The sequence below is a fragment of the Coenobita brevimanus genome, chromosome 110, assembly GCF_032717465.1.
Source record: "Coenobita brevimanus isolate Jiangsu-jjx chromosome 110, ASM3271746v2, whole genome shotgun sequence".
Classification (NCBI taxonomy): Eukaryota; Metazoa; Arthropoda; class Malacostraca; order Decapoda; family Coenobitidae; genus Coenobita; species Coenobita brevimanus.
The window spans coordinates 43494947-43567035 of record NC_137063.1 but is presented as its reverse complement, the minus strand read 5'-3'; the positions used below and the strand labels follow the sequence as shown (position 1 = coordinate 43567035).

Below are 72089 nucleotides of genomic sequence, written 5' to 3'. Positions count from 1 at the left end.
CATATACTTTCTCACACTGCATTCCTACATTCATATTTCCTTGCTTCTACTTCCATTTTCCTCCTTTCCTCCCTCCCTCTCTTCTTCATTCGTTCACTTCCTCTTCCTTTAATCCTCACTCCCTTCATCCTTATCTCTCTTGCTCCTATTTCCTTTTTTGCGCCTCTCTTCCTGCTTCTCTCGCTTCTTCGTCTGACATTTTTCCTTTCCTCGCTTCCTGCATTCTCATTCCCCTTGAGTCCTCCATTAGTGATTTTTCTACCTTCTCCACGTCTCTCTCTCTCTCTCTCTCTCTCTCTCTCTCTCTCTCTCTCTCTCTCTCTCTCTCATATTCCTCCTTGCTTCTTTCGCGTTCTTCTTTATTTCACTTTTTTCGTCATTATCAAAACTATCATCACAGCCTTCTCCTTCCTCTTCTATTTCAGTACTATTTCTCTTTTCCTCCTTCTCCTCCTCCGCCTTCTTCATTTCCTTCTTCCATTTCCTCCTCCATTTCTTTCTTCCATCTCCTCACTCATTTCTCTCTTCTTTCTCCTTTTTCATTTCCTTCTTCCCGTTCCTCAATTCTTCTCTTCCTCCTCCTCCGCTTCTTCTTCCATTCTTCTCTTCCTCCTCTTCCTCTTCTTCCATTCCTCTCTTTCTCCTCCTCCTCCTCTTCCATTTCTCTTCTTCTCCTCCTTGCCTCCTGTCCCTCTCTTCCTTTCCACCTGTTCCACCTCAACATGGAATGGGGAGAGAATGTCCAGGGGTAGCTGAGAGGGAGAGGGGAATGGAAAGGAAGAAGTTGGGGAGGGAAGGAAAGATGGGAGAGGGGAGATGGATGTGGGAAAAAGCGGAGAGAGGGGAAGACGAGGAATGTTCCATGGAGGGAGAGCATAGATGGAGGGAAACTGGGGATAGGAAGGACACGAAAGGAGGGAAATTGGAGACAGAGATGGGATGGAAAGAGGGAAGTTGGGGGCGAGGGTATGGAAGAGGGGAAGTGGGTGGGGGGGCATGGAAGGGAGGGGAAGTTGGGAGGAAAGAGGGAAAGGGGGAAACTGGGGGCAGAGAGGACATGGAAGGGGGGCAGAATGGGGAGGGAGGGAGGGTCAGGGCATAAGAGGGAAAGTTGGGGGGAGGAGGGTATGGAAGGAGGAGGGGGAGGTTGGTAGGGGCCAGGGGGAGGGTATATAAATTCGTTTCACGCTCCAGGTAAACACAAAACGAGGTACCGGCGGCGATAATGAAGAGGCAGAGGCACAAAAGATATATACCGAAGCATTATTATTATCAGCAGCAGCATCCTAACCTTAGTTCACGCTAACACATGGGGTAGGTAGGTAGGGGTTATATATAAGTGCAGGAAACGATACTTCACCATCTCCTCTACCATCTCCATCCACACACTACGACCACCACACACATCACCATCATCACCATTACCATCTCCATCCACACACACCATCATCACCATCAACACCATCATCATCCTAATCTAATTTCTCACTAACACATGGGGAAGCTAGAATTCAGACAGAGACAGAGGAAAACATAAAACTAGGGAACTACTGACAGGATCTAGAGACCGTATTCATTAAAGATCTTAACAAATTTCTTACGATAAACTAGTGCATTGCAGTTAAATATTATTATGATTAATTTTTCTCTGTCATATTATCCACGTTATCATTCACTCTAACTGGGTTGTTAAGTGTCTGATGATGTGCGAGTGAAGACAAAAGCAAACATAAACTAACCTTTACAGCAATTTAAAGAAAATATATAAAAATACAGCCCTTGAAAGAACAACACGATAAAACAGAAGTACAAAAATCGCACTTATCCTCCCAGATGCCTTCTTACATGAGTTAGTATTTTTATAAAGTACTTGATACGCTTTATTAGAGAGTAAAAATTTAGGTACAGAAGTGGTAGTCTGGCGCCGTAAATTCTCCGCAAATTACCCTCATATCCGCCGAGTAATTATACGTTTTACTAGATTATCTTCTCAAGCGTCTTAACATTTTCTAGGGTAGCAGATATTCATAATTGGGCAGCAGCTTTCTTCGGTGCAAAATTGGTGGTTTGGTTTCATACTTATTTTCAGTCTTCTGATGCCAAATTGTCCCTGCCTAATGTTCTGAGCAATTATTTTACACCAACAGGCATTTCTTAAGGTCTTAACAGCTGTTTCAATGCTGTTACTACTACTACTACTACTACTACTACTACTAATAATAATAATAATAATAATAATAATAATAATAAAAACAGTAGTACAGTAATAACAGCAGCAGCAGCAGCAGGAAATAAAAGAAGCAATACCACCATAACCCGGTTCAGAGGCAGAAAACTAAACTACCTTTAAACATGTATATATTAGACACGGAAGTGTTTACTGTAGAAGATTATATGTGCACTGAGCCAACATAGGATACTGACAGGGCTGCTCCACATACCCTCGTTAAGTGGACAGCTGATAATTCACCCAGTTTCAATAAATGGATAAATAAATATAATACTCCAGAAAACAATGGATCATCCATTCATATCACTTTCTCTGACCTACTCTCATTCCCATGCCACCTAAGAAAAATATAAAATAATGGTAATAATGGCTTTCATATCGCTTTTCCTTTAACTTCTCTCAGTGGTTAAACACAAACTATATTTAAAACAGTTAAAACAAGAACAACACACACACACACACACACACACACACACACACACACACACACACACACACACACACACACACACACACACACACACACACGACTAGATGCACTCCACAACTATCGGGAACAACAACGACAATTCAAAATACATCAAATATTAGTGATAAAATCCAGGTGCCATTACCAACAAGCCAAATTTAGAGGCAATGCTGAGAGAGAGAGAAAGAGAGAGAGAGAGAGAGAGAGAGAGAGAGAAAATGCCAGTCCTAATCAATACAATTTTTGCCTCATCATCCAGCACAGATCCATGCCTACACACACACACACACACACACACACACACACACACACACACACACACACACACACACACACACACACACCGCCGCGTGGGAGGCAAAAGTGCATCCGCTCTCACTTTGAACCCCCTCGCAATTTTAAACCACACCAAAGACCTCTCTCCCTCCCACCATTAAAACCCCTACTCCTCAAACACACCCTCCCCCCCCTCACAACACTAAAAAAAAAAAAAAAAAAAATCCCTCCCTCCAGGGTCCTTTACCCCCCCCCACCTAAAACACTCCCCCTCCCCCCATTTTAAAACAACTGCACCAATTCTCTGCGCCTCACACTTCGCAGTTTACATCCCTCCACCCTCATTCCCCTCTCCGTCCCTCTCCATGTTTAAACCCTTTCAAAACAATCCCTTTTCGTTTAAGCCTCCACAGTTCAAAGGCCTTCCTGCTTTTCTATCCCTGACTTCAACTGACGGAATGGTTTTGTTGTTATAACCTTCCCTATACCAATCACGAAAGGACAAGCAGCTTTGTTGCTGTTTGCTTTCCACTGTAACCAGCCCCTTTGGTTACGCTCTGCCAGTCAGAAAAACTCTCCTGCATTGCTCCAACCCCTTCTTACTAATCAACTTTCTCCCTCCCCGTTTCTCACTTTTCAGATGTCTTATTAAAACTCCCCTCCTTGCCTCCCCAACTCCTCTACATTTAAACCCCTTCACCCCCTCACTTTAATATCTCTCTCAATAACACCCCCCCCTCCCCCCGACAACAATGGTGTGCTTACAACGAAGGCTTCATAAGGCAACACTCGCTTTACAGTCACCTTTAAAAGAAAACCAAGGGAAATGAAAGTAATGGGCGTTTCTCTAGCAGTCTCAGTGTTAGGGAAAAACGTATACAGTGTTCCTTTCCTTTGCCCTTCTTTATACACGCTTTTATACTCGCAAATGCAACCAAACCGAATTAAAATAATGTCTCCTTCTCCACCGGTCTGATCATTAAGGAAAAGTTTACGGCAATCCTTTCCATTTCCCTTCTTTACAATCACCTTTACACACTCCGAAATTAAACTTAATGGAATGAAAGTAATGTTTCTTTATCTAGCGGTCTCGGTATTACGGGAAAACATTCGCAACCGTTTTCTCCGATTTTCCTCACAACTCAGGAAGAAACTAAACAAATAAACACAAACAAGAATATAGTGTTTCTTTCTCCAAGAGTCTGGGCATTATGGAAAACAACTGCAGTATTCCTTTTTGTTTTCCACAATTTCGAAAAAAAAAATAATGAAAAAACTAAATAAGCATACTTTCTTTATTTTTACAGTGATAAAAGCATTGCAAAAACACTTAATTCTTGACCCTTAGTTACATGCAGAAATAAAATGAGTGGGTGATTTAACAGATAAACCAAATGCCAGTAATAAGCAGCCTCTCCCTTCCACTGTCATTATTCTCCTTCCCACAATAACCCAGGCATCACGAACAAAAAGCCTCCTTTATTTATTGATACTTCTGAATTAAAATATGTGAATAAATTAGCCCTCTCGCGGATGGAACAAATATGGTAATCTCTATCACTTAACGCCAGACCATTGTAATCCTCCTACCAATTCTACTGAAGTGTGTCCTAGCACCTTTTCTTTGGCGATTCATTCTGCATATTACACCTTGGCATTCTCTACTTTGTTATTTACATCGCTTTAATATCAACATTGCATCAATAACACAAAGGATACTGGGACCTAATATGCAAAATAAATCGCTAAGGGAAATGTGCTGCGGTCTTCCAAGTCATTCGAGGATACACTTGACCCAACAATCAGCACAACGATATTTACAGACAGATAGGTAGATAGATATATAGACAGATATAGACAGATACAGATGAAATGGGGTCTACCACCAGTGTAACAAAAATAAATCAGACCAAATCTAGCACCGTAAACACACACACACACACACACACACACACACACACACACACACACACACACACACTGTACCCGGAATCTGAGCATCAAAGATCGGATTTTCCGGTATTTACACGCCAATTTTTACAGATGCTTAAAAACACGTGCTGTGCCTTAAAGCAGCAGGACAATTTTTTCTTCCAATTCCTGTAATCGTCAGATTATTTCGTTCACCTTTGAGATAATTCTGGTAAAGAAGGGCTTTGCTCTTTTTAAATAGGGTGGAAACTTCACTGTAGAAAATATTATTATGATGATGATGATGATGATGATGGACTATGACAACGACGAAACTTACCCCATCTCCAACAGGGATGAGGAGGGGAGGGCTGGTACACTGGTGCAGCCTCCCCATGGACGTTGCATAGCGAGTTTCATGTTGCAACTGGGAGATTAGGAGGGGAGGCAAGGGGGAAGTGTCAAGTGTTGGCCACAGAGACTGAGCGATTGGATACGGCTGGACCTAACATGACACGGGCAAGACGTATGACACTTTGATAACGACGGGATTGGATGCTCTGCTTCTTAGGGGGGAGGATTGGGATTGGTACGGTCTCCTGATCTTATCTCAAACTTTCGTCCTTTCACATTTTATTGCACGTAGCCCAGAGGCAGAAAAATGCAATGATAGGCTCTATGCATCCATTCCACAGCACTTGTTTGTGACAGTATCAAACCCCTGTGTTCACTGATTGCTACAACTCTGCAATCAAAGTGCATAGATAGTAATTTTAGGCCATGGTAACGAGGGAGTGGGTGGTTTGGTTATTACAGATGAGTATACCTAACAAAGATCCCTAATCCCTGTAAGCTCGATTAATGGCCAAGAATAGTCAAACTGGAGGGTCAAGCTAACTAGCAAGGAAAGGAGACTCACTCTTACCTAATACTACGGTTCATCACATTTCAAACTGCTGGAGTGAGAAGCGCTGACGTTTAGGCCGCTTCGTGAGGATAGCTAATCACCCAAGCCATCAAAGGACGTAAAAAAAAAAAAAAGGCATGAGCGGGGTTATGGGAGCAGAAAGGATGCAGGACTGGCACAAGAAAAGCTGACGAAGCCGTTCTCGCAACACACGAAAACTGGGATGCGTAATATACAGACCACCTTATAGAGCAAAAAACCGAAATGGTACAGTGGACCTGGATCTCACGGTATGGTACACGTCACAAGGTACGAGTATTAAAAGGACCCAACCCCTCTCTCTCTCTCTCTCTCTCTCTCTCAAGGTATTCCAGGCCCTAAATAGATTCCTAGTGGGATAAGTGATCGGAATCTCTATCTCTCGCGATGTTCTAATATTCTCTTTATTTACCTGCTTCTCTCTCTCTCTCTCTCTCTCTCTCTCTCCCTCTCTGACTTATTGCCAAATTTATGCTCACCACATATACATACACATTAATCTTAAAAAAGAAAAAGAAAAAAAGAAAAAAGTAAATTAATAAATAACATGTTTATTATATTTCTTCTTCTGCCAGACGATTTTCTTCAGCTTAAAGGATATATCTTGTAGGGAAGGGATTACTCACCTCAACCCCTTCAGAACATGTCTTTTGATTATTCATTAATGTTACCTTCAGACGATTTTCATAGGAGAGAGAGAGAGAGAGAGAGAGAGAGAGAGAGAGAGAGAGAGAGAGAGAGACCGCTCGTAGTGAACGGGTTAATATGAGCCACACACACGCCATGATACGGTAATTAGGGCGCAAATGCTAGCGAGTGTGTATATGTGTGTGTGTGTGTGTGTGTGTGTGTGTGTGTGTGTGTGTGTGTGTGTGTGTGTGTGTGTGTGTGTGTGTGTGTGTGTGTGTGTGTGTGTGTGTGTGTGTGTGTGTGTGTGTGTGTGTGTGTGTGTGTGTGTGTGTGTGTGTGTGTAATGGATACAGATAAGTGATACAGATAAGAGGTAATTACTTCCGGAGTACAGAGCAGTGCTGTGTACGTGGGAAGCTAATGACACGCTAGACTATTCTTTATCGCTATGTCTAGTACACGATTATCGACTTGTTAAAGCTGGAAAAGAAATAGGTCTCTCTCTCTCTCTCTCTCTCTCACACACACACACACACACACACACACACACACACACACACACACACACACACACACACAGAGCCAGGGCAGGAAAGCAGCCATACATCTTCCTATTTATGTAACAAGACCGCCTTCTCGTCTGATGTCTTAGCCACCACCCCCCCTTCCTTCACTTACTCTCTACATATTTCCTCCCTTCACTCTTACCTTCCTATTTATCTTTAGTTTCTCATTCTTCCTTCTTACCTTTCATTTGTTTCTCTGTCTCTCATTACATATTTCCTCTTTTACGTGCCCTTTTATCTTCAGTTGTCTTTCTTCCTTCATACCTTTCATCTGTCTGTCTGCTTGTCTGTCTGTCTTTTCGCTATTACTATTTATACATCCGACATTCTGGTTCCTTGTGTATTTTAATGTCCATAGTACAAGCCAGACGCAGGTAATTTCCCTTACATACATAAACTTATATTTTCAGTCTTTCAACATCTATTTCATTTTTAACACACAATATCTTTTATTTTTGGCATTATTTTCATCTTATCAAACACGCTGACTTTCTGGTCCTGTTTCCTTATAACATACATTTTTTTTTTTCAAAGTCTCAATCACCTTAACTTTTTGGTCTTTTCCCTCATAACGTGTATCTTTTATGTTTGGCCTTTTTATTTTCATCAACCATATTAGCTTTTGGTCTTTTTTCTTAAAATTTACTCCTCTACCTCTCCTCCCTTCCTTTATCTCTCTCTCCTTCCCTTTCCCTCCAAGACAATCTCTCTTCCCTCCTCCTCCCCTCCCTCTCCCCCATCCCTCCTTCCAGACTTATCTCCCTTCTCTCCTCCTCTCCTCCCCCTTTACTCCTCCCAGACAATCTCCCTTCCCTCCTCCTCTCCTCCCCCTTCCCTCCTCCCAGACAATCCCCCTTCCCTCCTCCTCTCCTCCCCCTTCCCTCCTCCCAGACAATCTCCCTTCCCTCCTCCTCTCCTCCCCTCTCTCCTCCCCCTTCCCTCCTCCCAGACAATCCCCCTTCCCTCCTCCTCTCCTCCCCTCTCTCCTCCCCCTTCCCTCCTCCCAGACAATCTCCCTTCCCTCCTCCCCTCTCGCCACGTGCCCTTAGGAATACATAGTAATGATGACACAATTCCCTTACTTCCCACTCCCCTCCCCTCCCTCCCTCCGCCTTCCCTACTTCCCTCCCTTCCACTTCTACGTTTCTCTCCCCTCACCGGATTATCCCCTTCCCTCCTTCTCATTTTCTCCATTTTCTTTCTCTAACTTGCTCTCTTCTTCCTCCTTTCCTCATCCCAACCCCTTTTCCCTCCTCTCTCCGGCGTCTTTACCATTCTTCCTCCATCCATTCCCTTCCTTTCTCCTCCCTTCCCATTTTACAATTCTTCTTTTCCACTCCTTCCCTACTTCTTCCCGACCTCATTCCTTCCTCCCTTTCTCCTCCGTCTTAACTATAATTTCTCCTTTCATACCCATCTTTCCTCCTTTCATACCTATCCTTCTTCCTTTTTAACTCTTCTTCCCTCCTTCCTTCCCTACCTTCCTCCCTCTTTCTTCTACCTAACAACTCGCTCTCCTTTTTTCCCCCACCCTCATCTCAATTCCTTCTTTCCTTGACCCTTTGCCCTCCTTCCTTACTTTCTTCCCTGCTTACTCCCAAAATCTCCATCCTTCCTCCTCTTCATTTCTCCCTTCTCTCTTCCCATTCCTCTCTCCATTTCATACTTTTACTTACTTAGATAATCGACTGCTAACTTTCCTACATCCTCCCTCCCCCCTCTCTCACTACTACTACTACATAACTACTACTAATCTTCCTTTGCTCTTGCTCTAATCTCTTAGTTTTTCCCGCATTCCTTTATCCTTCGACTCTCTCTCTCTCTCTCTCTCTCTCTCTCTCTCTCTCTCACACACACACACACACACACACATCCAGGGCCAAAGTTCGCAGCGCCTAAACTCGGCTCGCTTGCCTTTCCCGTCCAAAAACAATATAAAATTCCACGGAAAACTTTTATCCGATAACACTCATAACTTTGGCTCACAACTCACTATTCCTTTTCTTTCTATTTTTTTTTCGTCTTTCTCCCCCCCCCCTCCTTTTTTTCTTTTTCTCTCTCCCTCATCGCGCAACAAGTTAGCACAAATTACAGGCTCCTCTGACGGCCAGTGTCAACAATAACAGTAAATTTATTAAAAAAGGAAAAAAGAGGAATCTAAAGGGGAAATAAAATCAAAAGGAGACAAAAGACGCCTTGACTTTTCACTGATACATTTTGTTCTATGATACAGACCTATATATCCATCCATCTATTTATCTACCAATCTATCTATCAATCTGAAATTGTAAAAATGTGAAAATAAATATTAAAAACAGTGACTAACAAAAAATGACGCCTTGAGATATCGCTGACCTATTAATATTATGCGTCTCTCTATGTATATATCTATCTGCCGAGCCATGTGAGGGGCGGCCTCGACAAATGGAGAAGGATAAACAAGAAATGAAAAAAACAGGTATACAAGAGTAAAACCACACCTCATCCTCTTAACACGTCTTGCAGGGGAGTGACGCAGGTTGTTGATGAGGATGATGGTGAAATTCCTTAACATAAAAAGCAATAATAAGTAAAACCATTCCCCATCCCTCTCAACAGTTCCTGCTCGGGAATGACAGAGGCTGATGATGAAAATACTCACCTAAAAAAAAAAAAAAAAAATCGTCAACTTCGGTATAGTAATTTCAGGCCATACAAGGTCAGTAATATGGTTCTGGAATAGCATGCATTACATGAGGGCAATACCACACAAACAGCTGGTCACAATCGTCAAAATTTAAAACCTAGCTTAATTACTAATGAGACTCAACCATCTCCTTAGCAAAGGTCAGAGACAAGCTAAGCCTCTAAGATATGCGCTTCTAAGGCACAATATATTTCCGAAAACAACACACACGAAATAAAATCATCTCTCAAATATCCTATCGTGAGTACAAACAACCCACCCAGCTCCCCAACAAGGGTTAGCAATGGCAAATATAATACAATATTGACAGTCAGCAACAAAAAGTTAATGTGGCTTCTCTTCTTTTCTTCTCCATAGACTGTGACAATCAGCCTCACAAATCCGCAGCAACCGACAATGATCACTTTATTTAGCAACATTTATTTAGTTAGCAAGCTTTACTTAGCAACATTAACTTCATCCTCATCAGTGACGCCTGCTTCGGATTCACAAGACTAAATTCCCAAAGCCCACGGAGAGCAAAGCCGAAGAAGCGACACGACCGTAGCGCCGACAGTGCGTCAGGGTTCTGCAGGCCGGGTAAGTGTAATCTTCCTCAGAATTCAAACATCGTCAGGCAAATATAAGTAAATCAGACTGCCGACATACTTCAGGAAACACAAGATGGTCCTCACACAGCTACAGTACACAAACATGCTTCTGTGCACACTAACAAGAATGATTAATAAACATACACAAACAGGCCTACAGTAACCCAAAATGTGCGTGTTAATACCGACTGACGTTCAACCCCATAAATCCCTTTAAAATGCCCAAATAATAAAAAATTATAAGGGCGTCATAAGCTATTCTCACAAAGAACAATTGCGCAGAGTCTGTAGGGAACTAGTGAAGAAATAAAGGAATGGCACTACGCTGAAAATGCATATGGAAGAAAGACGAAAGAAACGGAGGAAACACCGTACCTCTCCACCTCTAATAAATAAAATAACAAATAAAATACACAAATATCCCAAGTAACACCAAAGCCAGTCAACCACTTCAGCTTGGTTCAGAAATAGCGAGGAGTAAATGAAGGTATTGTAGAACCGGGTAACCTTGCTCACTAGGGCTGCCAATACACACCATCGCCATTCCTTTAGTCTCTTACACACACACACACACACACACACACACACACACACACACACACACACACACACAGGGGGGTAATGTACAGTCGCGGTTATAAATACTCATCCACGTCATAAAGAAATACAACAAAGCAATGAACCGTAATTTTCAACACCCACTGACACAGTCTTCGGAAGCAAACAAATTTACACAATATTACGTAAGATTTCCTTCATGATTCGTCTAAACAAGTGGACCGATAATAATGTTCACAACTCTGCATTAACCCTTCACTCCGATGACGTATTTCAATCAAGCAATCAGTTAGGAAAGTCTGTCAGCTGAATATATATATTTTTTTATGTGTCCGACTCTAGGCATAGGTTTCACAGCCTGCTATCAAGGCCCAGTAGTCCTCCTACATACCATACACCTCTGGATGTCACCACTTCGGCGCTAACACCCACCGTCCATATTGAATACATGCTAGGGCTGTCCCATACAGGACTGGTGTATTGGTATTAGCGGGGGTATTATTACGACATGTCGGCGGGTCTTCTGGTAGATCAGTAAAGCCTGATTTTATGAAATTCAAATCCTTAAACTGTTCCCTGCCCCAGCAGGGAATTAAACGTGGGTCTTGTAGGACTGCAGGCCACCTCTCTACCGACTGAGCCACCGCTAGTTGTTTGGAGAGCGAAAAATACTTAAAAATATGTATCACCGTATTGAAGAGGTTCTATAAGGCATGTGAAATAAAAGATGAAATACATAAGGATGAAGGTTTATAGTGAGAGTAACATTAATAACTTAAGGTAAGGAAATGATATGAGCCGGTACATGGTGTCAAGACAGCTGTTAAGTACTCGTAATGTGTCTCTAATATTAGGTGAACTGCAGGAAATCAGCTCGGGAAATTTGAAGATAATGTGTGTGTGTGTGTGTGTGTGTGTGTGTGTGTGTGTGTGTGTGTGTGTGTGTGTGTACCTCTTGAATACAATGACGTAATTTTAACTACGTTCTTGCTGCCTCCACAATTTTTAACTTAACTTTAAGAGAGTTTCTGAGCTGGTGAGGAGAGATGCAGCTTCTATTAACCTCTTCACAACTAGGCCTTTCTCAAGTTAAGTAAAATAGTCTGAGAGCAGTAAGAATTAAACGTCACTGTAAGAGAATCATGTAGGCTTTCTCTGTCCTCTTGGTACTGTATAAATATCCCTTAGGATTACCCATAAGCATCTCCAGGAAGTAAAGCAGTAAAGCGTTTTGAAGATATATTGTTTGTCATTAGTTGAAACTTCAACGTCGCAAACACATTGACAGATACAACGCCGCCAGCTAAATGATTCACCGTGGTTATGTAAACGGGAAATTGAGATCGACCTTGAGATTAATTAGAATTCCCTTGCTTTCTGTGTTAACTGAAGACTCAGATTTTTTTAGTTATTCCGTATTAACTTCCACAGGCATCACGCGACCTGAGAAGCGAACGGACACACTTATAAATATCTGTGGCATACCGTGCGAGGTGTAGAGTGAGGATGAGAGTGTGTGTTTGTGTGTGTGAGAGAGAGGGGGGTGACACACACACGCACACAGACACACACGATGGGATGGGTGCCAACTTTGCTGCACCCCTCTCTTTGCTGTCTACCTCCTCACCTCCTTGCTGCCTTCATCCATCTACCTACCTACTTCTCCCCCCTCTCATACATACCTCGCCCCTTCTAACGCACGTGTCTTCGCGTCTACCTACCTCCCACCATTCTATTTACTGAACTACCTTCTTATCTCCCCTAAACCTTACTTATCTACTCTATTTCCTCCCCTACTACTTACCTGACTACTTCCTACCCTGCTTTTCACCTACCTATCTGCTTACTCTACCGCATACCTACCCATTTTCACCCTGCTTCTTACCTCCCAGTTGATAAAACCAAACACACTCAACTTTCAATCTACCTCATATTTCACCGCACCTAAAGAGAACCGTGTTTCCTATTATGACAATACATGAAAACTTACCACCTGGTACTACTGTCATTCTTATCCTAATTAATTATATAAACTTAACCAGACCTTTACGACCTTGTACTATTGTCAACATTATCCTATTTAATTAGTGTACATATACCTAACCAAACACAGTCAGCCATCAACCTAACCCACTTCCCTTACCACCTAATGTCATAGGCATCTCCTAACCTGCCTACCATGACAACCCAGCGTGATCCAGTCATTCCCTTACAACCTAATATTGCTGTCACTATCACCACATCTAATCAGATTTAACCATACACAGCATTTCAATTCACTGTATTTCCCGCACCTCACAAATTATCAGACATTTAACCAAACATACCCAGTCACTTTACTCACTGCATTTCCCGCACTTTACATTAATATCAGACATTTCACCAAACATAACCAACCACTTAACTCACTGCATCTCCCGCACCTCACGCAATATCACACATTTACTTTCCACTCACCATGTTTCCACCAACTCACACAATGCCCGTGATATTGTGGTGGGCAAAACTCTGTCATAATATCCTAAGCTAACGCCAAACGATTTTATTCACCTGAGTCTGTCATGGGAGCCGGAGAGTCTTAATACCATCCCCGTTAACCTTCACATAGTCGGGACAACTCTAGCATTCTGTTCCAACGTCATACAGTTTTACTGAGGAGTGAGCCGTGGGAGGGCGTTTACAAGTGCGTGGTAGTCTCTCCCCTGCTAATCCCTCCCCTGCCTGGCGGTGCAAGCTAAGGCCAAGGGCAGAAGGCTTTAATAAACTGTAGATACGCTAACTGCCAAGCCTCGCCCATCTTGGCCTCCTTCACCTAACGTATTGCCGTAAATATTTAGACAGGCATCAATATTCCCCTAATGCCCCACAGCTTTTTTCCGCCTTATTATGGAGAACGGCAAACTCTTATTTAAATTAGGCATGACGTCCTCAGCAGGGAGAGTTTCAATACCATTTTATACGAACCCCTAAATCCACAAATTCTGCTTCTAAAATACGTGCACTAATGTTCCTTTAATATTCTGCGACTTATTTTTTCCATATTATTATTTTTCTCCGTCAAACGTCAGACTCTTTTACTCTGCTCTGAACTGACGTCCTCGGTCTAAGGTGTTTAAATACGACTTTATACAAACCTCTGATATTGCAAATTCTGTCTTAACACGAGTTATCAGTACCTAAGTTCTGAAAATCTAAATCCTTATGCGTGAATCGCCCTAATTTATAATACTTCCGAAGCACGTGAACAAGATCGCGACCAGCATCCACACTACTGCTGACTTCACTGTAATTTGGGATGCAGGGTAATCAAAGCTAATAACCACATCAGTGTCCTTCAGAAATCAGAGGTTTTCCTTCCTCCCCGAGATTTATGGTTTAACCCTTCAATACGATGTCATTTTTTTTTATTCATGCTACATCTAGATTACTTTCACTTAAACCTGGAGGAATCTCTGATAATGAAGGAATTAATGGAGGCTGTAAATAACCCCTCCAACTCAGGCTCCTCTAAAATAATAATAACAATAATAATAATAATAATAAATTTGGAAGAACATGAATAAAAAAATCGTCACAGTTGAAGGTGTTGAACATACAGGCTAAGTTCTCTAATTCCCAAATATTCCAAAAGCCTTAATAATAAATAATAATAATAATAATAATAATAATAATAATAATAATAGACAGATAAATAAATAAATCAATAAATACATCGTTTGGAATAGCAAGAACAGAATATATAAAAATACGTCACGGGTTGAGGAAGTCGAACACAGAGCCATAAATTCTCAAAATCTCACCTCTCGTATAAGCCTGGGGTAAAGAGGGACGCGGCACTCTGAATACGGAATGGCAAATGGGAATACATTATACAACCCGTTCCAGCACTACTAAAAATGTTACAACGCCAAGACCCTCCCATAAATATGTATACAAAAATCAGACGTGTATTCAGTTGCCATCGAAGAGAAACCCTTTCAGTACGCTAACAGTCTTTCCATCATCATTTTTATTTATTTATTTATTTATTATTATTATTATTATTCTTATTATTATTATCATCATCATCATCATTATTGCCGCCAAATAATTTTATACCAGTTAGCTCTTCACACCAACGATTTTTTTTTAACTTTCTTCCTTGCTACCTGTAGACGATTTTATTTAACTGGAAAAAAACTCTCATGGTGAAGGAGTTACTGAAGGCTACATCTAACTCCTCCAATCCGAAAATTTGGTCCAAACTAGGATAAAATCGTCTGCAGGTAAGAAGAATAAACCATGTCACAGGATCGAAGAAAAAAAAGAAAAAAGAAAAGGGGGAAATAAGAAAAAATAAAAAGGTATGAAAAGAAAGGGCAAAAATACACATGAACATCTGCAGCTTCGCAATACGTATCACTAGCAGGTAACCTTGATAAGTTTCTAGCTGCACCCGTAATCAAACCTTCATAAATCACTAGCAACATACGTCACTATTCCACACGCGATGCTCTCACTCCTCCACACAACATACATACAACGAGGCACATGAGACTGCAAGAAAAATGAAAGACACCACAGAAAACCAGCAGTAAAAAATAAATAAATACAAATAACTTACGTAGTGTATCTGTTACCAGTGTACGTATACGGCACAAATAAAAAAAAAAGAGAGTTCTAATAAGAGTAAGAATGTAGAAAGTATACCCTACCAGCGTACACACACACACACACACACACACACACACACACACACACACACACACACACACACACACACACATTTGAATAAGGCGGATTTTAGAACAGCACTAAGGCCTGTGGCATCTTGGAAGGGTTAGTTCGTAGCTGCGAGGGGAACTTTTAATCCCTTTAACAACAGTGACATTTTTATTCTCTCTCTCTCTCTCTCTCTCTCTTCTATCTACCTACCATTGTTCATGGTTACCGCTGGATGATCTTATTCAAGTTGGGAGGAAACTCTAACAATGAAGAGGTTGCTGAAGGTTGTATCTAATCCTCCAAGGCTGTACCTAACCCTCCAAGGCTGTATCTAACCCCTCCAAGCTGTATCTAACCCTCCTAGGCTGTATCTAACCCTCCAAGGCTGTATCTAACCCTCCTAGGCTGTATCTAATCCCTCCAAGGCTGTGTCCAACCCTCCTATTCTGCATCAAATCCTCCTAGCCTGTATCTAACCCCTTCTAAGCCGTATCTAAACCTTCCTAACCCGCATCTAACCCTCCAAACCCGCATCTAACCCCTATCTAACCCCTCCCATCCGAAAACCATACCACAACGCGGCTCTCCCATTTTTGTCCCACCTAAACATACATCATCTTCCCTGACAGTCCTCACGGGAATGGAAGACATATAAATCCACGTGGAAATATTGCAGCCTTTATTATTTTGGCCCTGAAATTTATTACTTGTCTTCCGGCCTATACTTTGCAATGCTTAAAAATGTGTGTAAGGTTTGAGGGTCGTTTTTCACGTTTGATATATGGCTTTCTTCTACTCTGAGAGAGATAGATAGAGAGAGAGAGAGAGAGAGAGAGAGAGAAAGAGAGAGATGGGGGGAGATGAAGATAAAATATTAAATTAAAAATGTGTATACAATGGAGAGAGAGAGAGAGAGAGAGAGAGAGAGAGAGAGAGAGAGAGAGAGGGGGGGAGATGAAGGCAAAATATTAAATGAAAAATGTGTATACAATGGAGAGAGAGAGAGAGAGAGAGAGAGAGAATAAAGGTTAGTGTGACGGCCTTCAACACCAGGATAGAGCAAGGCAAAAATAGCTACATTGGAAAGAGCACCCAGGATTCCTTCACCAAATACCGTGCTGGGCTGAAATGTACAGTCGGAGTCAAAAATTTCTCCACATCGGTAGTCAGTTTTAATCTGCTGACCCATGAAACTTTCCACTCGTTGACCCATGAAACCTTTCACTCCTCAGATCCAGTTTCCTTAGCTTCCTTCAGCAGTGACTTAGGCGAGCGAAGAAACCATCAACTCCTTCAATCCAATTACGCATTGCATATTTCATTCTTGCTATAGATATACAATTTTATCCGGCTTCGGGGGCACCTTACATAGGAAAAAAAAATACTTCTAACCCTTCCAGTTAGAACAATATTCCCTAAACAAAATAACGTCGTCTGGAGATAGCAAGAATGAAATATGAAAAGTCACTGAATTGAAGTGGTGGAAAAAAAAAAAAAAACTGATTATAACAGTTATCATGGAAACCTTAGTGTGTTCTATACCTACCAATGAAGCTTAACATGTCTGAGGATTCTCGGTGAGATGCAAACAAAAATCTACAGTGGAACCAGCCCCTGAATCGTGTCAAACTGCAATATATTGTCAGCTTAACCAGTGGTGTATTAAGAGGGGATGGAGAGTCACTGACGAGTTCAGAAGTCCAGAAGGGCGAAGTGTTTTTGACCTGGGCTGTAAAGTATATTATTACTATTTAATTCTTCCTGAATCCCCCAAGCTAGGACCAATTGTACTGTAAATTAATTCCCTTGCATCACACCCTAGCCAACGAGCGGGTATGCTTTACATATAATCAAACTGTAAATTAGACATATATCAAAACAGACCGATAGACAGATAAACAAAAGCAAACCACTAAGGCAAAGATACAATGATCCAAAAGTTCCTCCAGAAATCACAACTTGCAACTTGTAAATCTCACGTCGAAAAACTTAGACCTCCACCTCTCTCTTACAATGCAGCCGCAGCTGCTCTGCCTCCTTTCCCAACATGTAAATTGCAGGTCGAAAAACTTAGACCTCTCTCTCTCTCTCTCTTCCATTGCAGCTGCAGCTCCTCTGCCTCATTTCCCTAATATTCCTCTCTCTCACCACCACCTATCCTTCCCTTCCTCTTCCTTTACTCTCTCTCTCTCTCTCTGCTCTGCCTCCTTTCCTAATATTCCTTTCTCACTACCACCTATCCTCCCCCTCCCCCCCCTCTCTCTCTCTCTTACAATGCAGCTGCAGCTCCTCTGCCTCCTTTCTCTAACATTCCTCTCTCCCACCACCACCTATCCTTCCCTCCCTCTTCCTTTACTCTGTCTCTCTATCTGCTCTGCCTCCTTTCCTAATATTCCTTTCTCACTACCACCTATCCTCCCCCTCCTCTCTCTCTCTCTCTCTCTGTACTCCTCCTTCTCCTACAGAACTTCCTCAGCTAAAGAAAAGCCGAGACACTGTGAGACCAGGTGCAGCATTCCCATTTTTTCTTTATTTTTTCTGTGCCATATTGTTGTGAGTGTGGCCACGTCCCCGCCACAGCGTACTGCACCTGCCCGTCCGCCTCCCTGCTGGATTTTTATAAGTTAGCCTTCAAGCGCGCAGTCCAACCTTTTACAGGGCCCCAGGTGTGGTGAAGGGAGAAACGAGATAGTGGCGGAGGCTGGGAAAGAGAGAAACACACACACACAAACACACACACACACACACACACACACACACACACACACACACACACACACACACACACACACACACACACACACACACACACACACACACATTCACCTTTCGCCAGTATACCGGCTAATCGATCCATTCCTGGAACTCTCAAAGACCGTACATTATACCCTTTCACATCAGGGTAAACTCAGAACCATCTCTCTCTCTCTCCCCCTCCTCCCCCTCTCTCTCTCACACACACACACACACACACACACACACACACACACATCCATCCATGACTCATTCTGCTGTCTTGATTAAATGATAATGAGGAATCAGTAAACATTGCTCAAGTACAGTCATAATTCCACTACTCATATTTCATGCATTTTAACCCCGTCACGCTCTTGGCTTTCACCATCACTTTGCCTTCGATCCAGCCGGCATCTGGTAAGCTATACAGTGTCTAGTTACTAGGGCGGAGAAGATACCTAAATTCTTATGCAATGTTACTGATTATATAGTGCTGGGTTACTAAGGAGGCCAAGTTATCTAATGAAGCTTACTGATCTATAGTCTTTGGTTACTTTATCCTGTCTGCGGTTGCCTGAAATTCGAAGAGGCTTTGTTAAGTGAGTCTCCTTGGTTACTAGTCAAACTGACCCTCTAATCTGACTACACTTAGCTGAAAAGGGTTATAGACCTTTGTCGGGTTAGATCAGGCACGGTACAGGGTAGACCAGTTTCCTAATAAATATTACGGATCGACACAGTGTCTGGCTACTACGGGGGTCGAGATACCTAATATAACTTACTGATAAAAAAGCTACCTTACTCAAAACTACCTCAAAGAACTGATCCACCAAGTGGTCAGGTTACAGTAGTTTATCCTCTTAACCCGCTCTCGTCCCATCACCTTAACCCACTTTACCATAGTCACAAAGAGGGGAGGGCATTCTCTCTTCCATCTCAGGGACTTGCATCAAAGGAGACACCAAGTTTCACATAAAATACTCTCTCTCTCTTTCTCTTGTACCACAGGAGGGATGAGGTTTTCTCGCGACACATATACTAAACGGTGAAGGGTCGGTACATGCCTACTGAGAGAGAGAGAGAGAGAGAGAGAGAGAGAGAGAGAGAGAGAGAGAGAGAGAGAGAGAGACGGGGTAGGGGTCCAAGTTCCAACCCAAACAGAGCGCAACCCTGACCCTTTACAAACGCCACACCAAGCATATACAAACCCAACAAACCATACCGGACCCAACAGTTCCACAGAGCACACAGCGTGGAATCCTCACAGATACAGCAAGCCAAGCCAAGTGCAGTCATTGTTAGACCCCTGTTTCAAAGTACCTTCGGATATTTCGTAACGTCTCTTCGTTAGCGATTTATTTTGCATATTTACACCGTACTGATCCTCTCCTATCTAGAGAAAATGAAGTGTGAGATTGAAAATAGGTAATTAAACAAGAAGTACTCTGAGTTTTCTATGGCATCCAGAAGTATTAACAATGACAGTTGTAGCCCCAGGTTCATCAGAAACGTGAACCCAGTGGATTGCAGGCATGAGATATCCCTCTGCTGCGGTTCACCATCCTCTTTTGAGGGGATAGAGCAGTAGTTGAGGAAAGTTTCAATAACTAGGTATTCGCGCTTCCTGGTTATATCGGTGCCACAACATGAGGGGCGTCCTCTTCCAGCACCACGGAAACCAGAAAACCGTCGTTAGTCCATGGCTCCAACGACATCTCCATAAATTCCCTGTGCACCTTACGATATTTCTTGGTGAGGCTCGTGCCTGTGTATACCACCACCAACAGTTCCCTCTTTTGTAAATACAAGCACCGCCGTTCTTCGTAAATTCGAACGTTACCGGCACCTGCGTCTCGTAAATAACAGTCCTAGACGCAATTTGAAATTCAAACCACCAGAACCGAAAGCACAGCTGGGCCGGAGGAGTGACGTCATGCCTTTGGTATGCCTGTCTTGTTTATTTTTAGTACTGGAAATGCCAGTTCCTAACCAAGCTACAGCTTATGTTTATTCTATATTTTTTCTTGATATTGCTACCAGTATCAGAGAATATTTATAAGCACTGTCATCAAGATTATTCTTTATAGGCTACTAATATCATTATCCTCTCAATTTCATGAATTATTTTCATTAATATTATTATCAATCTACCTACCTATTGTCTGGTACGGCATGGTGTAAAGAAAGGTCTAGAAGAAATGATGAGGCACTTCTGTCCAGCCTTGGAGAATAAAATGGTAAAAGTGGCATACAAACCTTACAACCTACCTGCCAAATCAGTGAAGTACTGGAATCTATTATGCATGTAGACCTGTTGGGCTGAAAAATGTATCGTACACCACTAATCTCACTGCCACGATTTCTTCAAGCGCTAGCCTAAAATACTCAAGACCGCCCACAGCAATAAAGTGCTTATTCAAGACACTTTTTTAATCCAATAGCTATCTGTTACACATTCTCTCAGTGGAACACTCAGCTGGGCTTACCATGAATAAAACACGTCCTCTGCTTGAAATGGTTTGAGAGAGAGAGAGAGAGAGAGAGAGAGAGAGAGAGAGAGAGAGAGAGTTATATAATCACTCACGGCCCTATAATTAAGACTCAAAGGACAAACCCCGAATTTTAACGATATTTTCTGAAGCATGTGATGATGGTAGACATTATTTCTGACCTTTCTGTATCGCTGGTGAGTTCAAGAGAACTTTTCCAACTAGATGTAGACAGAACTTTCATTAACCCTTTCAGTACGAGAGCCCGTATTCTCATCGGGTAAGGAAGCTCCCTAGCACTTCTTACTTGCCGATCTATTTCTCCCTAGCACCTCTTTAATGGCCATTTATTATTGGATATGGCTGGTTAAGATCTTTTTGTGCATTTTTTATACAGACTATGGCGAAGTTTGAAGGATTTATATACCACAAAACAGGGCACTATGCGGCAATAAGCAGAATAAATCGCTTATGAAATGGTGTTACGAAGCGTCCATAACCGACAAGAATACAGGCTTAGGTCTTCCACAACCTACATAAACTCGCCTGTACTTACTAAAAAATAATCTGAGCAATATGAAATCCACGACAAATAGTTAAGGTACTGAATAGAGAATAAATACTTTATGTGGCAAAAAAAAAAAAAAAAAAAAAGTGGAGCTACCAAACTGATCGACAGTTAATTTCATAAAGAAAGATTAATGGGGGTAAATTACATACCATTATATGAGGTTAGTTGACTTGCTATCTCTCTCTTCCCTAATCATCATCTCTCTCTCTCTCTCTCTCCCCATAAGCTCCCCTCATTCCTGCCATAGTTTCAACAAGTGATCTCCGCGGGGAAATTAAGGGAAATGAGGGGAATGGGGAGGGGAGGGGAGGGAAAGGGAGGGGTGGAAAGGAAAGAAGAGGGGAGTGGAGGGGGGGGGAGAGAAATAGAAGTTGAGGGAGGTGAGAGGAAGAGGAATATCAAGAGCAGTGGAAAAGTTATAACAGAGAGAGAGAGGGGGGGGAGGGACATTAAAATAAGGGATGAAATATTAATCCCCTGAGAATGGACACGCCTTCTTTATTCCATTCTTGCTATACCGCCAGATAATTTGCTTTTGTTTAGGCTCTGAAGGGAGTGGGGTTAATGATGGGGAGAGGGGAAGTGAGAGGGCAGAGACAGCGAAGGTGAGAGAGATAAATGAGAGATGGGAGAGGGGGAATGAGAGGGCAGGGACAGCGAAGATAAGATATGTAAGAGAGAGATGGAAAAGGAGGAATGAAAGGGCAGAGACAGCGAAGACAAGAGAGGTAAGAAGGAGATGGAAGAGGGGGAATGAGAAGGCGGAGAGTGCGAAGATAAGAGAGGTAAGAGGGCGACATGGAAGAGAGGAAATGAGAGGGCGGAGAGAGCGAAGATTAGAGGTAAAAGTGAGATAGAAGAGGGGGAATAAGAGGGCGTAGAGAGCAAAGCTAAGAGAGGCAAGACAAGTGGAAGAGGGGAAATGAGGGCGGAGAGGGCGAAGATAAGAGAAGCAAAAGAGAGAATGAGAGACGGAAGAGGGGCAATCAGAGAGCGGAGATAAGAGAGGTAAGAGAGAGATGGAAGAGGGGAAATTAGAGGGCAGAGACAGCGAAGATAAGAGAGGTACGAGAGAGATGGAAAAGGAAATGAAAATGCAGAGACAGCAAAGATAAGAGATGTAAGAGGGAGAATACGAGCACAGACAGCGGAGATAAGGGAGGTAAGAGACAGAGATGGAAGAGGGGAAATAAGAAGGCGGAGACAGCGAAAGAGATAGATGTAAGAGAGAGAGATGGAAAAGGGGGAATGAGAAGGCGGAGACAGCGACGATAAGAAATGTAAGAGAGATGGAAGAGGGGGAATGAGAAGGCGAGGCAGCGACGATGAGACGCAAGAGAGAGAGAGGTGGAATAGGGAGAATGAGAGAGCAGAGACAGCGAAGATGAGAGATGTAAGAGAGAGATGGAAGAGGGGGAATAAGGCGGAGACAGCGAAGAGACGTAGGAATGAGGTATACACAAAGCTACTGTATGTGAAGGACAAAGAGAGGAGTGGGGAAATGTGAGAGTGGGGGGAATGCAGATGATATTAGGGTAAAATGAGATACCGGTAAGATGGTAGTCAAATGAAGCGGGAAACTGATACGATGAAAGGAGAGAGAGAGAGAGAGAGAGAGAGAGAGAGAGAGAGAGAGAAAGGTAGTGAGAAAGCAGTGGGAGGAGCAAAGAGAGGAAGAAAAGGACTGAAGAGAAGAATACGGAAAGAAAAGACAGCACAGTGAAGAGAGGAACTATGAAAAAAAAAGGGGGGGGGGAGCTGGAGTGGAGAGAGGCAGTGCAAGGAAGAAAGGGAATATGATGAAAAGACTGGAAATACGAAGAGGAAAAGGAGGAGGTGAAAGTGAGGGGGAGAGAGGGGATGTGAAAAAAATGAGAGTGAGGGGAAAGGGAAAGACAAGGTGAAAAAATGAGAGAGGGGAAAGGCAAGCAATGCAAGAAGTTGAGAGAGAGAGAGAGAGAGAGAGAGAGAGAGAGAGTCTATCCTCTCATAAAAACCATAATACTTTCCCTCCAGTCCCACTATCTTACTCTCGTGATTTCTTTATATCCTGTGCCACCTCTCTCTCTCTCTCTGCTCTCTCTCTATCTTGGACATTTTCTCTTATCACACTCGCATACATCCGGGTTTCTCTCTCTCTGATCTTGGGCACTTCCTTTTATCACGCTCACGTATACATCCGGGTCTCTCTCTCTCTCTCTCTCTCTCTGATCTTGGGCACTTCCTTTTATCAAGCTCACATACATTCGACTCTCTCTCTCTCTCTCTCTCTCTCTCTGTATGTATGTATGTATGTATGTATAATGGAGTAGGTCACAAGCTAAAACAATACCCAGGTTGTATTGGCATTAACCTTTCAATCCGGTAACGTTTTTCTTTCATAATTCCCGTTAATACAAGGCGACTATATCCAACTTTGGTGGGACGTCCAGCACTAAAGGGGTTAATGCACACTATACCCACTCTCCTCGGTATGAAGTCTCGAGCTAAACAAAATCGCCTAAAGGTAGACAGAATTACACATACCATCGTACTGAAGAGACTAACCCCTAGCCAGATGACATACCGGTATTTTCGATTTTATTCTTGCTATCTCCAAACGATTTTATTCAACTTAGAAACTTTTCGAACCAGAGATCAGATTTTAACTTTCAATAACCCTTTCACTACCAGAGGGCTCTCCTAGGATGAATACAACAGTCTGGTGGTAGCAAGAATAAACCAATACAATGAGCTATCTGATTGAAGACATTAAGTAGGACATGAGGGTAAGAATATGAGTGCTGAACCTATTCAGCCCAACGTGGTCCCTTCAAAAGTCAATAAAATCGATTAGTAGTTGTAAGAGCAAAAAATAAATAAATCCCAAAGTTGGGGAGATTAATGGAAACTCTGATCCCCTTCAAATCATGGAGTCTTCAAACATATCGTCTGATGGTTGTGATGGCGTAAAAGTTATAAATAAAATAATTACCCTGGTTGATATTAACAAAGCAGTAAATACACCAAGAAGAGAAATACGGTATGTATGGCTGCATAATACACACAAGAGTATACCAAGTATAATTTGATAGCAGAAGAGGCGCAGGGCAAAACCAGAGTGCGTAAGCTAAGGTTGAGCAAGAAAAATATTACACATGACACACAACACTCAACCTTCGAAAGAACATTGTAATTGCGATAGACAAATAGTAATTTGATATGACAGTATATAATACATGAGGTAAACAGAGTATCCATCATAAGCTACAGTAGTGTACAAGAAAAAATACTACTATGGACACATTAGACAGTGCTTAACCTTAGTATATGGTAAAGAAGAATGACCAACAGGAACTAGGATATGATGAAAAATATATGACAAGATAAGGCACACTGGGTAAGACTGAGTATCCTTTCAAAGCTATGGTGGAACAAGAAAAAATACTGCACAAGACACACACGTCAACATTTAAGTTCAGGAAGGACAGAGTAACCAAGCCAGAGTACGCAAGTCTGGGAGTAAGACACGGTCACAAATACAATATATGTGACAGTATAGGACACATTAGCTAGCATGGAATACGAGGGGCGAAACATCACGACCCAACTTCCTCCTTAGATATGTGGTGCGTACCAGTCAGAAATAAGAATGGTTATAAAACAGCAAACGGGAAAAAATTTAAGTACAGGAAATTTTTATGACTACATAGGTTAAGCAGTAAGCTACTCAGTCGGGTGGGGTGTGGGGGTTAAGCAAGAGCTGAGCAAAGATACGACTTAAAGATGGTATAATACAGTTATTAAACTTACCAGGATCCGGCCCGTAGTGGTCTGGCCCGAGATGAGTTCCCCCGCCCAATCCTTGGCCTCCGTCACAAAGTTGCCCTCCATCAGGTTCTTGGGTTTGGGCTGGCCGGGAGGCTGACCCTGCTGCGCCAATAGCTTCTCCTTCTCCTGCTGTTTTTGATACTCGGTGGGATCCCGGTTGCGGCAGCAGAGGAAGGAGAGGGCCCGCCATACCAGCACTATGAAGATCCCAGCCAGGAAAGTGAAGATACTCGACAGCAAGAAGCACCACCATTTTCGATCTCTTAGACACTCCTCTTCTTCCGAGAGTTGGGTTGGACCCGCGTCGTCGGACATCGTTACCACTTCATAGTACACCGCCTCGCAGTCAGATAATGCAAGAGTTGCATTAAAGTAGAGAGCCTGTAGTGTCTATCACATCCTCAGGTAAATGGAAGGACGAGTTCCTCTCAGGACAGCCAGCGTTACTGCCAGTCCCATGGCACGTCGTCAACTCTTCGTCGTGCAGGTTGCTTTCAGGAGCCAAATCAATATAGCCGCCCGACCAATGGCAAGAGCGAATATCCGTGACGTTGCGTAGCCCTTCCCGTGAGCTCACCGTTACCCACCCAACGAAAACTCTGAAAAGCCTCTGCGCTCCCGCCTCAACAGCCAATGAAAACACTGTCTACAACAGTGACGTCATGGGCACCCACCAATCACGTACCAATAATTTGTAAATACCGATGGCAGACGACTACCATTGATCTAGGAAATAGGACTGCACTCTAATATAAAAATCGAAGCGTTCTTATGGTAAATGTTTTCTGACATACCCGAAAAGGCATTCCTTTACCTTTTAGTTACTAGTGCCCGTATATTATAAAGCCATTTTCGGATAAATACACGTTCGTACCCATATCAAGATTGTATTACTCCAAGCGTCTGGCTACGAAAAGTGCAAACTGCTGTGGTTGTATTGTTACAAAGGTAATTGCTTACTATTTATTTAATGATTCATACTTGGTTACCGAAATTTGTGTACTACATCATTTTCTGTTCCCTTACCTTCAGAAAGAAATTGGCCATCTATTGTAGGTAGAAAGCCAAAAAGACTCTAATATCGGTAGCTTTGCCTAACTGCTCATTAACTAGTAGCTACCCACGAAAACCCAATTTCAACAAAGTATTTTGTTTCACATATGTAAATATTGAGGCTGGCTGTCCAATTAGGTGTGTGCTTACTTGAAATTGCAGGTTCATTACATATCACGCACGCCTAGGGCCAGAAATGATTATTGGACCTCCTGTATATCTTGCCTGAAAAAAAAAAAAAAAATACTGTAAAAAATAATTTGGTGAAAAGCATTCACTTAAAGCACATACCTGCAATTGCTAAAGGCAATATGTTAGAAGAATGTAGTATGAGGGAGTAAAATCACGAGAACAGCACTTCAACTAGAGCATGGTTTTTCTTGTCACACTGCAGTTATTTCATATAACTCATACTGGTCAGAGTTATGTTGAATTTGTCTGCTCAGATCTTCTGTCCAAGCAATGCAGGGTCTGAGTTAGAGGGGTTTACTTTATTTGGTTTCATCAGTGGTACTGTACAGCAAGCAGTATTTTTTTAAATTCCTATTTTGGCATTACTTTACAGGTATTTTACATAACAGGAACTATACTGCCATTTTGCAATGTGGATGCATTTGAAAAATCCATCGCATAACGATTTATCGTATATCGTCAGTTATAACATGGATTTAGTGATGATATGATTTTGGCCAAGGTTCACCACCCAACAAAATCTAAAAACAAGTTTCCAACTCACCTAATTTGGTACAGTAATCCCATATTCTTCCGTGGGATTTTTGTTCGTGGATCTGATAACTCATGCGTTTTTGTCTGGGGATTCCCCTCCCCCCCTTTGAGGGTTCTGACAGAGACTTCCCTCCAAGCGCCTGCCCAGTTGAACACCGCAGACTTGATGTTGTAACAGTGGTCCGCTCCACACGTGTGTTGACCCCTTCTCGTCCTCTAGTTCCACTATCACCTTGTCCAGGAACCTTCAGTGATACAGTCTTTTTGTTGCCACGATAACACCTTGATCCATTGGTTGAATGAAGCAGTCGTATGGTGTTAGGTGGCAGAAACATGCACCTGATATGACCGTCATTAGCAACCAGTTCCTTCTCGGATGGACGCGTAGGGGTTTTGTCAAGGATCAGGAGTGCCTTCACCTGATCACTTGAATACCAAGTTCCTTTATTTACAAATAGATAACTTCCTTGACAGTCTGTGGAACCAGTCTTTGAAGATCTTACAGATAAACCAGGCTTTCATAAAATGGTACCGGTACCACACAACAGGAGGCTATCCATCAACCCAAGGAGATGACATAGCTGTTTTGTGCATCCAACAATAATGGGATTGAGGCAAATCATCCCGTTAGCATTGGTGCAGCACAAGACCTAGACATGCTGTTTAGACAGCTTTCAACCAGGTCTTCTTTTCTTCTGCTAGGGTATTGGTGGGCAAGGAGCAGTAGAAGGGGCCAGTTTCGTCAACACTGTATACCTGACCAAGAGCAAGGCCCTCATCCTCGATCAGGTGCTGCACTTTCTAACGAAACGGCTTAACATCCTGTTGCTTCCAAAGCCTCGCCATGTGTCTCACTGCCACTAAGTCCATGTTGAAGTTTGAACTGGAGGCACCAACCTTCAAATGCCTTAAGTCATGAATGTTGTGTAAGCATGCAAACTTCTCAGCTGCTGCCTTCAGCTCTGTCCCACGTACAAGCATGCCGGCACCCCATTGTTGGCAAAACCAAACCAAAGTCAACTGGTCCATGGCATGGTGAGACTGAGACATCACCTTCCTGTCACCCTTTCGAGTGGCATCTCCGTAGTCACATCCATACTGAGCCCACTTGGCCTGTGATTTCTTGACATCAAACAAGCTAGATCACATTCCTGCAGAATGTGTGAAGTGGTCCAGCCTGCATCAACCTCGCCCAATATCTCACGTTTCATCTCCAGAGTCAAAACCTTCTTCTTTCGCATCTCGGGTTGTGGTGGGGCCATCATCACACAAACGAGAATGCCACAGAGGAAAATCGAGGCCTGAAGACGGTAGGGAACCACCACAAATGCGACAGTGGAAGCATCCATGGTTACAAGTATGACCATACTCGTGAGAGAAAGGCAGTAACTGAGGTGCAGTACCGCCACATGAATGCAATGCTGCCATGTCTCTACCCTCGCTTGGCTATAAGCACACGAGTAAAAAGCCCCAAACTGACCTATGAGCACAAGGATCTGTTTCTTTCGGTCAGGCAAGTGTTGCCACTCAGCAGTAACACTGGATCCCCATACATCATGGCCTCAGGGAGTGTCTGAGTACTCTGGCCAGCCAGGCGACACTGACTATTCGGTAGGGAGGCAGACGGCCTCATGTGCCCGGGAGTGTCCGATTGATCTGGGCAGCTGGGGGACTTTGACCACTCAGTGAGGAGTCAGATGGCCATATTTGCTCAGCTTGTGGGTTATGGTCTGTATTACTTGCATGCGGCCGGTAGTATCCGAGTGATCCAAGCAGATGGGGGACTTTGACCGTTCGGTGAGGAGGTGGACAGCCATTTTTGCTCAGCTTGTGGGTTAGGGTCTATTAGCTGCGCTTGGCCAGGGAGGCCGGCCAGCCAGCAAATCGATTTTTTGAATATGTATGCCACCCAACTGGCGATGTTGGATATTTTATGTTCGGATATGGAAATAACAGAGCCAAGGCCAAAAGTTCAGATGCAGAGCGTCCAAATAATCAAGTGATTACAGTACTGTATATGCCTGGTATATACTCTACTGTATTTTCATCTGCTAGTGTGGGTTTCTCTATCCTTATCAATGTTCACAACATTGTGATGCTTCAGTCGTTAAGGATTGGTGCAGTTACTTCTCATGACTGCACTTCACTTGATGCATACCACCAAAAATAAGTATAAAAACAGATTTCCAACTTACCTGACTGGTACAGTAGTTATTTCATTTCACTGCACTTCACTCACTGCTTAAACTGAACTCCAACACCACACTATTGCTCCATCACTGACACTAACACACTCAATAGTGACATCAGCGAAGTTAAGCAACGTTGGGTCTGGTTAGTACTTGGATGGGTGACCGCCTGGGAACACCAGATGCTGTTGGCATCCCTACGTCAAGTGGGGTTGGTGGAGGATTAGTGCCCCTCCCTGTAAAACAATTAACTCTAAGCCCTTGGCCACCCCGTCTGGGATACATGGCGTCTGGCAATGAATGAATGAATGAATGAACAAAGGCCATCATGGAACAACAAATTACAATATTGTACTGTAGATTTGTGTGTAGGCAGTCATATACGCAAAAGCAGCAATCACATATTGATCAGTGAGGCTTCATATGGACTCATAATTTTTCTTGTATGTCAAAAAAAAGTCCTAACCTTTAGTCATCATATAAGCAATTCATCACATACTGGGTCATCATATCATGAAGGTCGCTGTACTAGTTGTTACTAAATAACTTTTAATTTATTTCAGAATCAGAATGGATTATGATTCAGATGATAATGAGATTATGGAGTCAGGAGTGGTGGATGTGGGGGAAAAGGGAGGACTATCATCATGTGGATACTGGTAAGCCAAATGCATTTAGGCTATAGTAGTTTTTATTTTTTTTCTCCTCCTCACCATGGGTGGGTAAAACATGCAATCTTATTTTCAGCCAATGTGTTATCTTAGTCATAGTGAGCAATGCCTTAAAAAAAAAAAAAAAAAAAAAAAAAAAAAAAAAAAAAAAATCTCTTATGTCATGGCACTCACAAACTCATGATTGGAATGATACAGCCACAGCAAACCATGTGTGATGTTGCTTTCATCAGAATAGACACAGTCTCCTGTCAGGAGGTGCAGAAAAACTGGGCATTTCTGTAGACTACAACAACACGTCTTGTGGCAACTTGTCACACTATATGTCATGAAGATATGAGACCAAACTGGGATGTTCTTCACACACCTTGTGTGCTGCTGCCCTCTTCAGAATGGACACAGCATCCTGTCAGAAACCATGAAGAGCTTTTTAGTTAGTGTGATGCCCATGGGGGTGGAGGGAGATGAAGTTCCAAAAAGAAGCCTCCTCACCTCAGCTGGGATCATGTTGGAGCATGAAAAACTGCCTTTGATGAACTGGCATGACCTGCTTGTAGGCAATGGGAGTTGGTCTGTGAGAAGTTTTGCCTTCTGCCTGAAATGCCTCACTCTTGTCTGGGACTTCTAAATCACAAGGTCACAAAGAACGATCATTGCTTAATTTGACTACAGAAGGGATTCAGGAGGTGTGACACTCCATTGTCTCACAGGCAGCCAAGAGGGATGGAGGAGAAAGGCATGGAGGGTCCATGTCTAGCATCTCTTTCCCCAGCAATCACAGTCAAGGGAAAACAGCTGCTGAGCAAACCAAGACACCTATGAGAGTAACGGAACTCTTGTCCTGCAGGGTAATGTGAAAGAAAAAACTGAAATCACACACACACACACACACACACACACACACACACACACACACACACACACACACACACCAAGAAAACAAAGAAGAAAAATTAAGGAATGGAGTTCACAAAAAGGGAGAGCAAGAAGACAAGCAGTCACAGGATTTGCACCACCAAAGGCCAAGCAGGCAGCCTCTATTAAAACACTAAATTGACACATGAAGGAACTCACCCTGGATGCACACATAATCCATGGGAACTCTGAAGACACAGGCAGGTTATATGACAAACAAGATGTGTGTGTGTGTGTGTGTGTGTGTGTGTGTGTGTGTGTGTGTGCGTGCGTGTGTGCGTGCATGTGCGCTAGCTGAGCTGACAGGATTTCCATGGGGTGATTACTAAAGTTTTCTTCAAAGACCATTTTGTTCTGCTGAGCTATTTAAAATACAATACTTAAAGCCTACAGAATTTTATGCACAGGATGAGATACAATATCAGGCCTTCAGGGACTAAACCCTTTGAGTCAGCACACTGAAGATTTTATTCTATCTCATCCTATAAAAGGCAATAATAGCTTCTGCTGGGTAAAAATCCTAAGATGCTGGATAAATAAGATTAAATCCTATCACTCATAATGTCATGAGCTAATTATTACAGTTAACCACTCTTTTTAGGTTTGTGCTGCCCATTTAACAGGTAAAAATATCTGAAGTTTGTCTAGCATGAAATATAATTAATGCAAGATAAAATGAATCATAAACCTCATATTATAGGATCAACTCTTTCACCAAAGGAGGCTGTGACACATTATCTGTGCAAAACAAGAGTGACTTTACTGGTTATGCACTTCTTTAGTATTTTCCAGTATAATTGGCATACATATTTTCCACAAAAATTCTTACCAGAAGCACTCTGTTACCACTTTAGCATGTGAACACCTTTAATTATTTGATGCAGTTTGTATAATTGTAGTCTCTAGCAGTTCCAAAGCTGCATTCATGAAGACTTTATTGCTGTGCCATTTTTAAAGTAAGCAGCACTTGGAATTTTCTCACCTTTAGGTACAAACACTGAACTGTCCCTGTTTCTGTTCAGAACCAACTACAAACTAATCAACTACGGTAACTGTAGTTATTGTATTTGACTTTACAGCGGGAAGCTCCGTAACCTGAGCTCTGTGGAGCTGATGTGTTGGCAGTGTGGCTCTTGGTTCCATGAATCATGTATCAGCTACCAGCTTGGCAAGCTGGTTCCATTCATGCTTAATTATTCTTTCACCTGCAAGAACTGCTCACCAACAGGAGTTGAAGTCTTTAAGAAAACACAAGCTCGTAAGTTAATTTGGAGTTTCCCACACAGAACTATTTATGCAGTATACCTGATTACTGCTTCTCATATATGAATTATTGTATCTCCAGAATCATTTGCCATTTAGAAATGTAATGTCCACTTAATATTGTTCATCATACATACTGGAGTGCCTAGCCTTTCACAATCGGTTAATAATGTTGGCTAACATAAAGTTGTTTTATACAATCATGGATAAGTTTCACATATGATAATGCAGCACCATCAGATGTAGTTAATTATGCTTAATACAAAATACTGTAGCAAGGTGACTGAAGTTTTACAATATGGTTGGTTATTTTCAGTTTGTTTTGTCTGCTAATGTATTGAGTTACCGTACTCACCTTACAATTTTTCATGAGACAGGATAACAAAGGCAGAGAACACAGAAATTCTAATACTATAAAAATGACATTTTACTTCTTACAGAGTACGTTTCGGAACATTCTCTTATCCTTTTTTTTTTTCTGCTGTTTACTGCTGTACAGTAAAAAAATAATAAGTTCACTGCTAATTGCATCACATTTCAGCATAAAAATGCATTTAAACTTAGTAGAGTAACCTGCTTAATAATAAGGTTGCTTAGTTTCATTTTTGTGGTGTAATGTATACTATTAACTTTTTCGAAATGAGGAAACGTTTTTAAATATCTCTCAGGCCAGGGCAGTTTTACAAAACTTAACTTACTAGAGGCCTTTGAGCCGAAGTTGTTAAAAACAGTCTCATTTAAGCCCTTTTATGCAAGGATGTCTTACTATGTTGTGGCAACTAACAGGTGATATACCGGTACTTGAGAGAGAGAGATAGAGTGTGTGTGTGTGTGTGTGTGTGTACACACACACCTATTTGTAGTACACAGGAACTGAGATAAGCTCGTGTTGTCCTGTCTCCATAGCTACATTTATCCAATCTAGTTTTAAACACATGAATGTTTTATGCCTGCACCACCTCCTTGCAGGTCATTCAAGTACATATGCTTCTGTTTGGGAACTGAACCTTTTAAGATCAATAAGACATCTTCTTTTCCTTAACTTGAAGTCATGACCTCTTGTTCTTCCATTTTCCAGCACAAAAAGATCCTCTCTATCCACCTTTTCCAGTTCTCTTACATTTCTAAACATTGTGATCAAGTCACCACTTTTCCTTCTCTCAAGCAGTGTTAGTAACTTCAGTTTTTCCACTATATCCTCATAGGTAAGTTCTCTTAAGCATGGTATCAACCTTGTAGCCATTCATTACCCTCTCTACTTTATCAAGATGCTTCTTCAAATGAGGTGACTATACCACAGTCACATACTCTAGTCTTGGTCTTTTCATGATCACTATCAACTCCCTCAGCATTTCCTCGTCCATATAATTAAAAGCCACTCTCATGTTGATCAGTAATCCATAAGTGCTGCCATGATTCTGTTTATATACTGTAAATGCTTTCTGGTGACAAGTCATCCTGAATAATTACTCCCAAGTCCTTCTCATCTTTTACTAATTGTCTCATTGCCCATTTTATATGTCTGATGCTGTCTTTTTTCACTCACTCCCATTGCTAATACATGATGACACTTCTTAGCACTGAAATCCATTTTCCATGTCTGGCTCCAGCTGTGGAGTTTATCCAAGTCCTCTTGCAGTTCTTTACATCATCATCATCATCCAGACCTCCTTTCCCACCCCAGGGCAGGGTGAGGAGTAGCAACGTCCAGACAGCCCAAGTTTGCCCACTCCAATGGGCCACGCTTCCATTCACTCATCATTCAAGTCCCCGGAATCCTGGCTCTATCTGATACGCTTTTTATAACTACTGTATCAATACATTTAATATGTTTCATGATTTTAGCATCATCTGTGAAAATACTCACGTAACTATTCAAATCTGGCAAATCATTTATATAAATCAGAAACATTATTGGGGCCAAGACAGAGCCCTAGGGTACTCCACTGTTGCATTTCCCCTCCCCTTAAAACTACTAACTTGAGACAAACAGCCACCCCTTACAGGATTATGGTGTCTGGTTGTAGATAGATTGATAAATAGAGAAACACACATTACATGTAGACCCCCACTATATCAAACCATGATATAACAGATTTTGGATTTATTGAACGCTTCTGGGCCCATCGAACTTTCATCAGCAGTACCAAACCAGGGTCAATAAATGGAGCAGTACAATGTACAGATACTGTACATGTGCTTCCTACACTTTTTACTTCAACCTGGCCTAAATTTACCCTCTTCCCATCATGATTGTCAAGTTGTAATAACAGATTATACTAGGCATGAAGCAGTGCTATGATAAGGACATGAAATAAGCTGCAAAGGGGCAAAATTATTGGTCAGGTTAGTGTAAAATAGGTATAGTTTCATTTACTGTACTAGAATGTAATAATGTAATGATTTATTTTCAATTATGTGTCTAATTTCCCACCTGGGGGTGACCCCTGGATTTATCAAACTTTTGGCTTTATCAAAACAGGCTGCCCTCCAATTAGTTCAGTGTAGCGAGAGTCTACTCTGTGCGTATATCATTTCATTTTGTTTTGTTTTAGAAGGCTCCAACATGCTTGCATGCATCAGCCTTGGTCACCTAATGGTGGCTCTTCATGTAACTCAGTCTCTGGCAGCTTCTGTTCAGTCCCCTGTCCCTGAGGTCACACTCAGTGACCTTGTCCCAAGTCTTTTTTGGTCTTCCTCTCACAACCCTACCCCCAGCATTAACATCTCTCACTTTCTGCACCCAATTATCATCCCCCATCTTCTCCACATGCCCAAACCACCACAATCTATCTTCTCATCACAACACCAATACACCCCAGTCTCAACCTACCCTTCAGCTCTTCCATCATAAACCTAGCCCCCCCAGGCCTCACACTTAGGGTTGCACTGCACATCCACCTAATCATTGTCATTTCTGTACATTTGAGCCTGTGAATATCCTTTTCCTTTACTGCCCAGGTCTCACTACCATACAGCTTTACACTCCTAACACATGCTGCATACAAAGATCCCTTAGCACAGGGAACTGTTGTCAGGAGAGGCAACAGTTCCCTGAACTTCTTCCAACCATTCCTCACTCTAGCCACATAGCTAGCTCCAGCCCATCCTCCAGCACATAACATGTCTCCCAAATAAAAAACTCTTCCACACATGCAAGTGACCCCCCAGCAAGTTCAGTCCTTTCATGCGTACAGTCTCCACCTGCTCTCCCCGACGTACCGCATACACAAAATCAGCATTATCTCGCAATCCGTCTCTAATACCACTACATCTTCTATGCACCCTCTTATCACGGACACTATACAAGATGGAATAACTTTCCACGGCCGTGTGGCAAATCACACATGGCTGCTTCCCCTTGACAACACCACCACCAGCCCTAGATACCATCGCTTTTGTTTTATTTGCATTTACTCACAAGCCCTTGTGCCCCATACCATCTCTCTACTTCCTAAATCATTCCTCCACCTCCCTTTCATTCTCTGCAGTCAACGCCAAATCATTAGCATACATCTCCCATGGGAGTTCATTTCTGAAGTCACGTGAGAGGGCTTCAAGTACCATGATGGACAACAAAGGGCTCAAAACTAACCCCCGGTGCACACCAGCATTCACAGAAAACTCATCACTCAAATCTCCATTCACCCTTACCTGGGTGCAAGCACCCACATACATGGCCATAACCACCCTAACTAGCCACTCCTCGATCTCAAGCTTTCTCATTGCCCACTGCACCGCCTCTCTAGCAACTCTGTCTGAGGCCTTCTCCAAATCAACAAAAACAAAGTAGTTCCCTTTTCTTTCCTGTGTGTGTTTTTTTTTAACTGTCGAACAGTGCATATGGCATCAGTGGTACCTTTGCCTGGCATAAACCCAAACTGCATCTCATATAATATTCACTCTTTCTCTAATCATACCATCTAGAACTCTCTCCATTACATTCATTATCTGGTCTAAAAGTTTTATGCCTCTATAATTTCCTCATTCCAGGACATCACCCTTCCCCTTGTACACATTTACAATTACAGTACACTCTCCAGCCTATCATCTGGGAAAACACACTCATATGTAGTTGTATTTGTCATGTCCGAGAATAACCTCACTCCTAAATCTAGTAAGGCTTTCAACATTTCAGCAGTCAACCCAGACACACCTGCTGCCTTCCCCACCTGCATCCTGCCTGTTGCCCCACTCACAGTAGCAGCGTCAATCAAAGGCCAAGGGCCAAACACTGGATCTGCAGGCTCCAAACCTTCCCTGTCCTAGTCAATCTCCTCAATCAACAACTGGCTGTAATGCTCTGTCCATGCACCTGTAATATCCCCACTGTTCACCACTACCCTTCCTTCACCATTCTTCACACACTGCTCACCTATGATATCCCTATTCTCCCTCATCTGATTTGCCACCTTAAATATCATATTCTTCCTTTCCACATGATTTAGGCTATCAGGTAAAAGTCTGTGTGACTGACTTCACCCTGTAAACCTCTTTTCTAGCCCTATGCTCGCAGTCAGATATTCCTGTCTGTTGCCACCCTTTTTCCATTCCTAGAAAATCCTTCTTTTCTCCTTAACTGCAGCTTCTACACCCTCATCCCACCACCAAGTTATTTTATGTCTTGGTAGGCCTCTTGTCCATCCACATACTGAATCAGTAACTCTCAAGAGGTTGCTCTTGAGGGCTCTGTACTGTTGATTAACACTTCTGTCAACGTCTCCTTGACACCAAAACCAACATTCTATCCAGAAAAGTGTATTTACACAGAGCAATCAAAGAATAATATTGCAGCACGAAGATGTAGGCCAGTGCAAGAGCAGCTGACTCTAGCACAGACATAATCTGCCCGGCCCAGAAACCTGATAGGGCTAACAGTATCCCCAGTGAATGCAATGATCAAATTAAAACATTTCAACAAAAATGCCAATTTAATCTGAGATGAGAGATGTGTAACAGGAAGCATGTAAAATAAACTGTAATAACAAAAGACTTACCAATTTTCTTAGAGTTGCGAGACATGTGCATCACAGCACTGGCCAACCTACAGAACAGTGGAGGGGGCAAGGACGGGTCACGGGTGGGTGGAGGAGGATCCATGTACAGCCTCCAGCGTGACGTCATCCCATTCCTGGAACAGAATTGGGAGGCACTCACCACTGCTGCAAGACGTTCCACACAGTCCTGGCACACAACGGTAAAAAAATAAATAAATAAATAAATAAATGCTATGGTATACATTTAGTTTTCACCTTCCACAACTAAGCCACTCCCTCAACTTGAGTACTAAGTCATGTCTGATAACATGAACTTCTGTGAGGTTTTATGAGGAAGGAATGAGCCTTCTTGATTACTAGTTAAATCTGTCCACTGGTCTGACTATACTTGGCCACCAACTAAGCTGAAAGGTGTTAGGAACTTTGTCTCTATCTATCTATCTATTGCCAGATGCCTCAATCCCGTTTGGGGTGGCCACAAACAAATCACCTGCAAGTCGCCCTGTTCCCCGCCATTTCACTGCCCTACTCCTAACTCACACACTCCTCTCTCATATACCTCTCCACCCCATCCCTCCATCTCATCTTCGGCCTCCCCCTCCCTCTTCCCCCCTCCACTTCACTCACATACACTCTCTTCGTCAGTCTTTCACCCTCCATCCTCTCCACATGGCCAAACCACTTCAGTGTGTTACTCATAATGCTTCCTATCACATCCACATCCACACCACAACGCTTCTTTATATCCTCATTTGTCAGCCTGTCTCTCCATGTGACTCCACAGGCTTCTCTTAAATAACTCATTTCCAATGCTCTGACTCTTGACTTGTGTCCTTCCAACAACGTCCAAGCTTCACTTCCATACGTTAGAGTTGGTATCACAAGACTGTCATGTAGTAACTTTTTCACTTCCATGCTCACTTCCCTGTTTCTTATCACTGCTTTCAAAGAACCAGCAACCTTTCTTCCCTGCTGTACCCTTTCAAGCACTTCACCCTCCAAACCTCCATCCCTACTCATCACACTACCCAAGTACTTAAACGTACTCACATTTTCCAATTCCTCACCATCCAACCTCGCTGTACATTCACTGACTTCACCTCTTTCAAAGACCATCACTTTACTCTTCCCTACATTCACCTTTAGATTCCGTTTCTTATGCACTCTCCCAAACTCATCTACCAAGCCTTGCAGCTCCCCTTTGTCTTCACTCAACAACACAGTATCATCTGCAAACAATAGTACAGGGAGTTTCCAAACACTATCCTCTCTCACCAGGGCCACTCCAACATCAACTACCCTACTTGTACCTCTTTTATTACCCCATCCATGTACAGATTGAACAACCATGGAGACATGACACATCCCTGTTTCAACCCAACTATCAAAGAGAAAAATTCACTTAGTTCACCATCCACATGCACTGCAGCCTTCGCACCATCGTACATACTCTTCACAGCATTCAACAACTTCCCATCTACTCCATATATTCTTAACAGTTTCCACAATCCTTGTCTATCCACCCTGTCATATGCTTTCTCCAAATCCATGAAAGCCGCATACAACTTCTTTCCTTCTCTAGAAACTTTTCCACTAAAGATCTAAGAATGAATATCTGATCTACACAACCTCTTCCCTTCCTAAAGCCTCCCTGTTCTTCTCCAACTAATTTCTTTGTTCTTTTTTCTAACTCTGTCAATAAGTATCCTACCATACACTTTTCCTATTATACTAAGAAGACAAATGCCCCAATGATTACCACACACTTCTTTTTCCCCTTTTCCTTTGTACAAGGGAATAATTAAACCTGACTTCCAATCCTCCGGGACTCTACATTCCTCCCCGGCCAATCTGCACATCTTCCACATCCATTCTACTACTATCTCTCCCCCATGCTTCAGCATTTCACCACACACTCCATCAATTCCTGGGGCTTTCCCCGATTTAACTTTCTTCATTGCTTCCACAACTTCTATCCTACTGATTTCTTCCTGTCTTCTCACCTCCCTCCTTCTCCCAGCCATTCCCCAGCCACTTATACTCGTATTACTTCCATCCTCTATGTTCAACAATTCCTTAAAGTGTTCTCTCCATCTGCTCACTTTTTCTCCCTTTTCCCCTGGTAATCTACCATTTTTGTCTTTCACTCCCCTGCTAACTTCACTTCCACCCTGTCTTACTCTTTTCACCTCTCTCCAGAACAGTTTCTTACATTCCCTCCACTTTACACTCAAATTCCTTCCAAATTCCTCATCCACTTTCTTCTTACTCTCTCTTACTAATCTTTTCACCTCTCTCTTTCTTTCTACATATAACTCTCTCTTCCGCCTCTCAACTTCTTCCATGCCCCTATTTCTCATCCATTCATTGTATGCTTTCTTCTTTTGTGCCACGGCCTGTCTCACCTCTTCAGTCCACCATGCTGTTCCTTGCACCCCCTTCCGTCTTCTCTTCCTTCCACACACCACATCACATGCTGCACATATTTCTTCTGTAAATATCCTACACACGTCTCCCATCTGCTCCAATTCATATTTGCCCAATCGTTCCTCCATTTCTCTCTTATACTCTGCCTTTTTCTCATCCTCTTGTAACCTTTCCACTCCCTTTGCAACTACTCCTTCCTCTCGTCTTTCTCTTCTTCTATTCCTCCATCTTACGTGAATCCTAATTCTGGCCACCACCAAGTAGTGGTCAGAAAGTCCACTCCCCCAACCTCTATAAGCTCTTGCATCCATTACACACATTTTCGAATCTTTGTCATGTTAGAAAAACGTTGCTTAATTATATGGCAGCATTTACTACAGCTCTCTGTGCCTTATGAAATTTTTCTAAAAAGTCTATCTATCTATCTATTGCCAGACGCCTCAATCCCGTTTGGGGATATATTTCAGGGCCATAATTTCTGGGGGGGCTAGGGGGACTATAGCCTCCCCAGTGTGTTTTGTATATTAATTTGTCAAACCATCAACTAAGATGGAGAGCTTATAAAGCTGAACTTGAAAATAAAAAGGAAGAAAAACTTTGAATATTGTTGAAAATTCAAACAAATCTACGCGTGTTTGATCGACTATTTCTAAATTTTATCTAAACTGATCATAAACTGAATCATAATAGTACTTAGATGTTGATTATTTTATCATTTCCAAAAGAATAAAGGCAGGGTGGTATATTTCATCTTGAATCCTACCACAGACATGAAAGAGCAGTCTTGGTAAAGGTGCAGCATAGTGCAACAAAAATGTAAAATGACCAAAGTATTAAACTAAGTCACAATTTGAGTTGAAAGTTCAGATTGGCAGAAAGTGAAGTCTTTTATTTAAAAACCCACCTCTGTCATTAAACATACATTCCTCATTAAACATCAACTTTTAGGTAGAATCAACTGAAAAGTATCGGATGGTCTGCAAACTTAAGCTTTTTTATTTAATTTTAAGTTTGTAGTACAGAGTTATATATCTTTGGTCTAGCTCCCCCAAAATTCTGTTGAAAATTACGGGCCTATATTATAAACCAAAGACCCATACTTAGCATAAGAAATTAAGAATAGTCATAATATATATTATACCCCTTTTTAACATTTTTCTCATATCAAAATCCGGTTTCCATTCCACATCAGCCTGGAACATCTGAAAATGCAGATCTCATCCTAAATCAAAATTGCACTTACCCACCCTCCAGCTACAGCGTGTCCTGATGAAAGAAGTGGACACGTATTTCACAGTGGAAGAGACAGGTGTGAGTGGTGAGCCCACACAACACCATCCTTATTTTGGCCTCATCACCTCTGACCTGACCCTCATCAGACCTCTGGTGGACGCCCCGGGTGGGTGGCGCTCTCCTCTCACCGGCTCCTGTACGTACTGACCCCCCACCTCGCTCTTCCTCACCCCTCACACCACAGTGGTTCATTTCACTTCACCTCAGTAATGTTTGTCATTTTACATCACCATACAGAAACTGAATGCAGACTCGAGTTTCAAGCTTTTTGTTTAACTTGGAAAGTCTGTGCTTTTAAAAGGTTTTATTACAAATCATTTAAACTAAAATCCAGTATAGGTAATTTTCTGGCTATCATACTAAGTAATTTTATAATACAAAGTTTACTTGAATTTTGTGCACAGAGAAAGGAATGTCATAGGCTGTTTAGAGGCTTAATCACAGAAGAGATATAATTACTGGATTATCTTAAAAGACACAAATTTCCATGGAATATAAAGTTCTCGTTAAATAACATTATTATTTAATAAGATCATGCACTGGCTTTTGTATAAGTACATAACAGATTGCTGTGAATAGTTAATATATCCAAAAGTAACTCCTTGCCTCATGATCCTACGTTTCTTCTGCCTCTGGTCATAACACCCAGCAGTACTGTTAAGTGTATAACCTTCCCACCACAACCAGCGGATGAATCATGTAGCTTTTTAATACCATAAACATATGAAGTCTTTATTAAGTATATTGCCACAAATTGTATTTTTCATTATGTACAGTAGTGAATATAAAGTTCTTGGATATAGGTGTCAAACTAATAATCATGAGAATAATACTCCTTTCATCTTCAAAGTTTAAGTATTATAATCACCTTATTGTGATGCACCAGCATTGCTTCAGGCAGAGGGGGGGGGGGAGTCTGCTGTTCAGATCTCTGTGAATAATGTTTTGGATACACCCATGTAGATTTACATGTCAAGGACCCTGAACTTGTACATTAAAGAAATACTGTAGTTACATAGATAGCAGAGGTGAGTAGTAATTTTCTGCTTTGGTAGCAGTTTTACAAAAATGCAGAGTGAATATGATTGAAAGTTGAGTCATCATTCACTGCTTTACATCTTCATGTTGACAGGCTTCATGTTAATACTGTATTCAAAAGCATTCTTCTGTTAAAGCTTTGAAACTAATCCATCTGTGATGCTTTTTTGATCTGCTGCAAGTGATGTTTGATATACTACTGTACTCTCTCCCAACAGATGCAAAATTTGAGAATGCTGTTATGCAGTTGTATATAACCATGCCTGATGTTTGACAGCAAAATGTGTTTTCAGCTTGTGCAAGAAAGAGTGGGAAACTCCAGCTGCACATATTACTGTTGTTCTGAAATACTAACATACAAAAAAAAAAAAAAAAAAATGTGTGGGTATGTATGTAGTTGCTGTCAATGAAAATTTGGTAACAGTGCACTTGGACAAGACTCTGGGACTAGAAATTGAACTTCATAATAATCAGATCATTTTATTTGATCTTACCAAGCAGTTTATGATAATGAAAACTATGATACAGTTAGGAAAATGTAAACATATGGAACATGTTACAATAGGATATGGCAAAATAAGTTTGCTACCCTGACACTGAATTTTAGACAAAAGTTTTCTCTGGCTTCTCAGTATAAAGATTTCTCTTCCTGTCAGCCAGGTTTGGTTGTTGAGTGTGCAGAGGGTTCAAAATGCTTGCACCTGCATTCCTGTATATAGTGTGTGGGCAGAATTACCTGGTGTAGCTGACTTATGGAAGAAAATTTGCATGAATGAAGACCAGAATAAAACTAACTTATATCCTACCATTCATTATTCTCTAGTGTTGACCTTGCTTAAACAGGAGTAATGTTTGGCATACATGAACATTAAAATTTCATGTACTGTATTTTTATATATTATTGTATTTCATTTTAGTACTGCATTTGGTATACCTGTACTACCCTGAAGCAGTGGTGCAATTCAGATACCAGATGAAAAATGTATACTGCATATTGATATATTCTTCACAGTAAATAATATACACTGGTATTTATATAATGCTGGATGCCCATGCTATTTGCAAGATCTAAATTTATTTGAAATTAAAAAGAGTAGCCTCAGAATGAAAGCATCTCATAAAAATTTTAGATAAAAAAAGGAACCAGTTATGTGGAAAGCAACTAAATATTGCTGTAAGCTACTGAGAAAAGGTGCATAAAATTACCCTTAAGTGTAAACTTCTGATATGCAGTACAGTATAGCTCAGGAAGTAATTCCACTGTATGAAAGAACATCAGATTAAATGTCATCCTTGAAGTGTCTACAGTATACAAATGCAGAACCTTGAAAATTATCTCTCAGCAAGGCCAACACTGACAGACTGAGTGTTTTTAGTCCCAGAATGAGAGCAGTTTTAGCAGTTGTGAGCATCTGGTACGAGAGCTGGTGTGAGGAAGAAGAGGGGGGTGGGGAGGGTCTGGGGGAAGAACGTCAGGAGTCCGGTAAGGTTGCCTGCTTTCCCATACCTGCCATAGTTCAAGCTTTGTTTATTTATTTCATCATTGTTTCCTACTGCATAGTTATCATGGCAGTGATAGGTTAGGTGTCCTACCCAAATGAAATGCTTGCCCCTTGTGCTTTGTTCCCTCAGTTCCATGTACAGTATTATGTACTGTATTTCCATTACGTTTATACATTGGCCCAGTACATTCAGTCCTGAAATGTCAGGTATTATGTTCACAAGTATACATTAGTGCATAAGGCTGTTTGTTGCTTGTAACATGCTTGGTGATGCAGATGTATTTAAAAATCCAATTCCTTCCCCCTAATATTCACTACTGTAAATGCATATCCCTCCCTTTAATATTACTACTGTATGTAATGATTCATTTACAGTGACTGCCACATTTATTATACTTCAAACCCAAAATTCATACCTATCTTAATACCGGAACTTTAGCTTATACTACAGTGTATGGCCATTTCATATGACATATTCCTAAGAGTTAAAAAGAAAAAAAAATCCTAAGTTATCTATAATTCATGAAAGTAACCCAGATATAGAGTACAGTCAGTCCAGAGAATTTAGACATCATTTGTTTTAAGTTTGTCCATACTTTTGGTATGTCAAGTTATTTAGTTTTGATAAATAACTGAAGCATCATAGTTTGTTGACAGTAGAAAGGCATGTTAGCATTCCTAGATGATTGTTACCCTGCAGTGACTGCATCTTCCTCACCTGTTTTTGTCATGCTTGGGCAATAATAAATGCTAGTGGTTGTTTCAGAGTATTGTAATGCTTACATAAATATGTATTCCATTTGGAAATAATTTTCAGCTTTTTGCATTATAAAAATCTGATTGTCTCTGTCTGTCTGTGCATGCGAATGGCATGTTCTGAAATTCATATATATCCTAATCTAAGGTGAAAATGATTTTGACAATATGCACAGTTTTATTATACATTTTACCCAAGACTCTGCAGTGACAAGTATACAGTATGAAATTTTGCCCAACCAACAATTAAGTTTTGCTATGCACCACATGTGTGATATATGGCAAAATTTATCAAAATTTGGTATAGCAACCACAAAAAGTTAATTTTATAGTTTTTTATTTTATTTTTATTTATTTATTTATTTATTTTTTTAATAACTTGTCTCTCAGTTTGATGTCCTGGTGAATGAAGAGATTTGAATCAGTGGATTTAAGTATCATATCATTATCATCATCGTCATCATCTCTGATGCTTTTCCTCTACGTGGGAGATTGCTGCCTCCAGTCAAATGTATCCTGACATCCTTCAGTCGCTATCAGTTATCCCTCATTCTCTTCCTTTCCTCTCATCAGAATACTCTTCCACTGTATCACACCACATATGATCATCCTTTTCCAATTTGACTCTTCAGAATCACTCACAAACTGGTACTCTTTCCATAAGCATTCTCTTGAATATGTCCATACCATCTAAAATATTTCTCCTTATCCTTTCATCAGGTCCATATATTACTCCTATATCCCCTTTTATTCACTCCTGTTGACTTAGTCCATTCATTCTCCTTATGCTTGCAGCAGTTCTGAAAAAAACTCATCTCTATTCTGTGAACCAAGAAAGTTTTCTGGCATTCACAGACAGGGTTTCACTTTTATGAGAAGTTCAGAGTCAGCACACATTTACACAAAGATCATTTCACCTTCAGACTAACCATCTTACTCATCAAAATAATACCAACTCTTACGTCACACTTTGTTTTATCATATTTGCACAACACAACTGCCAGATACCTAACACTAACTACCTCCTCAGGCAACTGACCACCTATCAGTACTCTGCTGTTGGTTATGCTTTATCTCTCGCCTGTACACAACTGTGTAGGAATTGACGCGGTACCTAACACGTGGTGGTGCTGTGCACCCTGGGTTGAGCAGCTGCAGCATCCACCTAGGAGCCAACCTTCCTAATATTTCCCTGCCCCTGCCTTGGGAAGGACCCAGGTCCACCCATGGTGAGGTGCTGTCTGCCACAAAGGGGAACTAGTTCCCTACACAGTTTATGTAATGTACTGTATCTGTAGGATGGCCCCTAAGAAACATTTGCTTCTTACATGTGGTTGATGGATCTGCTAGGCCAGACAGACCAGGGTTGAGCAACAACAACAACTGTACAATATTCGCAGTATGGTACTCTTTCCTTTTAAACATTATTTTTCTTGTATTTGAATCCACTTAGTTTCCTTCATGGTCATATCCTTTTAAACTCACCCTGCATATCTCATTCATTTTCTGTCAGCACCACTGCATCATCAGCATCAAGACAGTATGTACATTTCCTACTGAAATGCTATAGTTTTAATGCCCACTTCCTTTATTTTCAACTCCTTCATTGCCCTGCTGATGTGCAAATTAAACAACCAGGGCAACACAGCACAGCCTTGCTGTATATCTACTTTTATTCTGAATGTTACACTAATTTTCTTTCCCAAGTTTACACATGCTCTACTGCTCCCATAAGGCAAATTAACTTCACTCACCAGATTCCCTCTCACACCTGCCATAATCCCTCACAGTCTAACCTGTCATGTACTTTTCTAAATCCATGAATGCAGCATATAATTTCTTCAGTTGCAAAAAAATATTTCACTGCCAGTATCCTAATTGTAAAAACAGCACTTTTCCCATATCTGGACTTAGCAGGGAGATATGTCAAGACACCACAAGGAAAGTTGCCATTAGATGGATCTACATATGGTAGCATGGTCACTGGTCTCTAAATGGGAGTACTTACAACCCCTATCTTTTCTTAATCCATCCCATTTATTACCTGTCTTATCTTCGTTAATGCTTTCACTCCTGTTTTCATCCATAAACATTTCCTGGTTTATTCAAATAAAATGATCCCCCAATAATTCTCACACTTCATAACTGCCTTTTCCTGCTTTCAAGGAACTATCACTGACACTTCTCTAGCCATCCAACACCATCCCATTACCTCATGACAGGCTGTATTATTCTCCTATACATCTAACATTTTTCCATTAATGTCATCTACACTTGCCAGTTTATGCATCTTCATTCTATGAGCTGTTATTTTGTTTTCCTTTGTGTCAGCTGGTCATGCAACACAGGCATACAGTACCAACATCCATCTCCATACCCCCTCTGTTGCTTTTGTTTTACCTCCCACCATCAAATTGATGAAATGTTTCCTCTATCTCTCAGACATATCTGACTCATTCTTTGTCACACTTCCATTTGAACTCCAAACTTTGCTTCCCATTCCATTACTTACATTTATTCTGATAATTGAAAAAGAGTTGTAAATGTGTAAAGGAAGTGGAGAAGAGAGTGTGGAGAAAAAATGGCTACTTCTGTGAAGAGCTACAAAACAGATATGTAAAGGCTGCAAGATAATTGGATGAAGGTGTGTTAGTGTCTTTATTAATATATGGTTATGAGACTTTTTTTTTAACCCCTACCATCCCAGGCATTTTGCAATTTTATACCCACCCAATCCCAGACACTTTTTCACAACATCCTGACACTATGACAGACAGCGGCCAACTGATGTTATCCACCCACCCAGAACCAAACTCAGTGCTACAAGTGCTTGGGCACAGTGTTGCCAATACATTAAGGTACTCCTTAGCAAAAAATTAGCTAAACTGAAGCAATTAGACACGCTACAGGGCTCGAATTTTGCTGTCTGCACCATTACATCAGTGGGATTAAGTGAGACTTTTTTTTTTTACTGTCGGCACCATGCCAACGGTGGGATTGTATGGGTTAATGTGGTATGAATGTGAAAAGCCAAGAGTGAGAGCAGTAGAAATGAGACTGTTAAAAAAAATGTGTGTTGGTCATGGACAGTGGTTAGGAAGAAACATCATGAATTTTAAAGTGTGCAGAGTGAGGAACTCTACTGATAAAAGAGTATACAGGATGTCCTGGGACTTGACATACAATATTCAGGAGATAATTCTAGGGCTAATTTTGAATGGGAAATGCTATTTCAACACTGGTTGAATTCTAAACATAAGGTTTTCAGTATCTGTATATCCATAGTGGTATAAATTTGACCCATGTTAATATAACATTTCATACTTGGAAGTGGCCCTAGAATCAACTCCCAAAGTTTGAACATCAACATCCTGTTTAGGGGTGTGTCTACATGGTATGGTTCTGAAGAGAAAATGGATATAGACAGGGTGGTGAAAAGGGTACAGCTGTTTGTCAGTGAGTTTAAAGGTGGGAGGATGCATGTCTGACTAATTAGAAGGTGGAAGGATTTGGTGAATGAATGTGAGAATGCTTAGGGAAGTTTAGCAAACTACAGAATTAAAAATCAGGGAGGTATGTACAGAGAAACATGACAAGGATATGGCATCCCTCTTTTAAAACAGGCAGTCAATGGAAGGACTGTGTGTGGCAGGTATATAATATATGAAGCTCATCTATAAGGAGAAATTCAAAAGAAATCTTGAAAGATAGTTTTGATTGTGAGGTGAAGCCTGGATTCCAAAGGACTGAATGATGTATGAGCTATTGTTTACATTTTTGTTTAAGCATGCTGTTTGATAAGCCTTATGACTTTATGAATTCCCAATATGAAAAATAAAGAAATATCTTGCTAAACAAAGAACAACTGGCCTATATGTTTGAGTGGCGATGGGTATTGTACATATATTCAAATAAGAAAAACATTAAACTCCTTTTTGGACTGGTATCCAGCACTAGCTATAAGAAAAGGGAAATGCAGCCTGAAAGGAATTTTACTGGGTTATTTAGTAAATACTGAGTGACTTCATATAATGATGGCTTCCTTCCTGTTTGAAATTTTGACTGCCCAACCAATCATGAAATTCTCTAAAAAGACTCCTGTTTAATGTATCTGTATACACTGATTAAAAGCAGCATAGCTTGTCACTTTGCAAACCATTTATGTTCGTTTATGAACATTTGCTTTAGTGCATGGCAATTTTATATCATGCTGTATAATCTTACATGACTTACAGACTCTTGCTGTCTTTGCTTGGTGTTATTCTGTTACTGGCTGTCGCATAGAAATTTTTATACTGTACAATTGGTTTGAATGGATACCTTTATAAGTAACTGAAATACTAATTTTAAGCCATAGTATTAAGTTGAACAAAAAGAAAAAAAAAATAACCACAAGAATATAGTGTTCTTATTAACTGAAACATATACTGTGTTACATGTCACATATACAGTACATCAAACATGCAGAAGCTGGTGACTATAAATGGTATATTCTTTCATAAATAGGCTATAACCACAGTAGAGCCAGATTTCCATTGCAAAGAGTAAATCTTGTGTGATATTTTTTTTACTGAGGTATAAAACTTCTCTCTTCACTGCATAGCTCCTACACTCTCTTGTCACTCATTTACAGAGTCCCTGTGGTGCTCTGTATTTATGCTATTTTTTGATACAGCCAAACAGTTTTGTTCATTTTCATACTGAAAGAGTTGGAAAATCTCTGTTAACCCCTGATATGAAAAGAAAAATAAAATAATAAGAAGAAGAAATGTCCAGCAGTCACAAGCTGACTTCACTGTAATGAAATGTTGAAGTCTGGAGATGGGGAGGCTACTGATAAACTTGGTTAGTGTTTGGGGGGAACACTGAGGAGGGAAGGAGGAATGTCCAGCTCCCTGCTTCCAACCCTTTTAGTTATGCAGGGAAAATGATGATTCTGTTATATTTCATGGGATAATATTATACAGATAAATAAATTTTTGTTGCAGGCACAGAAATTTTTGTTTCAGTTGTGATGACCAAGCTGCAACATGTCTTTGCAGTCTTTATATTTTCACCTCATTCTCTTAATATATTACTTTTTTTTTTTTTTTTTTCCATAAAATTATTTCTGCAGTAAAGTAAGAAGTATTTTGATATACTGTTATCTTGGTAAAAATTAGCTACATTTAAAAAGGTATAATATGTTGAGATGTATGTACAGTTCTTTTTTAGTTTGCTTTCATTTTTTTGTTACCTTATTCATTTAGTTGTTACCTTTTACATACAGTTTTATTAGAAGACATGAGGCAGCGCAAAATACAAAATGTATTATTTCTGCTCACCAGTACATACCAGCTAATATTATTCACTGTCTACATGAACTTAAACCCAAGTGATTCATGCATTCACATTTAAAGTACCATGAATACTGTAACTACAATACTCATACCACTTGACAAACCAACTTATGTAGGATCACATTACCTAATGATCACAAGCAAAGTGCAGCCACCTACTGTAGATGTTTAGTAGTAGCACATTAATAAGAACACTGAAAAAATATGCTAATACTGTATTCAGGTGTCACTAACCATCTCCCAAATATCCATATCATAATTAGCAACCACACTGAACGACCAGACACTCAGCTATCCCTTGTGCAACAAACTGACATCTCTGTACACTGAAAATAGTAGCTCCATGAAAACTATTACTCCAGACCAGCCAAATGCCATACTCTAATTCCTATATCATTCTCTCAGCACAACAGCAGCAGTCAGGGAAGGGTCGTGGGACAAAGAGGAAGGTTCCAGAGACAACCACCAGTAGCAAGAAGGCAAGAGGGGATATGCCTGCACCAAAGTTACATGGGTACCCAGTGGACCACCCTTTCAACAAAGATGGATATCGCTACATTCTGGCTGAACCTGATCCTCATGCACCTTTCAGGTAAATGTTATGACCCACTTTGTGCTGTTCAGGTTTCAGTACCTACTTGGGGTAATGTATTATGTATTTTAACTCCTAGCAAAGTACAGTACTGTAAATCTGTTTATTGGTAAATTTTGCAGACTGGCAACTCTGATGCTCTGGTCAGAGGAAGCCATGCTTTAAAGCTCTGTGTTTAAATTATGAGTTGCCAGATGGTATATTATTATATAACCACTGCCAGGAACATAGGATGGTCTCTTACAGCATAAGACCTCAACTATGGTAGAGTAACCTTGGGCCTTCCAATCCCCAAAAAAGGGGTAGATACTACCTGATTTACAATATTTCAGCTGAAGGCTGTACCCAGCTCCTCCAGTGCAAAAATTCTCATCTGATCAGAATAAAACTATCTGAGTATGCCAATTTTTAAAATAAACGAATAATAAAATAACCACAGAAAAGAGGTTGATTTTATTTGTGGAGGATGTATTGTATTTAAGCTCCCAAAATCCTTCCCACCAGACAAGAGTTTGATGACAGCAACGACTGGGCAGGAAAACCAATTCCGGGGTGGCTCTATCGTGCTTTAAGCCCTGGAGCAGTGCTTTTGGCTCTCCATGATCGAGCACCTCAACTACGCACTGCTGATGATCGCCTCGCTGTCACAGGGGACAAAGGTTACTGCCTCATTAGGGCTACTCATGGTAAGAATTGTTGGCAATTTGCTCATTGCAGGTAACAAATTAATTGTGTTGTATACTAAATGGCTTTGGAGATTCTGTAATGCCTCTTCCTTAAGGATTTATTAGGCTTGTCACACCTTGCCATCCTCTGTTGTTAAAGATGTAAAATATGTCAATATTAAAACAATGTAAATTGCATACAAGAGCATGTTGATGTTATATGATAGTATATCACTAAAGAAGAAGTGCTACAGAGCCTTCTGTGTTGCCTAAAATGGTGAAAATTGTTTCAACAGCATTATGATTACGGGTTCATTGTCAACCTGATTTACTCTCCAGTGATAAACTAGCCTTGCACCAGGATATTATGGGGTCTTGTCATCATCATCATCACCATCATCAGGACCTCCTTTCCCACCCAAGGGCAAGGTGAGGAGTAGCAATGTCCAGACAGCACAAACTTGCCCAAATCAAATAGGCCACACTTCCATTCACTCATCATTCAAGCCTCTGGAATCCTGGCTCTACCAGATACGCCAAAAACATTCACCACATTCTGCAGCTTCACAAAAACATATCTGATTGAGTCAGTCCAAACACTGCCATGCTCACAAGGGGTGCCAAAATCTCTGATCATGCACTTCTCCTCACACATTCATCCAGCTAGCTCGATCTCTTGTCAGTTCCTTAGCCTCACTGACTTCCAAACCTCTCTTCGTCAAACACTCATCCACCATATCTCTCCACCTTCTCCTTGGCCTACCTCGCCTCCTCCCTCCTTCAAATTCGCTCAGGTATACCTTTTTCACCACTCTGTTGTTATCCATTCTTTCCACATGACCATACCATCTCAGGACACTCTCTTCGATTCTCATGTCCACCAACTTCCTCACTCCACACCTTTCACGAATCACATTATTTCGTATACATCCACCCTCTGTACTCCACATACATTCCTCAGCAGTCCCATCTCCACTGCTCTTACTCTTGACTTTTCATTTTCATGCCACACCATAGTCTTGCACCCATATGTTAAAGTTGGCACTAACACTCCCTCATGTAAGCCTCCTGCAGCTGCAACACTCAAGCCTCTGTTTCTTATCAAGGCCTTCATTGCACCAGCTACTTTTCTTCCTTGTGTCTCACTACTTTCAACTTCTTTTGCACATTTTCCTCTCTTTTCTATCACTGTATCCAAGAATTTGAACTCTCTCACCGATTCTAGTCTCTCTCCATTCACTGTGACATCACACTGGGAGTCACCTTCTCTCTCAGTAACCATCACTTTACTCTTCTCTACATTTACTCTCAAGGCACGACGCTCACAGACATCAGCAAAACTCTGCACTAGCCTACCAAGTTCTTGTCTGGTACTTTCAAGCAGTACTGCATCATCAGCATGCAACAAATTTGAGATATTCCATCTATCACCATTCATTACCAATACCATACCTCTCTCCATTACTTGTGTTTTTACTTCTCTCATCACCCCATCCATATATATATTGAACAACCATGGGGACATCACACAACCTTGTCGCACGCCCACACCGATCGTGAACCATTCACTTAGATGCCCATTAACCCTTATACATGCTTCACTACCATCATAAAAACTCATGACAGCACCTAGCACCTTACCATCTACACCATACATGCACAAAACTTTCCACAATCTCTCTGTCTACTTTGTCGTATGCTTTTTCCAGATCCAGGAATGCCATAAATACCTTATGGTCCTTCTCACAAGCCCTCTCTGCTGTCTGTCTCACTGCAAATACTTGATCCACACATCCTCTGCCACTCCTAAAGCCACCCTGTTCATCACTAACTAGGACTTCTAATATCTCTCTTACTTTCTCTATAATAATTCTTCCATATACCTTCCCTGCCATACTCAATAAATTTATGCCACGATAATTCTTGCACTCATTTCGCTCACCTTTATTTTCGTACAGGGATACAATCACAGCCTTTTTCCACTCTGCAGTCACAGCTTCACTCATCCATGCCTTCTTACATATCTCCAACAAGCACATCATTCTACTCTCTCCACTACACTTAAGCATCTCTGCATACACCTCATCAACCCCAGCTGCTTTCCCATTTTTCAGCCGTTTCACAGCGCTCTTCACCTGTGCGTGTGTCACGTCTCCTTGCAGTGCATTCCTTCTCTGCACACCCCCAAAACCAATCATGTTTACAGCTGCTTTGCTTTCTCTATTCCCATTCATCAGGCTTTCAAAATATTCTTTCCATCTGATCCTTACTTCATCTCCATGGGTTAGTTACCTACCACCTGCATCTTTCACACCATCACAATTCTTTCCGCTTTCACTTTTACATTTGCTCACCTCTTTCCAGAATAACTTCCTATTTTCAGAGTAGTTCGCATTCATTTTTCTTCCCAGATCATCATTTACCTCCTTCTTTTTCCTATTCACTAGTCTCTTTACGTGCTTCTTGCTCTCGATATACACAGTTCTTATTTCCACAGAATCCCTATCCTGTAACCACTTTAGCCACTTCTTCCTCTTTTCCTCCACCACTTTCTTAACCTTCTCATCCCATCATGCCATACCCTTCTTTTTTGTTGATACTCTTGTCACACCACATATCACTTCAGCATTCCTAATGAAACAATCCCTATGCGCATTCCACAAGCTGTCCAGATCCAATTCATTCCAGTTCACTGATTCTAACTCGTCCTCTATTTTGGTCCTGTAATCGTCTGCCATTTCTTTGATCCTCAGCTTCTCAACTTTCAGTCTTTCTCCCTGACCGCCCCTCTCTCTCTTAATCCACCTCACTCCTCTCAGCTTGATCTTTCTTACCATAATCATATGATCTGACAGACCTCCACATTGTCCCCTCACAGCCCTCGTATCAGCAACCATTCCCATTATTGACCTCTGTACGAGCACGTAATCAATCAGGCTTCTTTCAGCATAAAAATAATCCACATACGTCATGCATTCTGTGGGGGGGAAAAAAAAAAAAAAGTGTCTCTCTTGCTTTTACTCACATTTACTCCATTTAATAAATTTTTCATTACTGACAAATCCTTGTCACTGATCTGGCATGAAGGAGTGAGCCGTGGTGTATGGTACTGGGAGTGTACCATAGAGGAGCAGCCTGAGGGGTCACACACAAGAATAGGCTGGTGTCAGCAGCTGGCCAACCTTCAGGCACCTCTCGGATATGACAAGTTTGGATACTCGTGGCGATCCAGGTGAGATTAGGCTTGGTCAGGTTATTGGTATATTCTAAGACAAACAGGAGCGTGACAGTGATGTGATGCACGAGAGGGTTTCTTTCACATGGCACCAATATAACTGGACTCTGCATGGTTATGCACACATCCAACCATTCCCTCCCTGTTCCCCAAAAGGAAGGCGGTGGACTGCAGAATGGCACCCTCAGCCTCCAGTCCACCTGGCTCATGTCCAGATGAACCTGGGGCTACAACAACAATAACAAGACAATGAAAAGAATGTGTATACTGGTTTGTTTTTTGTAGACTAATTATTACTTGAAGTTAATAATTTGACAGTGAAATAATTCTCATTTATTTAGCTTTTGTTGTTTGTTTAATTGTATACACTCCATAACAGTGGAAAAGTCTATCTGTCTATCTTTTGCTAGGTGCCACAATCCCGTAAGGGGTGGCCACAAACAAATCACCTCCAAGTCGCCCTGTCCAGTGCCACTTCACTGTCTTGCTCCCAACTAACCCCCCCCCCCCCTCTCATATACCTCTCATGTACCTCTCCACTCCCCCTCTCATATACCTCTCCACTTCATCCCTCCATCTCATCCTCAGCCTCCTCCTCCCTCTCCCCCCCTCCACCTCACTGGTATATGTTTTCCTTGTTAGTCTCTCGCTCTCCATCCTCTCCACATGGCCAAACCACCTCAGTGTATTTCTCCTGATGCTTTCTATCACATCCACATCCACACCACAGTGCCCCTTCACTTCCTCATTTGTCAGTTTGCCTCTCCATGTTACTCCACATGCTCCTCCCAGATAACTCATTTTCACTGCTCACACTCTTGACATGTGTCCTTTCAATAAGGTGCAAGCTTTGCCTCCATACATTAGAGTTGGTATCACAATACTGTCATGCAGTGACTTTTGTACTTCCATGCTCACTTCCCTGAGATAGTACAGTATATGTCACCAGAGTGAACAAAATTCTTGTTCTTAATCTGTTCTCCATATTTAAAAATGGAAAATTGAGTTTGGATCATATTCGTGATAGTGTTCATACATTTTCATTCAATTCCTATTCTTTCACCCTTGACCCACCAGGAAAGGCACTGTGTTCCATGAATCACGAGGAAAACACTATTCTGATGGAGGGTTCAGTGAGGGAGATGTTTTGGGAATCATGATTGACCTGCCTGAGAAGAACCCAGTGTCACAGTTCCCTCCTACATATAAAGACAAGGTAAATTTTATTTTTTACTCTTTCAACTCCATTGTAATAAGCCAGTCCTAGTTGTATCAGTTATTTGTTTTCAAGATACTAATATGTATAGAGCTCTGTCTAGGTATAGTACACTTCAGTACCTTTCCAGCACAAGGTGAATACAAATTTGTACATAAAATTGGGATGTAGCAACCACTCCCTGAGTGTAGTCTTTGTGTTCCTAAAAATTACCTATGCTTAGAACCCAGTAAAATAAAAGCCATATATGAAGAGTAGCCTTCACTCCTATTTTTTCCGCGTCATCCTTTTATCTCATTCTTGGTTTCCCGCTCCCCATTTTCCCACAAACTTATATTAATTTTGTTGTTGATCTTTCTGTCTCAGTACAGTCTGTTAATTCATCATAATTACACAAATAACATCAGCCTCCACTCTGCCTTACCTGCACATATGCTCACCAACTTCTCCAAGTAATTCCACATGCGCAAGTCAAATAACTCAACTTTGGTGTTCTGCTCTTTCAGTTTGTGGCACTGCCCTCACCTCACTCCCATCAGTTTAGCTGATTCATGTAGGGATCTTTTTAATTCTCTGCTCAAATTTCTAGTAAGTAAATACTGATCTCAGTGCTTCTGTAACATTCCTACCAAGGTAAATCCTGTCCCCCATTTCCTGATCCATCCTCTTAGCCATTCAAAATATACTTCTCACCAATTTAAAATCCTTTATACACTCCATAACTGCATAACTCAATCTCAGTAATAATAATATGTTTTTTGTTTCTTCCAGTAGGGAGTTCACTAGCACTCAACACACTTTCAAGACTTTTACAATTTCAGAAAAATAACTGTGATATTCATATACAGTCTTAGTCATCAGAAGTGGCAGCAATTTAAACTCTGTAATCATCCATCACAACTCCTATCCCAAGGTCATAGCTCCTTGAACAAGGCTTTAAGCTGCCCTTAGAAAAATTCAGCAGAAGTCAGTTGGCTCATGGGTAATGCAATAAGATAAACCTAGGAGGTATTGCAATTATATAAACTTAGGAGCAGTATAGTAAAAATCTCTCATTTGGTATTATTGCTGCTCTTTCAGATACCATAACCTTATGCTTACCCATATTACCTCAGATTTTGTTGCTCACTTATGCTTCCAAATTTGGAACCATCCATCCATCATCCAATCCTATGTTGCCCCATGAGGAGCATAAGAGCCTGGGGCTAGGCAGGTTGTCCTGACATTTAAGAGGACAGTGATTTAAGATGAGAGCCTTTAATTTTCATCCTTCTTCGTAGGCAGTATATATCATTTGCTAACAGGAATGTAGCCAAAGTTCCAAGTTAGCACTACCACGCATTGTACTCTCCTGGATCTCCCTGATTACTGTATCCATATACACATTATGAGTACTATATATTAGTTCTATATATTAATGTAAATCTTTGTTTATTCCAGCCACTGGTTAAATTCCGCTCACATCTTTACTATGAGGACAAAGATGATGTCCCAGAGGCACTCAAGAACCTCAGACCACTAGAGGGCAGCAAAATCATATTCTTCAAGTGAGTTATCATTTCATTTATAAAACTGATAACTGAAGTTAATCTTTCTGCAATCCTACATATGCTATCTAATGATGTAATGTGGAATTCATGCATGGTAACTACAGTAAGACATTCAGTGTGCATAATCCAAAAGTAATGATAGAGAACCAAATATTTTAACTCACATCATTCACCAGCATCATGCACCAACAGTATACTAAATATTCTTCCTGCACATTTGCTTTGTGATAGGAATGGAAAGAATTGTGGTGAGGCATTTCACAACATATATGGTGGCACATATTACCCTGGCGTCTCCCTCTACCGCAACATAACTGTCTCTGTAAACTTTGGACCAGACTTCAAACACCCACCTACTTCAATGGAATATAGAGGGGTAAGTAGAATTAGCAGCAGGATATTGATTACTGGTATATTCTTTGTACATCAGTTCCTGCTTATACCCTCTGGCTTTGATTTTGTAACTTAGTTATTGCTGTAGGCTAGCTAATGTCATAGTATTATATTGAGCTGACCTGGAAAAATTTCTTTGTGCTTAGTAATTATTAAATGAATGGCATAGATATTTTAGGTAGTTGATGGAATGTACCCATAACAGCAGATATGAATAATGGTTTCATAGCTTCAGTAATACAGATGAGAACTACATACTAATCTTCTGTTTCCCATACTGTATTCCAAAAAAAAAAAAAGGTACAGTATGTCTTTAGCAGTGAAGAAAGGCATGGGAGAGCAAAAGACTACATGCACACTGTATTTGGCACATATGTTTGTAATAATGATCACTATTTTGCTTTCAGATGCATGAACGGTGTGAAGAGTCGATGGTGGAACGGACCATGGCAGACATGACATATCTAGTAGAAAATGAGGGAAAACTCAGACTTGATGTTTTCACTTAAGAGATATATGTAATAGAAGTTATGAAACTCTTACATTAGAGCTGATTGTGATATTTGACAGAAATTGCAACTTTTACTCTGAAGCTGATCACTTAAACAGAGTTATAACCCAAACAAAGCAGACCTGTAACTACACTTCCAGTTAGAAACTATACACTACTGATGTAACTACCATTATTTAAGATCTGTAAACGTCCATCTGATCTTTAGAGGCTTATAATTATGAAACTTTACCACATACTCCAGGACTATGGCAAATTTGAGTTTCGTCATATTAAGTACAGTACAGTAGTCAGATTTTACTCAAGTATTGTGAGCAACGTTGACAACTATTCTTTTTTGTTGTACAGAATTGTATAGTTTGTCACTGAATCACTGAATATTGGCTTTAAAGTTATTATATTTTGTGATTTATTGGCCTGATCCAAAGGCAGTGAGATTCACCACACAATTTTAAAGTATTAAAAAACAATTAAGTTAAAAACAATTACGTTCTGAATTAGGTTTTATTTTTTTAATAGCTGGGTGGTGAATAGACCAGCTGACTTCACAGAAATAAACATTACTAGCATGTGGTTGTATTCAGGCACTAGTATGTGGAACGGGCACAGTGAAAATATGGCATTTAGTCATTACAGTTTAATAATAAAACCATATTGTACCATGCAGCTGTTACACTCATTATCCCATTCGGTGCACTGTCATATACTGTACTCATATCATTATTCTTGTAAAGTGTGTTGATCAATACCAGGTATAGCATATTACAGTAAACTCTATTATCCGTTGTAATTTGGCCATCCCCTACGCTGAATAACGTGAAATGCTGGATATTGCATAGTACCCCCCATTGGCTCAACATTTGGCATCAAGCCAGATATTGTGGTACTATCTGTCTCGACCCACTACCCTAAAAACTTTCTCATAAGTAAAAGATGAAAACTAAGCATAAAATACAATAAAATAATGATACAGTACAGTAATAAAGCACCAGCTGGCGACCACTTTTGAGCCGGTTGATACGCATCAATGCCGGATATCGCATAGAACCATCTGATATGTCCTGTTTTGGCACCAGATGTTGCTAAATCTTGCCAGATAATGCTTTGATATAGCTGAGCCAGCAGTGCCAGATATTGCACTGCAACGGATATTGTGACAATAGATAACTGAGAGAGGATAGTGTTTGGAAACTCCCTGTGTTTGGAAACTCCCTGTACTGTTGTTTGCAGATGATACTGTGTTGTTGAGTGAAGACGAAGGGGAGCTGCAAGGCTTGGTGGATGAGTTTGAGAGAGTGTGTAAGAAACGGAACCTAAAGGTGAATGTAGGGAAGAGTAAAGTGATGGTCTTTGAGAGAGGTGAAGTCAGTGAATGTACAGCGAGGTTGGATGGTGAGGAATTGGAAAATGTGAGTACGTTTAAGTATTTGGGTAGTGTGATGAGTAAGGATGGAGGTTTGGAGGGTGAAGTGCTTGAAAGGGTACAGCAGGGAAGAAAGGTTGCTGGTTCCTTAAAAGCAGTGATAAGAAACAGGGAAGTGAGCATGGAAGTAAAAAAGTTACTACATGACAGTATTGTGATACCAACTCTAACGTACGGAAGTGAAGCTTGGACATTGTTGGAAGGACAGAAGTCAAGAGTGAGAGCAGTGGAAATGAGTTATTTAAGAGGAGCCTGTGGAGTCACGTAGAGAGACAGGCTGACGAATGAGGATATAAAGGAGCGTTGTGGTGTGGATGTGGATGTGATAGGAAGCGTTGTGAGGAACACACTGAGGTGGTTTGGCCATGTGGAGAGGATGGAGGGTGAAAGATTGACGAAGAGAGTGTATGTGAGTGAGGTGGAGGGTGGAAGAGGGAGGGGGAGACCGAGGATGAGATGGAGGGATGGGGTGGAGAGGTATATGAGAGAGGGGGGTGTGAGTTGGGAGCAGGGCAGTGAAATGGCGGGGGACAGGGCGACTTGGAGGCGATTTGTTTGTGGCCACCCCAAACGGGATTGAGGCGTCTGGCAATAGATAGATAGATAACTGAGAGTTTATTGCAAAAAGCAGTAATGTTCTACCTCCATGCACTGGATGTACTGCAAGTCATTGTAACAAAGTGAACATCACAAGTATCTCAACTGCTCCCTACTCCCAATTTATTAATGAGAAGCTAAGTGTTAGGATTAATGGATACTAAGTGTTGCTGGGGAGGGACGCATTCTCGTGGTGACACCGATATGACCAGGTGGCTTTACTCCTTGGTCATACTAATGTCTCAATTCCCTCTCTATCCCCTAAAAGGAGTATGGTGGACTGCAGAAGGTATATTACTACCACTACTACTTCATGTACAGTATACTATGTATACAGCAGTAGTAGTAGATCTTCTAAGGCTTGATTTAAACTTCCAACAACATGCCTGGACTACTACCTCCATATGCCAACTTTGATGCCTGGGTCATATCCATTCAAGAGTTATGCTCTACATAAACAGCTTTTGTTTATAAAATATTCCTTGTTTATGCCTGACTCATGAAGGCAAGGAAGAGAGGAGGTGGATGCTGCCTATTTTTTTTTATGGTAATTTTCACAGCAGGATGCAGTACACAGTGCAGGGGAAGAAAAAAAGTTAATACTTCGCCAATACAAACTGTTTATTTGCTACTTGATACTGTATCCTATTAGGACTGGTTTGGCAATGGATTTCCAGGCACTTCTGTCCTTCATCAGCAATGAACTCTCATCCCATAAAATCCCTTCCTCCATCATATAATGACCCACCTTCTTCTTCTACAGCAGTGGTTTCCAACCTGCGGGGCATGACCCCCTAGGGGGGAACGAAGGGCTGCCTGGGGGGGCACGAAGGCTTGATAAAGAGGTAATTATATTTGAAAACTATGAATTATGATGGAATTCAGAAATTTCTAAAATATGGAGAAAATATTTCAGATATGAAAAAGAAATCGAGTTATCTGAATATATAAACAATTTGAAAGATTAAGAACCTATGATATTTATTGACATGTACCAACTATGCCAGTAAAATACAGTATTTGAGGAAGGGGGGGCACAGGGAACATGTTATTCAGTGAGGGGGGGCAAGAATTAGAAAAGGTTGGAAGCCACTACCCTACAGATTACAGCAATCCAACTCTTACTGTATATACTCTCTTTAGTCTGTTTAATTCACCTTTCATTGCACATGGATACACTATCCCAATGTAACTGTTTTTGTCTATTCTGTCAACTCCACATCACATCCCCATATCTGTTTTTTAGCCTTGAGTCACTGTATAGGCTCTTCTAATGTTATAACAACCTAAACTCTTTACTTCTGCATCCCAACATCATCCAAAATTCACTACTGTGATGTAACCAACACATGGTCATGTACTGTTTCCTTTACTTCAATGTCAGTCTGCAGTCCACCAAGCTCGAGCCCTGATGAGTCTTGGGCAACAACAACAACTCTCACACTGTCCTATTTCTGATACTGCTGCCCATGCTCTTTCTCTTTCCTCTCTTCATCCATAGCTCCCTTCAGTTTGCCTGCTATACTGTCATCACTGTTCACAACACTGCCTAAAAACTGAACATTTCACGTTCTCCATTTCTGTACCATTAAAGTCTTATGCCACAGTTTATCCTTATGCCCATGTCAAACACTTAGTTTCCTCATTCTCACATTTGAATATCATGAACATTATCTTTCATACACATTACCAAAGTTCTCTGCCAGACTCAGCAACGTGTACTCCCCACCTCTAAGGAATACTGCATCATTAGCAATTTCCTGTCAGTAGCTAACTAGCCACCTTTTTCCTTCAGAACCACTCTCTCCTGAGATGATCTCTCTTTCAGTTCTCACTACCCTCACAGTGGACTGCAGGAGGGTAACTTCAGCATGCAGCCCACCAGGTACAACATCACTACCCTCATATATATACACAATGAAAAGTCATAAAGACATATATAGCCCTGTTTCAACACAATCTTCAAGTCAAACTTAATTAACGCTGCATTCACTTATACTCCAGGTGGCAGTGAACACTGTCTTCCCACTGATTGTTCTCCACATCCATAAAGTGTGCAAACAACCTTTTGTATACACCTTTAAAAATTCTCTCAGACATCTATGAAATTGGAAAAAAGTATTAAGGACTCAAGAGCATATAGCATGTCATTCATTCCTAAGCACATAAACACACACTTTCCTGCACATGCATAACACAAAGATTTACCATACCAGAAAAGTTTTACTTTTCCACTTAGCACATGACATAGAGTTGCAATATATATATATTTGCATTCAAGGATAAGCAGTCAGCAAGAATCAAAGATATCCCCAAGTCATATGTTGTGCCAGAATATTTAGCTAATAATAAAGTAGGCAAACTGTGGGCTAATTGTCATGAAGCTCAAGCTGGTGGGAGATGTGAGGTTCTAGCCTAATTAATGGCCAGAAGTAATATATTGCACATGCTTTCACTGTACAGTATTTTATCTTGGGATCTGCTCTACTGTCAAGCACAGCACACTCTACAGTCATATTTTTGCCTTACTTCTGTACACTGTGCATAAGGGATGATGAAGAGAGGTATACCACAAATACAGTGATGGGTCAGGATGCGGAGAATCTGTATACTTTATGCAGGTGTGTGGAACTCGGTTTCAATTTGGTTCTACCCTGCAGATACACTTGATTTTTACGGTCATAATCTATCTATCTATCTATTGCCAGATGCCATAATCCCGTAAGGGTGGCCATTTGACTTTGAGTTAGTTGTTTTACAGGAAGTGGCACTAACCCTCCACCAACCCACTTGTTGACACACAGGGAGCACGTATGGTTTGATTATATGGTTACCACCCAGCGTTGTAAATGGTTTCCTGGCTTACAGGAAACCATTTGGCTTGTCACTCAATGTAAAGCCACCAGTAAAGGAAAGAAAAGCAATAAGAAGTGACAGGAAAGATGGGAGAAATAGGAAGAGAAAAGGGCAGGCACAGAGAAAGAATGATAAAGGCTAAGGAAGAAGTAGGCAGCACTACATCAAGTGAGGGGATGATGGTCGCCACCACTTACCACAAACAGTCATAATGACTACTGAAATGTACTGCAAAACTAACCTGTTGTTTTTGCAGTCACTGTTGTTATCCCCTGGCTCATCTGGATACAAACTAACCTGCAATAATTAAACCATCATGTATGTGCTGAGACTGTAAGTAAATAGCTACAACTTTTCTCTCTCTGTAGATGCTCTATAATTAGGCACCAACCAGTCATCTATCTACTTAAACTAGCCGGTGCCTACTGCCTGTTTCCTAACTTTTAATTAGAACAAAGTTACATTCTATGTGGGCAGTGAAGAAGTGCTGAGATTATTTTCAGTCAATACTCCTAATATGCAAAATACAGTACCTACATTCCGTAAAAAAAATAAACCAATGTAATATATACTTCAGTTAAAGTTACATCTCCTCAATTCATCACTAGTGAGGCAAAACAAGGAGAAAGCTGAGAGGCATGTTTGCATCTGAAGTAAGGTAGGAGGTGGTGTAAAAAGTGAGATACATGTGCATATATTTTTAGCCCAGACCCCACCACAGGTATTCAACAAGCCTGCCAAAGGTCGTAGTTGGGCACTGCAAATGTCGCAACCAGTATCCTCTCTCTGTCACTGTTTGGTTCTATTAATGTCTCGTTGACACTATTTAAGATTTCAGTCATAATCAACTTGGAAATTCTCAATGGAATCATGGAAATTAAAAAAAAAAAAAATGCGCAAGGGGATGTTGTGTGTGTGTGTGTGTGTGTGTGTGTGTGTGTTTGAGAGAGAGAAAGAGAGAGAGAGAGAGAGAGAGAGAGAGAGAGAGAGAATCAAATAAAGACTAATAACTACCTACAGACTCTCCACCCACTTGCCCCTCCCCCTTCCCTCCTCTAATTTGTTAACTTTCCTTGCATCACTGTCTCATACCCTCCCTCAATCCTTCTTTCTCTCAGTTCCCCAATACTTTCCTTCCTTCCTCTCACTTCCCCTTACTTTCCTTCCTTTATTCCTTCATTCACTTACTTATCTTACTTTCCCTCCCCTACTCTTGTCTTCCCTCACTTCCTCCAACTTCTCCCCTTATTCATTCTTTCTTCCATTTCGATCTCTTACTTTCACCTCCCATATTCCTTCCGTCTCTCACCTCCCCCTACTTTCCCGTCCCCTTTTCCTCAGTTTTTGCCTCATGCTAAGTATACTCAGAAGAAGCAGCAATCTGGCTGCTCTCAGCAACTGCTCCCTTACCCACACCCACACCTACCCTCATTACACCTACCTCACTCGCTACACATACCAACCACATATCCACACTGTTCTTAACCACCACACTTATGATACATACTCACAACACCATCAACATCCTACACCCACACGTACTACCTACACGCACCACATCCACTACCCACATCCTCTATCCACACACTTCAACCCCACCTCCTCCCTATACCAACTACCCACACTCACTACACCCATAACATACACCACCCACACTCACACTCCCATAACAAACTCTACCCACACTCACCACACCCGCCAAATACACTCACCACACCGACTATCCATACCCATCACAAACACTACCCACACCCACCACATCCAACACTCACATTCACTACCCACACCCAGCACACCAACACACACTACCTACTATACACCTATCACCCACACTCACCATCAATACACACCACTCTCACTATTCTCACACACCAAACTCACTATCCATACCCATCACACTCACTGCTCTCCCACTACCACATCCATCACACTCACTACCACATCCACCACCCACACACCCCCATACACACCACCCACACCATCACCTAAACCTACACCCACACCCATCACTTACTGTACACCCACATCCACACCCATCACCTACATCCACACGCACACCCATCACCTACACCCACATCCACACCCATAACCTACACCCACACTCACACTCATCACCTACACCCACACCCATCACCTGAGCCCACACTCACAGTCACCACTCACTGCCCACATGCATTATCACACCCACCACCCACTCCCACTACCGCATCCACCACACCCACTACTCACACCCATCACCACCACCCACCACCCACACCCACACCACATCCACTATCACATCCACCAAACACACACACCTCATTCACTACCAACCCATCACCCACACACCACATCCGCTACCACAGCCATCACACTCAACTACCCACACCCAACACATACACTACACATCCCTCCACTCCACTCACTACCTACACCCATCACACACTACCTATACCCACAAAAGCCACAACTAGGCCACCAATGTCACACAAACTCCCTACAAAATAAATGCGAGACGACACAAAGGGAAGGTGTGTGTGTGTGTGTGTGTGTGTGTGTGAAATATGAGCTCGGAGAGGAGTGACATGTCAAGATGATGCATACACTCAGCATTGTCCTTACATGTGTGTGTGTGTGTGTGTGTGTGTGTAATTCACCGGGTCGGTCAGGATCACTTGATGGTCGTGATCGTCTGCTTTTACCCTCCCGGAAGGGAGCTGAGAGCTCATATAGTCCTATCTAAGGGCAAGGCTGTGACCTTCACACACGCACACACCCGTCCCCTTGCTCAAGGGGGACAGTAACCACCCACTTCGTCAGTGAAACTTTTCTCAACCTGAGCGAGCCGCGAACTCCCGTCTACCAGATGGCAAGCGAGAACGTTACCACTGCACCAGCGAGCGGTGTGTGTGTGTGTGTGTGTGTGTGTGTGTGTGTGTGTGTGTGTGTGTGTGTGTGTTCAAGGTTTTGGGCTATTTCAGTTTTAACACATTCAAAGGAGCACTGTTGAGCGCTTAGCACAAATTCTGCGTTCTCAGTACTAAAATACTCTGAGTACGATTTTGTTGATCCCTACCGATAAAAGTGCGTGTGTGTTTTCAGAAGTGTTCTTACCTAGTGTCCGGGGCACAAGGCTTTTACCTCCAACTGGGGGAGGTATTTTAGGGTGGTTTTTGTGTACCTTACCATGCGAGCCCCTGTCTTGGTTCACACAGGCCGACAAAGATTGACTGCACTGGCAGAGGTGTGCAATCAAGGGCAATGACTTGCATTGTTTATTTATTGCATTTTCTTCACACTTGAGGCATGTTCATTACTCTTCCGCGTGACACATCACATGAGAGAGAATTACCTATGGGAAAAGAAACATACCAAGTCTCTCTCAGGTACGGCATATTAGCCAGCAGTGTGAAATTGAGATGTAGAAATATTAGGCGAATTTTACTCTCCGACTGCGGGACAATGACTTACCGAGACTCAAATTCCAGTCTCTCACTTGGGAGATAAAGTTACCGACAAACTTACTGTCAAGTTCCTGTCGTAACTAAAATTTGCTTGTCCAGGATGATCAAAGGAAATTCAGAGCTGGATCATAACAGCTACAATGTTGTTTCACAAGGTTTCTATCGGTTCCCTGAGCTAGGCGAAATGTGATTTTGGAAGGAGGACAATAGAGGAACGCACAAAATAGTTGTGTCTCTTGTCCTTCTGCCACAAGAAATCAAGATCTAAAGTGAAGGATATGGCTTTGTCTTAAATAATCTCGCCGCCGGAGCGCTGACCTGACCAATGATGGCCGATACATAGCATTAGCAACTCTGTTCTTTTGGGGGTAAGCTGTCCCCAGTAATGATTTATGCCATCTGTCCTGCGACTAAATGTATAATTCAGTAATCAGCACTAGCAGGATATGTAGTATAGAGAAGGGAAGAGGAAGGATGTACCACTGTACACATGAATACTGGGATAGGGTATCAAATGGCATACTACAGCTAATAGACGATTTAATTCTGGGTAAACAACGACGTAGTTATTGCATACTAGAGCTATTGCATGGGGTAAACAAAGTTATTTATTACATAATAACCTAAGGGTATGGAAATGTACTCCACAGAGGTGAATAACAATATACCTAATTCAGACAACAGCTATGGGTATACGACCGAGGTGAATGGCGAAGCATTTATTGCATACTACGGCTATGGGAACGTATACGATCAAGGTGAATAACAGAGATGGAAATGAATAATAAAGTACTAGACCAGTACCGTTCACCCTATCATGCCAGAATATTGATGATGGAAGACGGCCTTTAGTAAACGCAGCATCTCTTGTATGACGACTTATTCTATGTACGAAGTATTATATCGCAGTATTTTATTATGCGTTACTGATGCAGACTACGCCGGTATTAAAACAACAAAAAATAACATAAAGGAGAATGATAATGTGCAAAATACAAAAGATATTGCTAAGAAGGAAGCTCTACGAAGCCTCCTATGCCACCTAGAACGGGGCCCAGAATCCCAAATATATGTGTGAAGCAGAATAAGAATAAAAACACAGTAGTAACGACGCCACTCCCGAGAAACTGGCATTTATCTAAAGCCGTCGATGAGGCCAGGACGTGAGTGGGACATAATTCTGAGGGCTTTACGCAAGGTGTGGGAGGCGAAAGTGGGCGAGAGGAAGACGGAAGTATGGAGGACCTACCTGTAAATATAGACCAGGGGGAGAATTTATAAACTCTCCTAAGCTTACATTTTGTGAGATGTAGTGTACATACTCTCATCTCCATTCTTACGGGTACACTACATAGCACTTCATCGTCAAAGAAGAGTGAATGTAACATAAAAATGCGAACAACTAAAGTATTTGTTATAATTCTTTACTTCTTTGGAGACTCGCTTATCGTAGAATTAGCCGAAACATTTTATGAACACTTCAACAAGGGTCGAGATGGGTACTAATGCGTTTGTGTGCGTACGTAAGACTCTCTCTCTCTCTCTCTCTCTCTCTCTCTCTCTCTCTCTGGTGCCCCTAGAACGTTGCTTGAAATGTTGTGCAACAAGCTGGCATAACACCCAGTGGTGAAGGCATACCTTCAGATAGTATTATGCTGAGTATTATCTTTTGGTGGCTGCGTGGGCCGGTGATAGCGATGCAGCCTCCAGGTGGAAGATTCTGAGATAATCCCCGTTAGGACACAGTAAACACACTGACGACAAATTTGATGATCGAATCCATCCAGGATGTAGCAGAAACTTTCCCTTACAAACCCTCCCACAAGGCCAACAGGCACCTGTGAATCACGAGCACGCAAATCATCGGTCTCGAAGCATGGTGATGAAACACGCTACGAACAGTGAATCAGATGCAGGGATGGTGCTTCAATTCATTACGGAAGCAGAAAGATTTTCCACTCGTTTTCCACTGCTATAAGCACGCACTGACTGTGTGAAAGGACATTGCAGGTGGTTCACAAAATCAGTTTCGAAGCACGGTGCCGAAGTGTGCGTGTGCGGCAGATGGTCACGTCAGACGCTGCTAAAGAAAAGATGATAATTTAGTTTGCCTATCTTCACAACCATTTTGAATTATCTTCAGTCATCATGCTTTAACACCATGCATCAAAAATGATCACGTAAAGCTTCAAAACCGCTTGTGTATTAAGGAAGGTTTCTCTACGGTATATTACTCTCATTTCCCTTCCCCCTGCCACGTTCTCTTAACAAGATCTCAGCAAACAGACGAACCTCTTCCTATTCTTAGCCCTCTGCCATATGTTTTACAAGTTCCAACAATTCTAATAAAGAGAAACGCCGAATAAAAAAAAAAAAAAAAATCGCTAAACCAAACTTTCGCCAGGAGAGGGGCGGGGGTATTCACGAGAGAGAAATTTATGAAACTGGGGACCGTGCTCTACAGTAGGTGGCAAAAGTCTCGTAGCACATCTTCACTAGCGATTTATGTTGCATATTACACCATAACACTCTCTTGCGTGTTACTGATATCGTTTTAACATCAGCATTGTTTGTATCAGCGACATACCGGTACAGGAGAATATCAAGATGCAGTTGACAAAGTAAATCACTAAAGAATAGGCGTTACGAATTATCCAGAAGTACAGTAGCTACTGAACACGACCCTATTCTGTCCTACACCTGACTTACAAAATATAGATGGAACAGTTTTACCTAAGTTTGTTTTGGCTCATTATCTTTATGGGCCACATGAACACAGTATGTTTGCAAGTTTTTCTCACTCTTTATTATCTTTGTGTGCTTCATTATTCTCTCGTCTCTGTCGTGTTCCCACCTGTTTCTCTCTCTCTCTAGTCTAACACATAAATTTCGACAGACGGCGACGGCGTTACAAATATTACTAATGTTCCTTTATCTGCCCGCTAAGGTTTCCCCGCCATAAATATCAGTGCTATCAACACTCTCTTTACACTCAGCCCACTTCTCCCTCTGTCTTCTCTCTCTCTCTCTTTCTCTCTCTCTCCACACATGCTTCTTCTCTCCTACTCACCTTTCTTATCTCCCACTTTATCAATCTTCCTCCTTCATAGTCCTTTCTTCCGTCACCTACTCCATCCATTCTCCTTTTTTTTTTTTTTCCCTTACTCTAATTTATCTCTCACTCTATTAACCTTTCTCCCTTCACCTAACCTCCTCTTCCATAAATCCTCTCCTCTCCTCTGTTCCTCCTCTTCCTCATATGACTCCATTAATCCATATCCCTCTTTCTAGCTCTCTCTTCCATCACATCATCCTTCTCTCTTACTCTCCTTCCTCATTTCTCGCTTCATAAATCTTCTCCTTTCTACTCCTCTTTCCCCCCTCTCTTTACGCTCTTTCCTCTTGTTTTCCTTGACCAACCTGTCTTCCATTTTCCAACCTACCTCCCCCCCCTCTCTCATCATCATCATCATCATTATCACCATCATCATTATCCGCTTCCTCCCACCTCTTCTCACTGCCTCTTTCTCTATCCTAGCTGTTAATCTCTGACACAAGAAATATATTATGCTAGACTTAGTTTCGCTTTGCCTAACGCGCGCGCGCGCGCGTGTGTGCGTGCGTGCGTGTGTGTGTGTGTGTGTGTGTGTGTGTGTGTGAGAGAGAGAGAGAGAGAAAGAGAGAGAGAGAAATTCACTATTTATGCCTACTAGCTGACATTCTGTGTGCGCCTTTATTTACGCCGTTATCTGTCTGACTGCCTACCTGCACATAAGTATACTGTAAACGTATATGTGTATCTGTACCCTTTTAACGTATGAATATACTGGTTACTTTTATATACGGTAATGACGGTATTATGAAAACAAACCAACAAGAACAAAATAGCTGAGTAATTACATTATGAAAGTATTTGATAATACTTAAGTCATTACTATGATAACAGTAATGGAGAGAATGCTGATAAAAATGCATGCTTTGAAGACTTTATAGCACGTTTCCTTGGCGATTTATTTTTCATATTGCACCTTTTAATCCTCTTGTACATTTCTAAGACACGTTACGTCCATATCAATCCGGTACACTGTAAATAAAATACGAGAGAATACAGTAGTAAGAAGTGGGCAAAAAATCGGTAACGAAGAGGAGCCACGTCTTTAGCTCTTGGTTCGTATGACTCACTCTCAGCTGAACAAAATCGTCAGCTGCACCAAAATAGTAAAGTTGTCCCGATCGTGACAAGGGTTAATGGTGACAGTATAAACGTTCTAAAACTCCTAGAAATTCTCAACTAAATAAAATAGTCTGTCGTTAGCTGTGATAGAATATGATTTACACTGTCAATAAAATCGTCTGGCGTTTTCTATCACAGGATAATACACCTGTTTCGATGTTTCGACCATGAGAGGTTTAACCTTTTCTGGGTACGAATGGAGTCTGTTAGCCGAGTTGGTGGCGCGTGCATCCACTAATTATTTAAATCTGGGTTCAAATCCACCTGAGGGCGGACATTTAAGAGGGTGCAGCAGTACATCCTCACACGTGTCCTTACTTGTTCGCGCTCTGATGAGGTTCCCTGAATGACATATACAGACTCACTTATTCATACACGCTGCCACTCCAGCACATTTTACACAGGCACCTCTCACTCCACACTCTAGGGGTCGTATTCTGCGTGCCTTTGGAGATTTCCTAACACCTTTTCCTTAGCAATATACTCTGTGCATTACACTTCAGTATCCTCTTGTACGTTATTGATGCAAACTATGCTGCAATGATCAAACACACACACACACACACACACACACACACACACACACACACACACACACACACACACACACACACACACACACACACACATAAACGAAAATATTAAGGTGTAATATAATCGTACAACATCAATTGCTGAGGAACATTTGCTTCGAACCCCCCATGCCACCCAGAATACGACCCACAGTTGGAGCATTCACAACGAGGGGCCTCTCCTAAGCTGAATAAAATCTATTGGCAATAATAATAATAACAATAATAATAATAATAATAATAATAATACCATCACACTGAATGGGTTAAAGGGAAATATGTCCGGCAGTGAAGATGATACTACGATGAAATGAACAATGCAAGATGGGGAGTAATATAAGAGTCGTCATTACATGCGAGATGTGTGTCCCAGTATAACAAAATAATTTATATAGTCAGTACAGCACAACTGAGGTAAATACATAAATTATCACCATCAATAGTAGCGATGATACTTCACTAAACACTTTTTATTTTTATTTACTGTACTGTAGTTATGATAATTATATAAAACGGTATTGGATAATAAGGTGTCAAACAGTGTGTGTATGAGTGTGTGTGTGTGTGTGTGTGTGTGTGTGTGTGTGTGTGTGTGTGTGTGTGTGTGTGTGTGTGTGTGTGTGTGTGTGTGTGTATAATAGCGGATGACTTTGTGAAAATGTAAATAACTGGCAGTGATGGAGATGGTGCTAACGATGGTGGTGAAAATGCACATGGCGTCGACGACAACGAATAGTGTCATCCGCTAAAAATATATATATGTAAAAATGAGAGTAAAAATGATAATGCTTTGTGATGACAGTAAAGATGGAAGTGATGAAAGGCGTGTTAGGAGAGGAGGGGTAGGGGAAAGGAGGGAGACCTAATCGTCCCTCCTCAACCCAGCATCACATGGACGTCCTCTCCAACTTTTATTTTCACTCTCATTTTTTCCCATTGTCAACCTCCATCACCAACCTCCCCTTCCCCAGTCTCAGTTAATCTCCCTACACAATCCCAAATCCTCACACATCTCTCCTCAGACCACAAATCCTCACACATCCCTCTTGAACTCCGTAAAGAATCCTTATCTAATTTTCTTTTACATTTTCCTTTCTCCACTTACTATAACACCCCCCTCCCCTCCATTCTCTGACCTGCATCAGTCCCTCCACATTCCTCAGTCACCATAAATTCCCTCCCCAACCCCAAATCCTCCTCTCCAGACTCTTCAACCCCAACCATATTCACTTAGCAGCCCTCGTTTCCCTCGTTAATATTCATTTTCCCCCAACTCTACCCACAACACCCTCCCATGCTTCAGCCATCACCTCCTCCTCCCTCCCCCATCGTCCCCAGCCTCCATACACTCACTCCCCAGTCCCGAAAGTGAAAAAAAAAAAAATCTAGATATCAAGGGATCTCTCCCCTACAAACTACTATCACCCCCTCTCCACTTATCTTTTCCCTTCCTCCTCTCTC

General features: G+C 41.5%; 2 protein-coding genes across 12 annotated transcripts in view; one reads left to right on the top strand and one right to left on the bottom strand.

Moving 5' to 3' along the window:
- Window positions 1-25623, bottom strand: part of slo (calcium-activated potassium channel slo) — a 743408-nt gene extending 717785 nt beyond the window's left edge. For all 11 annotated transcript variants that reach the window (XM_080286162.1, XM_080286163.1, XM_080286164.1 and 8 more), the window contains exon 1: window positions 25155-25623. In XM_080286162.1, coding sequence (XP_080142288.1) covers window positions 25155-25487 — 333 coding nt within the window. In that variant the 5' untranslated portion in view covers window positions 25488-25623. The remainder of the gene's footprint in view (window positions 1-25154) is intronic.
- A 4057-nt stretch (window positions 25624-29680) lies between these two features.
- Window positions 29681-58162, top strand: ash2 (Set1/Ash2 histone methyltransferase complex subunit ash2). Its single transcript, XM_080286057.1, has 11 exons — window positions 29681-29799; window positions 31806-31984; window positions 36999-37186; window positions 40668-40842; window positions 49747-49933; window positions 50438-50619; window positions 53686-53830; window positions 54911-55049; window positions 56490-56596; window positions 56831-56975; window positions 57400-58162. The coding sequence occupies exons 1-11, from the start codon at window positions 29711-29713 to the stop codon at window positions 57499-57501; spliced, it is 1638 nt and encodes a 545-aa protein (XP_080142183.1). The 5' UTR covers window positions 29681-29710; the 3' UTR covers window positions 57502-58162.
- The last annotated feature ends 13927 nt before the right edge of the window (window positions 58163-72089 follow it).

What these genes read in the sequence shown, in the direction of transcription:
- ash2 (XM_080286057.1), top strand. Translation starts at nt 29,711, where the DNA reads ATGGATTATGATTCAGATGATAATGAGATTATGGAGTCAGGAGTGGTG. An exon ending in CTTTAAGAAAACACAAGCTC is followed by an intron (nt 31,985 to 36,998) that starts GTAAGTTAATTT and finishes CAATTTTCTTAG; the next exon opens with AGTTGCGAGACATGTGCATC. An exon ending in CTTCAATGGAATATAGAGGG is followed by an intron (nt 56,976 to 57,399) that starts GTAAGTAGAATT and finishes TTTTGCTTTCAG; the next exon opens with ATGCATGAACGGTGTGAAGA.